Source organism: Amblyraja radiata, chromosome 38 (genome assembly GCF_010909765.2).
Source record: "Amblyraja radiata isolate CabotCenter1 chromosome 38, sAmbRad1.1.pri, whole genome shotgun sequence".
NCBI lineage: Eukaryota > Metazoa > Chordata > Chondrichthyes > Rajiformes > Rajidae > Amblyraja > Amblyraja radiata.
The window spans coordinates 15,023,019-15,094,307 of NC_045993.1; the positions used below are offsets into that span (position 1 = coordinate 15,023,019).

Genomic DNA, 71,289 nt, shown 5'->3' on the forward strand with positions numbered 1-71,289 from the left:
CATCCAAACACCTCCTGGCGTGTCCATCAGTAATACTTCAGCAGCCTCTTCCATTTGTCGATTGCCAGCACCATTTAACATTTGTTGATCTTATCCTTTCTGTGGAGCGGCAGGTGCTGCTGGTAATTCTATATGTTTACTATTAGATTGGGCTTCTGTGGCACCATCTTCTGTCGAGCACCTTCGCACCTTCTCAGCACAAGGCTGGTTTTCAGATTCTCTCTACGAATCACCATTTCCAATGAGCAGCCCTAGAACGACGTTCTATCATGTACAGTTCTGATCACCACACTGCAGAACATGACAGCAACAGAGAGTGTGGAAGAGATTTCCCAGGATGTTCTGTTTCAGTTTAGTTTATTGTCAGGTGAAAAGCTTTCTGTTGCGTGCTATCCAGTCATCTGAAAGACAATACCATCAAACCATTCACAGTGCCAGAGATACACGATAAGGGAATAGAAACATAGAAAATAGGTGCAGGAGTAGGCCATTCGGCCCTTCGAGCCTGCACCGCCATTCAATATGATCATGACTGATCATCCAACTCAATAACGCTTAGTGCTAGGTAAAGCTAGTAAAGACTGAACAAAGATAGTCTGAGGTTCACCAAAGAGGTAGATAGGAGTTCCTTGCTCTCCTGCAGTGGTTGTGTAAATTACAGATCTAAACTTACCCCAGTAGTCTGGTTCAGTCAAACACCGAATATGAGCACTGGAATCCCAACTCTATTTTATTGTATACAATACCGATACTCGTTACCACTTACTCAAGCCCAATACAGCCTCACGCAAATAGAACAGACCCAAGACAATCGGCACACCCCAATGTGCCCCCCACCCCTTTATGCGCCTCCGAACTAAGGGCGCGAAAGTACTTGGGGGAGGCAATCCCTACAAGCCAATTACCACATCAGGCTGCAAAATACATAGAATGACAACTCTTTGACCCAATCATACAATAGTATGGTTTCAACACATAGCACTTAGGGAGAAACACTTCTATTAAATAAAGAAGCATTACCACTAGATAAAGAAACATCTTTAGTGAGGCCACTCTTCTGGATAAATAACAAGTAACGAATCACAAAGGCATAATCGAGACGTAACATTTCCCCAAACAATCGCAAGCATGCCTTAGAATCAGGGCATAGCTCCATCTGCAGAATCCTAGACATATGGCAACTTGCAGGCCACCTGGACAGAAACCTCTCTGCAACCCAGGCCCGTACGAAGCTTTTCAAAAAGGGGGGTGGCATGACAGAATTTGCGGAACCAGGGTTGGTTTATAGGGTAAGGCCAACGAATGAACCTTGCATTAGTAGAAGTAGTGGTAGATTCTAGCGAGTGCAAGCCGAGTCTATCCAGTCTTTCTTCATCCGAAAGACCTGACATTCCAGGAATCAGTCTGGTATGATGATCCCATTAAAATGTATATTTTATAAATTTCCAATATTTTATTCTAAGTTTATTAAAATTGGTTAACATAGAAACATAGAAAATACGTGCAGGAGTGGGTCATTCGGCCCTTCGAGCCTGCACCGCCATTCAATATGATCATGGCTGATTATCCAACTCAGTATCCTGTACCTGCCTTCTCTCCATACTGCCTGATACATTTAGCCACAAGGGCCACATCTAACTCCCTCTTAAATATAGCCAATGAACTGGCCTCAACTACATTCTGTGGCAGAGAATTCCAGAGATTCACCACTCTCTGTGTAAAAAATATTTTTCTCATCTCGGTCCTAAAAGATTTCCCCCTTATCCTTAAACTGTGACCCCTTGTTCTGGACTTCCCCAACATCGGGAACAATCTTCCTGCATCTAGCCTGTCCAACCCGTTAAGAATTTTGTAAGTTTCTATAAGATCCCCCCTCAATCTTCTAAATTCTAGCGAGTACAAGCCGAGTCTATCCAGTCTTTCTTCATATGAAAGTCCTGACATCCCAGGAATCAGTCTGGTGAACCTTCTCTGTACTCCCTTTATGGCAAGAATGTCCTTCCTCAGATTAGGAGACCAAAACTGTACACAATACTCCAGGTGTGGTCTCACCAAGACCCTGTACAACTGCAGTAGTACCTCCCTGCTCCTATACTCAAATCCTTCTGCTATGAATCATGGTAGTTTGCCTCCCTGATGCCAGGGTCAGGGATGTGTCTGAACGTGTCCAAGAAATCCTGAAATGGGAGGGAGAGGAGCCTGAGGTTGTGGTACATATAGGTGCCAACGACATAGGTAAAAAAGAGAAGAGGTCCTGAAAGAAGAATTTAGGGAGTTAGGTAGAGAGTTAAGGAGAAGGACTGCAAAGGTAACAATCTCAGGATTACTGCCTGTGCCACGCGACAGTGAGAGTAGGAATGGAGCGAGGTGGAGGATAAATGAGTGCATGAGGGACTGGTGCAGTGGGTATGGATTCAAGTTTCTGGATCATTGGGACCTCTTTTGGGGAAGGTGCGACCTGTACAGAAAGGACGGGTTGCACTTGAACTCGAGGGGGACCAATATCCTGGCGGGGAGATTTGCAAAGGCTACTGGGGAGACTTTAAACTAGTATGGTTGGGGGGCGGAACTCAAATTGGGAAAGCTAGCAGTCAGTGTGTGAGGCAGGAGGCAGAGAATGGTAGCACTCTGACCCAAAATGTAGGGGAGGGAAGAGAAAAAGACAATAAACAGAGAATAAGAGAGGGTGGGTATCTTAAATGTGTATATTTTAATGCTAGGAGCATTGTAAGAAAGGTGGATGAACTTAGAGCCTGGATTGACACCTGGAAGTATGATGTTGTGGCGATCAGTGAAACATGGTTGCAGGAGGGCTGTGATTGGAAACTAAATATTCCAGGATTTCGTTGCTTCAGGTGTAATAGAATTGGAGGGGCAAGAGGTGGAGGTGTTGCATTGCTTATCAGGGAAGATATTACAGCAGTGCTTTGGCAGGATAGATTAGAGGGCTCGTCTAGGGAGGCTATTTGGGTGGAACTGAGAAATGGGAAAGGGGTAGCAACACTTATAGGGGTGTATTATAGACCGCCAAATGGGGAGCGAGAATTGGAAGAGCAAATATGTAAGGAGATTGCAGATATTAGTAGTAAGCACAAGGTAGTGATTGTGGGAGATTTCAATTTTCCACACATAGACTGGGAAACACATTCTGTAAATGGGCTGGATGGGTTGGAGTTTGTAAAATGTGTGCAGGATAGTTTTTTGCAGCAATACATAGAAGTACCTACTAGAGAAGGGGCGGTGCTGGACCTCATGTTAGGAAATGAGACGGGACAGGTGGCGGAGGTATGCGTTGGGGAATAGTTCGGGTCCAGTGATCACAATACCATTAGTTTCAATATAATTATGGAGAGGGTCAGAACTGGACCTAGGGTTGAGATTTTTGATTGGAGAAAGGCTAACTTTGAGGAGATGCGAAAGGATTTAAAAGGAGTAAATTGGGACAGTCTGTTTTATGGGAAAGATGTGGAAGAGAAATGGAGGACATTTAAAGGTGAAATTTTAAGAGTACAGAATCTTTATGTTCCTGTTCGGTTGAAAGGAAATAGTAAAAATTGGAAAGAGCCATGGTTTTCAAGGGAAATTGTACACTTGGTTCGGAAAAAGAGAGAGATCTACAATAATTATAGGCAGCACGGATTAAATGAGGTGCTTGAGGAGTATAAAGAATGTGAAAAGAATCTTAAGAAAGAAATTAGAAAAGCTATAAGAAGATATGAGGTTGCTTTGGCAAGTAAGGTGAAAGTAAATCCAAAGGGTTTCTACAGCTATATTAATAGCAAAAGGATAACTAGGGATAAAATTGGTCCATTAGAGAGTCAGAGTGGACAGCTATCTGCAGAGCCAAAAGAGATGGGGGAGATATTGAACAATTTCTTTTCTTCGGTATTCACCAAGGAGAAGGATATTGAATTATGTGAGGTAAGGGAAACAAGTAGAGTAGCTATGGAAACTATGAGATTCAAAGAAGAGGAAGTACTGACACTTTTGAGAAATATAAAAGTGGATAAGTCTCCAGGTCCAGACAGGATATTCCCTAGGACATTGAGGGAAGTTAGTGTAGAAATAGCAGGGGCTATGACAGAAATATTTCAAATGTCATTAGAAACGGGAATAGTGCCGGAGGATTGGCGTACTGCGCATGTTGTTCCATTGTTTAAAAAGTGGTCTAAGAGTAAACCTAGCAATTATAGACCTGTTAGTTTGACGTCAGTGGTGGGCAAATTAATGGAAAGGATACTTAGAGATAATATATATAAGCATCTGGATAAACAGGGTCTGATTAGGAACAGTCAACATGGATTTGTGCCAGGAAGGTCATGTTTGACTAATCTTCTTGAATTTTTTGAAGACGTTACTCGGGAAATTGATGAGGGTAAAGCAGTGGATGTTGTATATATGGACTTCAGTAAGGCCTTTGACAAGGTTCCCCACGGAAGGTTGGTTAAGAAGGTTCAATGGTTGGGTATTAATGGTGGAGTAGCAAGATGGATTCAACAGTGGCTGAATGGGAGATGCCAGAGAGTAATGGTCGATGGTTGTTTGTCAGGTTGGAGGCCAGTGACTAGTGGGGTGCCACAGGGATCTGTGTTGGGTCCACTGTTGTTTGTCATGTACATCAATGATATATATAACAATTACAGCACGGAAACAGGCCATCTCGGCCCTACAAGTCCGTGCCGAACAACTTTTTTCCCTTAGTCCCACCTGCCTGCACTCATACCATAACCCTCCATTCCCTTCTCATCCATATGCCTATCCAATTTATTTTTAAATGATACCAACGAACCTGCCTCCACCACTTCCACTGGAAGCTCATTCCACACCGCTACCACTCTCTGAGTAAAGAAGTTCCCCCTCATGTTACCCCTAAACTTCTGTCCCTTAATTCTGAAGTCATGTCCTCTTGTTTGAATCTTCCCTATTCTCAAAGGGAAAAGCTGATCCACATCAACTCTGTCTATCCCTCTCATCATTTTAAAGACCTCTATCAAGTCCCCCCTTAACCTTCTGCGCTCCAGAGAATAAAGACCTAACTTATTCAACCTTTCTCTGTAACTTAGTTGTTGAAACCCAGGCAACATTCTAGTAAATTTCCTCTGTACTCTCTCTATTTTGTTGACATCCTTCCTATAATTGGGCGACCAAAATTGTACACCATACTCCAGATTTGGTCTCACCAATGCCTTGTACAATTTTAACATTACATCCCAGCTTCTATACTCAATGCTCTGATTTATAAAGGCTAGCATACCAAAAGCTTTCATTACCACCCTATCTATATGAGATGCCACCTTCAAGGAACTATGCACGGTTATTCCCAGATCCCTCTGTTCAACTGTATTTTTCAATTCCCTACCATTTACCATGTACGTCCTATTTTGATTTGTCCTGCCAAGGTGTAGCACCTCACATTTATCAGCATTAAACTCCATCTGCCATCTTTCAGCCCATTCTTCCAAATGGCCTAAATCACTCTGTAGACTTTGGAAATCCTCTTCATTATCCACAACACCCCCTATCTTGGTATCATCTGCATACTTACTAATCCAATTTACCACACCTTCATCCAGATCATTGATGTACATGACAAACAACAGTGGACCCAACACAGATCCCTGTGGCACCCCACTAGTCACTGGCCTCCAACCTGACAAACAACCATCCACCATTACCCTCTGGCTTCTCCCATTCAGCCACTGTTGAATCCATCTTGCTACTCCTGCATTTATACCCAACAGTTGAACCTTCTTAACCAACCTTCCATGAGGAACCTTGTCAAAGGTCTTACTAAAGTCCATAGAGACAACATCCACTGCTTTACCGTCAATTTCCCTAGTAACCTCTTCAAAAAATTCAAGAAGATTAGTCAAACAATGATCTGGATGATGGTGTGGTAAATTGGATTAGTAAGTATGCAGATGATACTAAGAAAGGTGGGGTTGTGGATAATGAAGTAGATTTTCAAAGTCTACAGAGAGATTTATGCCAGTTGGAAGAGTGGGCTGAAAGATGGCAGATGGAGTTTAATGCTGATAAGTGTGAGGTGCTACATCTTGGCAGGACAAATCAAAATAGGACGTACATGGTAAATGGTAGAGAATTGAAGAATGCAGGTGAACAGAGGGATCTGGGAATAACTGCACAGTTCCCTGAAAGTGGAATCTTATGTAGATAGGGTGGTAAAGAAAGCTTTTGGTGTGCTGGCCTTTATAAATCAGAGCATTGAGTATAGAAGTTGGGATGTAATGTTAAAATTGTACAAGGCATTGGTGAGGCCAATTCTGGAGTATGGTGTACAATTTTGGTCGCCTAATTATAGGAAGGATGGTTTACCACACCATCATCCAGATCATTGATGTATATATGACAAACAACAGTGGACCCAACACAGATCCCTGAGGCACCCCACTAGTCATCGACCTCCAACCTGAAAAACAGCCATCCACCATTACACTCTGGCATCTCCCATTCAGCCACTGTTGAATCCATCTTGCTACACCACCATTAATACCCAACAATTGAACCTTCTTAACCAACCTTCCATGAGGAACCTTGTCAAAGGCCTTACTAAAGTCCATATAGACAACATCCACTGCTTTACCTTCATCAATTTCTCTAGTAACCTCTTCAAAAAATTCAAGTAGATTAGTCAAACATGACCTTCCAGGCACAAATCCATGTTGACTGTTCTTAATCAGACCCTGTTTATCCAGATGATTATATATATTATCTCTAAGTATCCTTTCCATTAATTTGCCCACCACTGACGTCAAAGTAACAGGTCTATAATTGCTAGGTTTACTCTTAGAACCCTTTTTAAACAATGGAACATGCGCAGTACGCCAATCCTCCGGCACCATTCCCGTTTCTAATGACATTTGAAATATTTCTGTCATAGCCCCGGCTATTTCTACACTAATTTCCCTCAATGTCCTAGGGAATATCCTGTCAGGACCTGGAGACATATCCACTTTTATATTTTTCAAATCGGCCATCAGGCTATTAAACCTGGCTCGGACAAAACTCTGATTATTACCAACCACTTTCTGTTATTTGCACTATCAGTTTATTTATTCATGTGTGTATATATTTATATCATGGTATATGGACACATTTATCTGTTTTGTAGTAAATGCCTACTATTTTCTGTGTGCTTAAGCAAAGCAAGAATTTCATTGTCCTATACAGGGACACATGACAATAAACTAACTTGAACTTGAACTTGAACTTCCTCTTCTTGTTATGTAAAATTGTTGGGCAATTATTTAATATAGTTTTGTAGTATGAAGAACAGTGTTATGTGTGGTACTTTATCCACATTAAATTGATTAAAGGTTCAAGTTATTAGTTTTGACCCCATCGTTGAAGGGGGAGATGTGATGTAAATAAAGTGAAGGGGGAGATGTGATGTATATGTAATATAAATGCCAGTGCCCCTTGAGGCCAAAAGCTGAAGCTGGCAAATGTGCCTGTGCCTCGTAACTGAGGTCAGGTGACCTTCTAGAAGTTTCCGGGTTGTGCAGATTAAATCCTTCTTACAAGATGTCGGACATGTATTCATTGTGCTAGTCACAACAGTCTTACAGAAGACATCGCACAGAGGACTTAGGTTTAAGGTGAACGGGAAAAGATTTAATCGGAATCTGAGGGGTAACTTTTTCCCACAATGGGTGGTGGGGGTATTGAACAAGCTACCAGAGGAGGTAGTTGAGGAAGAGACTATCCCAATATTTAAGGAACAGTTGGACACGTATATGGATAGGACAGGTATGGAGGGATATGAACTAAGTATTGCAGGTTTGACTAGTGTAGGTGGGACATGTTGGCGGTGTGAAAAAGTTGGGCCGAAGGGCCATTTTCCACTGTAGCACTCTGGCTTTCTCTCATGGGCCCATAATTTCACATGACCAAGAAGGAAAATACCCCAGCCCAATTGTACACATTCCAGGGAAACTATTCCAGCAGGATGGGTGTGGATCCAACAGTGCCCTATTCACTTTGCCCACTGGGATTGGATGGTGCAGAGGGCTGAAGGAAAAGCAAGGAGGTAGTCAGTGAGCCCCAGTGGCAGGGCATGGCAAATAGGAAGCAAAGTTGGACCCTACTGCCTATGGGGAGAAGGCAGGAGAATGGGGTTAAGAGGGAATCATAGATCATCCAAGATTGAATGGCAGAGTTGACTTGATGGGCCGAATGGTCTAATTCTACTCCTATCACTTATAAAGCCTGGGTGAACTTCCACATTTATTCTGGCGTGGTGCTCATGGTCACCAGCATATCAGAGGCAGCTGGGCAGCAAGAAATGTGAAGGTAGCACGGTGGTGCAGCTGTGGAGTTGCTGCCTTACACAGCGCCAGAAACCCGTGTTCAATCCTGACTACGGGTGCTGTCTGTAGTTTCTCCCCACCATTGCGTGGGATTGCTTCGGTTTCCTCCTACATTCCGAAGTAGTGCATGTTTGTAGGTTGATTGGCTTCTGTAAATTGTCGCTAGTGTGTAGGATATAACCGGTGTATGGGCAATCATTGGTCGGCACAGACTTGAAGGGCAGGAGGGCCCTTTTCTTGTAACTCTAAACTATGAATCAAATGAATACGGACAACGTCGACATGCTAATTGATGCAGCAAGGTTTAATACCTGACTGTGGTAATTCCAGGTGGGTCAGCAACTCAATCCAATTGCAGGGTGGCAGATATGCTTCACAAGGAACCATAAAGATGAGAATCAGTGGTCTGCTGGTTAAGAACTTACAACTTTTATTTTAATAATAAAAAGAAAAAACATAAAGCACTTCACAGAAAATCAAACTCCTCTGATGTAGCCACTGTTATGACTTCCACATAAAACATCATTTCAAAAATACGTTTGAATTCGCATCACGGTTGTTCTACATCAAACATTTCTATTACAAAAATGCAACATTACAAAACTTCAGTTAGGCCACATTTGGAGTATTGCATGCAATTCTGGTCCCCCCACTAGGATGGATGAGATGGTTTAGGAAAGGGGGCAGAGGTAGTTTACCAGAATGATACCTGAATTAGGGGGCATTAGCAGGAGAGGTTGATCGCTGGTCTAGGTCGGTGGAGACGCTGCAAGCCGGCAGCCCTGTCAGCAGCGTGCCTGTTTTTTTCTACTTTTTTTTGTTTTTTAGTATGTTTTAGTGTATGGTTTTAATGTTTCTTTGTGTGGGGGTAAGGGTGAAACCGTTTTGGTCGCCTCCTCTACGGAGAGGCGCCCTGGGCTTCAGCAGCGGGCACAGCGTGGACTTTCGGCTTGGAGCAGGCGAGCCTTCGCTGGGGTTCGCCAGAGGGGAGCGCTCCGTTTCACTGGCCCGCGGCAGCCTGAAGCCTGAAGCAGCGGTCCGCAGAGCTCCAGCTGGCGCGGCGTTTGCAGCCCGGGATCTCACGTTGGGAACCCGGGGAGAAAAGGCCACCACCGCCGGCCCGCGGATAACTTCTACCGCGGGCACGGCGGCGACTTACCATCAGGACTGGCGTCCCTCGCCGGGGATCCCTGGAGGGGAGCTTCGACTGCCGGCCCTGCAGTCTGCGGTGCTTCTGGCTGCGGCGTGAACTTTAAATCTCTGGCCTACACCAACTTGAAGCCGCGGTCTCCGGTGGAGAGGAGCCGATTCTGGACTTTTTACCTTGTCTGCACATCTGGATGCCCACAGCGACGGCTGCGGAGGGTTGAGGTCCCGACCACGGGGGAAAATGGAGGACTGGCCAAACTTTTGTGCCTTCCACCACAGTGATGAATGCTGTGGTGGATATTTGTGTTAAGTTTTTGATGTGTTTTTGTGTGTTCTTTTTCATTGTACCGTGCTGGCAAATTCATTTCACTTGCACTTTATGTGCAATGTGACGAATAAAACTGATTGTTGTTGGTCAAACTTCCAGTGTTTGCCCTGGAACAGCAGAGGTTGCAGAGACCTGATAGAAGTATATAAAATTATAAGAGGAGTGGATAAACAATTGGAACATATAATCCCAGGATGGATACATCAAATACTAGAGGGCACAGCTTTAAGGTGAGAGGAGCAAAGTTTAAAGGAGATATGTGGGGCACATTTTTTTTACTGAGCCTCAGCCTGGTGGTACTTGGAATGCGCTGCTGGGGTGGAGGATGAGGTATGTACAATAGTGGCATTTGAGAGACTATTGGATAGGCACATGGACATGCAGGGAATGGAGGGATAGTGTGCAGATAAGTTCTATATTCTAACGAATCAGCTGACACCAGGCAGGCCTTAATGATTCACGATTCACTTTCTTTTATTTGGTCAAATGTTTCAATTACAAAAAAATAAAATTTGCGTTTCAAATTAAAACGGTTTGGTCATCTTATAAGCAACATCTGTCCTTTAATTCCTCTTCTCAATGGATTCGAACACACAGGATATGGGCTGAAAAATAAATAGAACTGATGAGGACTGGGAGAGCGATATCCGTCCCACTTTCTTCAGATGAGGGTTTACATGGCTACGCAGCAGCAGTTCACTTGCCAATCACCCTTCCTTGACTGTTGAAAATGTCTGATGGGGTAAAATGGGGGTGACCATGGCGACAAGCAGTAAACAAGTTGCCCGCTGTGCTTAATGAGGTGCAGCCATTCCCAACTCAGCACCTGCTCCAGATCCAGACCCAGTGCCGCAAAAAGTCTAACCCGTCCCTCGTGCCCCATCTCTCAGGCCACAAATTCACCACCCGTGTCTGTATTTGTTAGCATGTGCCTCTGGGCTAATCCTGACATCAATACCATTGATTTATAACCTCTTCCCTTGATAACTACACTCTGCCAGTAGAACCTCACCCTTCCACAGTTCATATTGTTGGTGCTTTGTGGACCACTATCGTGTATTCTTTAATCTCCCCTCTCAAACATTCTTAACCCAGACACTGGGAGTAATGTACCACCCTGGAGTCACATCTACTGCATCGCAGATCACCCATGATAGAATAATTATTTTCCTCTCTCTCACCCACCCCATTGTCGTTCCCGGCTGAGCCATGCTTCGGCTCGGACACACCTCACTGATGAACCATCAGCCCAACACAATCCAGCACGTAAAATCTCAGGAAGAGACCCCTGGAGCTCCCACCCATTCCTCTGTTGCCCAGAAGACACTACATCCTCCGTGGCTCACGTACAACTGGCAGGCTAACAGTGTCAGTTGAAGGTGCCAGGCATGAAGTTCTCAGCCTGATTGACACGCCACAGTGGTTCCATCTGCCACTGAACCAGGGAGCAACAGCTGGAGCCAGTTCTAGCACATGGTCCTCCAGAATACAGCGAGCTTTCAGCCACACAGCAGGGAAACAGGCCCTTCGGCACCTCATCCTTGCCAAACCTATGTTTGTCCCATTTGCCCACTTTTGGCCTACATTCCTCTGACCATTTCCTATCCATGTACTTGTGGAATGTCTTTAAATGCTGGGACCTGCCTCAACCACCTCCTCTGGAAGCCCACTCCATATACCCAAGTGTGAAACAATTGCCCCCCAGATTCATTTTAAATCTTTCTCCTCGCACCTTAAACCTATGTCCTCTGGTTCTTGATTCCCCTACTCTGGGTAAAATACTCTCTACATTTACCCTATCTATTCCCCTCATGATTTGACACCCCTAGCCTCCTGCGCTCCAAGGAATTCCGTCCTAGCCTGCCCAACTCCTCGAGTGGTGGTGGGGGCAGATATGACGTTGGTGTTTAAGAGGTTTTTAGATAGGCACATAGATTTGCAGAGAATGGAGGGATATGGATCATGCACAGGCAGAAGAGTTTAGTTTAACTTATCATCATGTTTGGCACGAGCATTGTGGGTTGAAGTGCCTGTTCCTGTGTTGTAATTTTCCATGTAGAAACAAAAAACTGCAGATGCTTGTTTACACAAAAGGACACAAAGGTTGGAGAACATGGATAGGTGACGTTTCAGGTCGGAACCCTCCTTCGGACACTGACATTTTCCTTGCTCTATACTGCAGCGGACAAGTTGCATGTGTCACGGGATCCTGTGCACTCCTGGCTCCACACAACCAGCAACACCCTGTACCGCGAAGTGACCCCCTCTCCCGTGCACTCCCTCTCCTGTATACCGTGTAGAGCTCGGTCACTACTGTATACCGTGCAGTGCATTCCCTCTCCTGTATACCGCGCAGTGCTCTGTCTCTCCTGTATACCGTGCAGTGCATTCCCTCTCCTGTATACCGTGTAGTGCTCGGTCACTACTGTATACAGTGCAGTGCATTCCCTCTACTGTATACAGTGCAGTGCTCGCCCTCTCCCCCTCCTCACAACTTTCTCCTAGGGTGGAATTGGCAAAGCGTAGAGGCCATAGGTTTAAGATGCGAGAAGGAACACTTTGAGATGTACAGGGCAAGTTTTGTTACACAGTGGGCAGTGTTTACGTGGAACCTGCTGCCAGGGGTGTTGTAGACGCAGATAAGATAGTGGTGTTTTTGGATAGGCACATGGATAAGCAGGGAATGGTGGCATATGGATTACGAGCAGGCAGGTAAGACCTGGTCTCGGCATCATGTTTGGCACAGATATTGCAGGCCAAAGAGCCTTTTTTGGGATCTGTTTTGGCGTAAGGGGGAACTGTACAAAAGGGATGGATTGCATCTTAACAGGTGGGGGACCAGCATTCTGGCAGGCAGGTTTGCCACTGCTACACGGGTGGTTTTAAACTGAATGGTTTAAAATGGGTGGTGTCAAATGGGATAGTCGAGGATGGAGTTAAAGAGAAAAGGTTTCTTAAATGTGTGAGCGGAGAGACAGAGGGGTGTAAAATGAGGGTAGAAGCAATAGATAGCAAGGTGAAATGTGGCAGGCAGACAAATCCAGGGCAAAAATCAAAAAGGGCCACTTTTCAACATAATTGTATAAGGGGTAAGAGTGTTGTAAAAACAAGCCTGAAGGCTTTGTGTCTCAATGCAAGGAGCATTTGTGGTAAGGTGGATGAGTTGAATGTGCAGATAGCTATTAATGACTATGATATAGTTGGGATCACGGAGACATGGCTCCAGTGTGACCAAGGCTGGGAGCTGAACATCCAGGGATATTCAATATTCAGGAGGGATAGACAGAAAGGAAAAGAAGGTGGGGTAGCGTTGCTGGTTAGAGAGGAGATTAACGCAATAGAAAGAAAGGACATTAGCTTGGAGGATGTGGAATCGATATGGGTAGAGCTGCGAAACACTAAGGGGCAGAAAACGCTAGTGGGAGTTGTGTACAGGCCACCTAACAGTAGTAGTGAGTTGGGGATGGAATCAAACAGGAAATTAGAAATGCGTGCAACAAAGGTAAAACAGTTATAATGGGTGACTTCAATCTACATATAGATTGGGTGAATCAAATTGGCAGGGGTGCTGAGGAAGAGGATTCCTTGGAATGTATGCGGGATAGTTTTCTAAACCAACATGTAGAGGAACCAACGAGAGAGCAGGCTATTCTAGATTGGGTATTGAGTAATGAGGAAGGGTTAGTTAGCAGTCTTGTGCGTGGCCCCTTGGGCAAGAGTGACCATAATATGGTTAAGTTCTTCATTAGGATGGAGAGTGACATAATTAATTCAGAAACAAGGGTTCTGAACTTAAAGAAAGGTAACTTTGAGGGGATGAGACGTGAATTGGCCAAGATAGACTGGCAATTGATTCTTAAAGGGTTTGCGGCGGATATGCAATGGAAGGCATTTAAAGACTGCATGGCTGAACTACAACAATTGTTCATCCCAGTTTGACAAAAGAATAAATCAGGGAAGGTAGTGCATCCGTGGAATACAAGGGAAATCAGGGATAGTATCAAACCGAAGGATGATGCGTACAAATTAGCCAGAAAAAGCAGCCTATCAGAGGACTGGGAGAAATTCAGAGTCCAGCAGAGGAGGACAAAGGGATTAATTAGGAAAGGGAAAATAGATTATGAAAGAAAATTGGCAGGGAACATAAAAACTGACTGCAAAAGTTTTTATATATATGTGAAGAGATAAAGATTAGTTAAAACAAATGTAGGTCCCTTGCAGTTAGAAACAGGTGAATTGATCATGGGGAACAAGGATATGGCAGACCAATTGAATAACTACTTTGGTTCTGTCTTCACTAAGGAAGACATAAATAATCTGCCGGAAATAGCAGTGGACCGGGGGTCAAATGAGATGGAGGAACTGAGTGAAATCCAGGTTAGCCAGGAAGTGGTGTTAGGTAAATTGAATGGATTAAAGGCCGATAAATCCCCAGGGCCAGATAGGCTGCAGCCCAGAGTACTTAAGGAAGTAGCCCCAGAAATAGTGGATGCATTAGTGATAATTTTTCAAAACTCTTTAGATTCTGGAGTAGTTCCTGAGGATTGGAGGTAGCTAATGTAGCCCCACTTTTTTTAAAAGGGAGGGAGAGCAAACAAACAGCATCATGAAGCCCAAGGAACACACCAGACAGGTCAGGGAGAAAGTTGTGGAGAAGTTTAAAGCAGGGTTAGGTTATAAAAAAATATCCCAAGCTTTGAACATCTCACGGAGCACTATTCAATCCATCATCCGAAAATGGAAAGAGTATGGCACAACTGCAAACCTACCAAGACATGGCCGTCCACCTAAACTGACAGGCCGGGCAAGGAGAGCATTGATCAGAGAAGCAGCCAAGGTAACTCTGGAGGAGCTGCAGAGATCCACAGCTCAGGTGGGAGAATCTGTCCACAGGACAACTATTAGTCGTGCACTCCACAAATCGGGCCTTTATGGCAAGAAGAAAGCCATTGTTGAAAAAAAGCCATAAGAAGTCCCGTTTGCAGTTTGCCACAAGCCATGTGGGGGACACAGCAAACATGTGGAGAGGAAACGGGGAATTACAGACCAGTTAGTCTAACATCGGTAGTGGGGAAACTGCTAGAGTCAGTTATTAAAGATGGGATAGCAGCACATTTGGAAAGTGGTGAAATCATTGGACAAAGTCAGCATGGATTTATGAAAGGTAAATCATGTCTGACGAATCTTATAGAATTTTTCGAGGATGTAACTAGTAGAGTGGATGAAGGAGAACCAGTGTTACAGTGGCTTGCAAACGTTTTCATACCCCTTGAACTTTTCCACATTTTGTCACGTTACACCACAAACGTTTGGTCTCTGGTCAGATGAGACCAAAATTGAAGTTTTTGGCCTAAATGCAAAACGCTATGTGTGGTGGAAAACTAACACTGCACATCACCCTGAACACACCATCCCCACTGTGAAACATGGTGGTGGCAGCATCATGCTGTGGGAATGCTTTTCTTCAGCAGGGACAGGGAAGCTGGTCAGAGTTGATGGGAAGATGGATGGAGCCAAATACAGGGCAATCTTGGAAGAAAACCTGTTAAGAGTCTGCAAAAGACTTGAGACTGGGGAGGAGGTTCACCTTCCAGCAGGACAACGACCCTAAACATACAGCCAGAGCTACATTGGAATGGTTTGGATCAAAGCATATTCATGTGTTAGAATGGCCCAGTCAAAGTCCAGACCTAAATCCAATTGAGAATCTCTGGCAAGACTTGAAAATTGCTGTTCACAGACGCTCTCCATCCAATCTGACTGAGCTTGAGCTATTTTGCAAAGAAGAATGGGCAAAAATTTCAGTCTCTAGATTTGCAAAGCTGGTAGAGACATACCCCAAAAGACTTGCAGCTGTAATTGCAGCGAAAGGTGGTTCTACAAAGTATTGACTCAGGGAGGCGGAATACTTTTGCATGTCACACTTTTCAGTTTTTTATTTGTAAAAAAATTTGAAAACCATGTATCATTTTCCTTCCACTTCACAATTATGCACCACTTTGTGTTGGTCTATCACATAAAATCCCAATAAAATACATTTACTTTTGTGGTTGTAACGTGACAAAATGTGGAAAAGTTCAAGGGGTATGAAAACTTTTGCAAGCCACTGTATATCTGGACTTTCAGAAGGCTTTCGACAAGGTCCCACATAAGAGATTAGTATACAAACTTAAAGCACATAGTATTGGAGGTTCAGTATTGATGTGGATAGAGAACTGGCTGGCAGACAGGAAGCAAAGAGTAGAAGTAAACGGATCCTTTTCAGAATGGCAGGCAGTGACTAGTGGGGTACCGCAAGGCTCAGTGTTGGGACCCCAGCTATTTACAATATATATTAATGATTTGGACGAGGGAATTGAATGCAACATCTCCAAGTTTGCGGATGACACGAAGCTGGGGGGCAGTGTTAGCTGTGAGGAGCTAGTACACGGTAGAATTTAGAAGATTGGGAGGGGGGGATCTTATAGAAACGTACAAAATTCTTAAGGGGTTGGACAGGCTAGATGCAGGAAGATTATTCCCGATGTTGGGGAAGTCCAGAACTAGGGATCACAGTATAAGGATAAGAGGGAAGTCTTTTAGGGCCGAGATGAGAAAATCATTTTTTACACAGAGAGTGGTGAATCTGTGGAATTCTCTGCCACAGAAGGTAGTTGAGGCCAGTTCATTGGCTATATTTAAGAGGGAGTTAGATGTGGCCCTTGTGGCTAAAGGGATCAGGGGGTATGGAGAGATGGCAGGGATGGGATACTGAGTTGGATGATCAGCCATGATCATATCGAATGGCGGTGCAGGCTCGAAGGGCCGAATGGCCTACTCCTACACCTATTTTCTATGTTTCTAGGAGGATGCTAGGAGGCTGCAAGGTGACTTGGATAGGCGGGGTGAGTGGGCAAATGCATGGCAGATGCAGTATAATGTGGATAAATGTGAGGTTATCCACTTTGGTGGCAAATACAGGAAAGTAGACTATTATCTGAATGGTGGCCGATTAGGAAAAGGGGAGAGGCAACTAGACCTGGGTGTCATGGTACACCAGTCATTGAAAGTAGGCATGCAGGTGCAGCAGGCAGCGAAGAAAGCGAATGGTATGTTAGCATTCATAGCAAAAGGATTTGAGTATAGGAGCAGGGAGGTTCTACTGCAGATGTACAGAGTCTTGGTGAGACCACACCTGGAGTATTGCGTACAGTTTTGGTCTCCTAATCTGAGGAAAGACATTATTGCCATAGAGGGAGTACAGAGAAGGTTCACCAGACTGATTCCTGGGATGTCAGGACTTTCATATGAAGAAAGACTTGATAGACTCGGCTTGTACTCGCTAGAATTTAGAAGATTGAGGGGGGATCTTATAGAAACTTACAAAATTCTTAAGGGGTTGGACAGGCTAGATGCAGGAAGATTGTTCCCGATGTTGGGGAAGTCCAGAACAAGGGGCACAGTTTAAGGATAAGGGGGAAATCCTTTAGGACCGAGATGAGAAAAACATTTTTCACATAGAGAGTGGTGAATCTCTGGAATTCTCTGCCACAAAAGGTAGTTGAGGCCAGTTCATTGGCTATATTTAAGAGGGAGTTAGATGTGGCCCTTGTGACTAAAGGGATCAGTGGGTATGGAGAGAAGGCAGGTACGGGATACTGAGTTGGATGATCAGCCATGAAGGTGGTGGAGGCAGGTTCGTTTTTATCATTTATAGATAAATTGGATAGTTATATGGACGGGAAAGGAATGGAGGGTTATGGTCTGAGCGCAGGTATATGGGACTAGGGGAGAATACGTGTTCGGCACGGACTAGAAGGGTCGAGATGGCCTGTTTCCGTGCTGTAATTGTTATATGGTTATATGTTATATGGTTATATTGAATGGCGGTGCAGGCTCGAAGGGCTGAATGGCCTACTCCTGCACCTAATTTCTATGTTTCCTGTGCTGTTCTATTTTTCTGTGTGGCTGCCAACAACAAAAAAACATGCGCTGGAGTAATTCAGCGTCTGTGATGGGAATGGATGAGCGATGTCTCCGGTTGGGACCCATCTTCAGACTGCGGCGAATAGTTGGTCTGAATTTACATAGAAACATAGAAAATAGGTGCAGGAGTAGGTCATTCGGCCCTTCGAGCCTGCACCGCCATTCAATATGATCATGGCTGATCATCCAACTCAGTATCTGGTACCTACTTTCTCTCCATACCCCCTGATCCCTTTAGCCACAAGGGCCACATCTAACTCCCTCTTAAATATAGCCAATGAACTGGCCTTAACTACATTCTGTGGCAGAGAATTCCAGAGATTCACCACTGTGTAAAATTTAGTTTGCATTTACCACCTTTTACTCCAAGATGGATAACACTCAAATACTATTTTATGCTTCTTTTTAACTAATTTTGTAAATTCTTTGGCGGGGTACCTAAGATTAACTGTAACAATGTTTTACGACCAAAAACAATTGCATTTGAACTTATAGCAAATTCCTGAAATAAAGAATGGATCTTTACCCTTACTTAGTTTCGAGTCATTATTACAAAGGCAAACTTTTTGGTAGTTTATGCTCCCACACTTATTTTATAATTTAACCACAGCCTTCCTTGTAGATTCAGCTATCAAAAACCAATAAGCCATTTGAATGAGTAGAAAGTTAGTGAACCAATCCTTTTCACCTCAGATTGCAAAAATGTGTCAATGGTTTCACTCACATGTTGCAGTGGGAGACCAGGCTACTCCTTCACTTTTGAGCCGGCACCTAAAAGGGAAGTAGAGAGGTTAACAATATGATCTCAGGTCAGAATTACATGCATAATCCTGCACCAGCACTATCAAATCCATTTACTCCTCTGATTTATGAATCCTCTCCCCATTTTGAAAATAGTCTAGGCTATCCCTTCTACCAAAGAGCATCACCGTACACTTTGCTACACTGTATTCCATTTGCCACTTCTTTGCCCACTCTCCCAACCTATCCAAGTCCTTCGGGAGACTGTGTGCTTCCTCAACACTACCTGCCCCTCCACATTTTTTCGTATCAGCAAACTTGGCCACGAACTCCACTATCCAGATCATTAACATATAACATTCAAAGTATTGGACCCGATACCGACCCCTACAGAACACCACTAGTCACCGACCGCCAACAAGAAAAGGCCCTGTTTATTTCCACTACTTGCTAGTCAGTCAATCTTCTATCCATGCTAGTACATTGCCTCTAATACATGGTCTCCCACCTTGTTGCACTTGAAAAATCCAAGTAAATAACATCCACTGACACATGCTTAATGATGGGACTCTAAAATCTTACCAACCATTGAAGTCAGGATAACCGACCTATAGATTTTCCTCTTTTCCCTCGCTCCCTTCTTAAAGAGTGGAGTTACATTTGATTTTCCAGTATCTTGGAACCATTCCTGACTAATGATTCTTGAAAGATCACTACTAATGCCTCCACAATCTCTATGGCTACCTCTTTTAAGAACCCTGAGGTGAAGTCCATCCGATCCAAGTGACTTATCCACCTTCAGACTGCTCAGCTTCCCAAACACCTTCTCTTCATTAATAACGACTGCACTCACTTCTGCCCCTGACTCTTGAATTTCTGACATGTTGCTGGTGCCTTCTGCTGTGAAGACTTTTGCAAAATATGTATTCAATTAATTCGCCATTTCTTTGTTCCCCATTACTACTTCTCCAGTATAATGTTTCCAGTAGTCCAGGGTTCACTCGCTTCTCTTTTACTCTTTATAAATCTGAAAAATATTTGGTATCCTTTTTTAATTATTGGCTAGCTATGTCATCTTTCTCCCCTTATTGCTTTTCTGGTTGTTATTGGATTTTAATAGCTTCCCAATCCTCTAGTTTCCCACTAATCTGTGCCATATTTCTTCTGCAGTTGTATAGGGCTCTGGTGAGACCACATCTGGAGTATTGTGTACAGTTTTGGTCTCCTAATTTGAGGAAGGACATCCTTGTGATTGAGGCAGTGCAGCGTAGGTTCACGAGATTGATCCCTGGGATGGCGGGACTGTCATATGAGGAAAGATTGAAAACACTAGGCTTGTATTCACTGGAGTTTAGAAGGATGAGGGGGTGTCTTATAGAAACATATAAAATTATAAAAGGACTGGACATGCTAGATGCAGGAAACATGTTCCCAATTTGGGGCGAGTCCAGAACCAGGGGCAACAGTCTTAGAATAAAGGGGAGGTCATTTAAGACTGAGGTAAGTAAAAACTTTTTCACCCAGAGAGTTGTGAATTTATGGAATTCCCTGCCACAGAGGGCAGTGGAGGCCAAGTCACTGGATGGATTTAAGAGAGAGTTAGATAGAGCTCTAGGGGCTAGTGGAGTCAAGGGATATGGGGAGAAGGCAGGCACGGGTTATTGATAGGGGACGATCAGCCATGATCACAATGAAAGGTGGAGCTGGCTCGAAGGGCCGAATGGCCTCCTCCTGCCTCTATTTTCTATGTTTCTATGACTATGTCTGAGCTGTGAATACAATACAATATTTATTGTCATTTGAACCTCAGTGAACCCCAGGTCGTTCCGGCTGGAGGCCGCTTCACAATGCTAGGCCCCAACGACAACGGAGACCCGACAGGGAAAAGGTCGGGTCTTCCGTGCAGGGAAGAGATTTTTAAAAGTTTCCCCCTCCCCCCACATAAACACAGTTAAAAACAGTATTAAAAAAACACAACAACTACATTTAACTAGACAAAAACAAAACAAAAGACAAGACAGGCAACAGTGTCGCGCCGCCAACCGGAAACCGGAATCAACTGAACACACTGAATGTCTACTGAACTGTGAGTGTGGTGTTTATGTGGTGTTTGTGGTTTTATGGTGGTTTCACAATGCTTGAAATGGCATGAAACTGCATTTGAATGTGGAGGCCTTGCACCCTGCATGAAATGATATGAAACTGCATTTGAATTTGGTGGCCCTGCACCCTGCTGGAAGTGATCGGAAACTGCACTTGAATTTGGTGGACTTGCACCCTGCTTGAAGTGGTATGAAACTGCAACTGAATTTGGTGGTCTTGCACCCTGCTAGAAGTGGTAAGAAACTGCACTTGAATTTGATGGCCTTGCACCCTGCTTGAAATGGTAGTAAACTGCATCCCCTCATCCTTCTAAACTCCAGGGAATACAAGCCTAGTCTTTTCAATCTTTCCTCATATGACAGTCACGCCATCCCAGGGATCAATCTCGTGAACCTACACTGAACTGCCTCAATCACAAGGATGTCCTTCCTCAAATTAGGAGACCAAAATTGTACACAATACTCCAGATGTGGTCACACCAGAGCCTAATACAACTGCAGAAGAACCTCTTTACTCCTATACTGAAATCCGTTTGTTATGAAGACCAACATTCCATTAGCTTTCTTCACTGCCTGCTGTACCTGTAAGCCAACTTTCAGTGACCGGTGTACAAGGACACCCAGGACTCGCTGCACCTCCGCCTTACCTAACCTAACCCTATTGAGATAATAATCTGCCCCCTTGTTTTTGCCGCCAAAGTGGATAACCTCACATTTATCTATATTATACTGCATCTGCCACGCATCCGCCCACTCACTCAACCTGTCCAGGTCACCCGGTAACCTCCTAACATCCTCTTCACAGTTCACACTGCCACCCAGCTTTGTGTCATCCGCAAACCTGGAGATGTTGCATTCAATTCCCTCATCCAGATCATTAATATATATTGTAAATAGCTGGCGTCCCAGCACTGAGTCTTGCGGCACCCCACTAGTTTCTGCCGGCCATTCTGAAAAGGACCCGTTTACTCCTACTCTTTGCTTCCTGTCTGCCAGCCAGTTCTCTATCCACATCAATACTGAACCTCCAATACAGTGTGCTTTAAGTTTGCATACTAATCTCTTATGTGTGACCTTGTCGAAAGCCTTCTGAAAGTCCAGATATAACACATCCACTGGTTCTCATCCTTCAGTCCCATTAGCCTACCCAATACTATTTCTCGCCTAATGAAAATTTCTTTCAGTTCCTCTATCCCCTTAGATCCTCTGTCCACCAGTACATCTGGGAGATTGTTTGTGTCTTCCTTAGTGAAGACAGATCCGAAGTACCTATTCAACTGTTCTGCCATTTCCTTGTTGCCCATAATAATTTCACCCGTGTCTGCCTTCAAGTGACCCACATTTGACTTTGCTACTCTTTTACCCTTAACATATCTAAAGAAGCTTTTACTGTCCTTCTTTATATTCCTGGCCAGCTTCCCTTCGTACTTCATCTTTTCAGCCCGTATTGCCTGTTTTGTTTCCTTCTGTTGTCCTATGAAAGTTTCCCAATCCTCTGGCTTCCGGCTACTCTTTGTTGTGTTATACATCTTTTCTTTTAGTTTTATTCTAACCCTAACTTCTCTTGTCAGCCACAGTTGCCTCCTACTCCCCTTAGAATCTTTCTTCCTTTATGGAATGAAATGCTCCCACGTCTTCCGGATTATGCCCAGAAATTCCTGCCATTGCTGTTCCACCGTCATTCCTGCTAGGATCCTTTTCCAGTCTTCGCCAGCTCCCCTCTCATGCCTTCATAGTCCCCTTTGTTCAACTGCATCACTGACACGTTTGATTTAACATTCTCCTTCTCAAATTGCAGATTAAAACTAATCATATTATGATCACTACCTCCTTTACCTTGAGTTCTCTTATCACATCTGGTTCATTGGACAACACTAAATCCAGAATTGCCTTTTCTCTGGTCGGCTTCATTACAAGCTGCTCTATGAATCCATCTCGGAGGCATTCTACAAACTCTCTTTCTTGGGGTCCTGAACCAACCTGATTTTCCCAGTCTACCTGCATATTGAAATTTTATCTCCTGCTGCAACTTACACCCTACATCCGGGCTACTATTTGGGGGTCTGTAGTGTTAGTGCACCAATTAGTGTCTTCTTGCCTTTACAATTCCTCAACTCAATCCACATTGATTCTACCTCGTCAGACCCTTTGTCTTCCCTCGCAAGGGACTGAATTCCATCCCTCACCAGCAGAGCTACACCTCCTCCTCTGCCCACCTGCCTGTCCTTTCTATAGGATGTATAACCCTGAATATTAAGTTCCCAGGCCCGATCCTCCTGCAGCCACGTCTCAGTAATCCACACAATGTCATATCTACCAACCTCTAACTGAGCTTCAAGCTCATCTACTTTACTTCTTTTTACTTCACGCATGCATATACAATACTTTTAATTCCTTACGCATCCCACCTTTCACATTGACCCCTATTACACTTGGCCATACTCTCCTATCCCTTTGTGAGCTTCCTTTCCCGTTAATTCTAGGGTCATTAACCATCCCTTTACTCCCTTTCCCTTTAACTCTGTCCTCGACTATCCCATTTGACACCCCACCCCCCTTATTTAGATTAAAACCACCTGTGTCACAGTGGCAAACCTGCCTGCCAGAATGCCGGTCCCCCACCTGTATACAGTTCCCCCTTACTCCAAAAGAGATCCCAGTGGTGACAGGTCCTTGTACACCAGTCACTGAAAGTTGGCGTGCAGATACAGCAGGCAGTGAAGAAGGCTAATGGAATGTTGGTCTTCATAACAAGGGGATTTCAATATCGGAGTAGAGAGGTTCTTCTGCCGTTGTATAGGGCTCTGGTGAGACCACATCTGAGTATTGCGTACAGTTTTGGTCTCCTAATTTGAGGAAGGACATCCTTGCGATTGAGGCAGTGCAGTGTAGGTTCACGAGATTGATCCCTGGGATGGCGGGACTGTCATATGATTGAAAAGACTAGGCTTCTATTCACTGGAGTTTAGAAGGATGAGGGGGTTCTTATAGAAACATATAAAATTATAAAAGGACTGGACAAGCTAGATGCAGGAAAAATGTTCCCAATGTTGGGCGAGTCCAGAACCAGGAGCCACCGTCTTAGAATAAAGGGGAGGCCATTTAAGACTGAGGTGAGAAAAAACGTTTTCACCCAGAGTTGTAAATTTGTGGAATTCCCTGCCACAGAGGGCAGTGGAGGCCAAATCATTGGATGGATTTAAGAGAGTTAGATAGTGTTTAGTCACAAAAAAAGTGGAAAGCACAAAGCTTTAAATGTAGAGTTAGAGGAATATTTTAAAAGGACATACTTGGATCCAGATAAGAAAAGGGGAATGGGTTTCCCTCCAGATATACCACTCTTAGGAGGGATAGAGCATAACTGAGATGTTTTGCCACCAAAGTGGAAGGAAGTGGAACCAATAATAAGGCGTGCAAAGGCTTCTTCAGCCCCAGTGCCGAATGGAGTCCCTTGCCGGGTATACAAATGATGTGCTTAGATTTTTGTGGAGGCTCTTACAAATAGTTTGGGAGAAGCAGGTCATACAAGGGTTTGGCGTAGAGCAGGGAAATTTTCATTCCCAAAGGAGAAAGAGTCTTCAGAGGTAAGTCAGTTTACCATTGTATGTCTCCTAAATGTAGAAGGCAAGATTGTCTTTAGCATAGTGGCAAGTTATTTAGAAAGGAACAGGTTAATTAAGTGCAGAAAGCAGGAATCCCAGGTTTCGCAGGTTGTGTAGAACAGTGTAATATGGCACCAGATTCAGACAGCCAAGCTCGAGAGAAGAGATTTGCATGTAGTGTTTCTGGACCTGGCAAATGCGTTTGGATCTGTGCCACATAGTCTTATTTGGAGTACTTTTGATTTCTTTTGAGTTCCAGGATTGATAGTAAATTTAGTGAAAGCATGTTTCCAAGATGTCCGAATGTACAGCAGACTTTTCAACAGTACGGCAGAGATTAGAGATGGGTATTATGACACGGTGTACTATTTCCCCTTTAGCGTTTACAATGATGATGGAGCGAGTGATTAGAAAATCACGCTGGGTCGTCGGCAGGGAGGCTGCGTCTCCCTCCAATCAGGGCCTATATGGATGATATGTCCTTGGTGACCACAACAGTAGCTTGTACAAGAAGGTTATTAGAGAGGATTGGACAAGATTGAAGATTAAGCCAAGTAAGTCACGGAGTATTTCTTTGGCAAGAGGAAAAGTAGTAGAGAAAAGGTTTTATGTAGATGAAGAAGAAATCCCGTCTATAATGGTTAAAAGGTTGGATAGGTGGCGGAAATGGCGGAGGATTATGTGTTGTATTTGCCGGCTGGTGGGGTGAAAGGTGAGGACCAGAGGGACCCCACCACTCGCCACATCTTCCCATCTCCCCCCATGTCTGCCTTCCGCAAAGACCGCTCCCTCCGCAACTCCCTCGTCAATTCTTCCCTTCCCTCCCGCACCACCCCCTCCCCGGGCACTTTCCGTTGCAACCGCAAGAAATGCAACACCTGTCCCTTCACCTCCCCCCTCGACTCCATTCAAGGTCCCAAGCAGTCGTTCCAGGTGCGACAAAGGTTCACCTGTATCTCCTCCAACCTCATCTACTGCATCCGCTGCTCTAGATGTCAGCTGATTTACATCGGTGAGACCAAGCGTAGGTTGGGCGATCGTTTCGCCGAACACCTCCGCTCAGTCCGCAATAACCTACCTGACCTCCCGGTGGCTCAGCACATCAACTCCCCCTCCCATTCCCAATCCGACCTCTCTGTCCTGGGTCTCCTCCATTGCCAGAGTGAGCAACAGCGGAAATTGAAGGAACAGCACCTCATATTCCGTCTGGGGACCTTGCGTCCTTATGGCATTAACATTGAATTCTCCCAATTTGGCTAGCCCTTGCTGTCTCCTCCCCTTCCTTAACCCTCTAGCGGTCTCCTCCCACCCTCCCGCCCTCGGGCTCCTCCTCTTCCTCCCCTTTTTCTTCTTTCTTTCTTTCCCCCCCCCCACCCCCTATCAGTCTGAAGAAGGGTTTCGGCCCGAAACGTCGCCTATTTCCTTCGCTCCATAGATGCTGCTGCACCCGCTGAGTTTCCCCAGCAATTTTGTGTACCTTCGATATTCCAGCATCTGCAGTTCCCTTTTGAACATTCTATACTCAATGCTCTGATTTATAAAGGCCAGCACACCAAAAGCTTTCTTTACCACCCTATCTGGCATAAATCTCTCTGTAGACTTTGAAAATCAACTTCATTATCCACAACCCCACCTATCTTAGTATCATCTGCATACTTACTAATCCAATTTACCACACCATCATCCAGATCATTGATGTACATGACAAACAACAGTGGACCCAACACAGATCCCTGTGGCACCCCACTAGTCACTGGCCTCCAACCTGACAAACAACCATCCACCATTACTCTCTGGCATCTCCCATTCAGCCACTGTTGAATCCATCTTGCTACTCCACCATTAATACCCAACCATTGAACCTTCTTAACCAACCTTCCATGAGGAACCTTGTCAAAGGCCTTACTGAAGTCCATATATACAACATCCACTGCTTTACCCTCATCAATTTTCCGAGTAACCTCTTCAAAAAATTCAAGAAGATTAGTCAAACATGACCTTCCAGGCACAAATCCATGTTGACTGTTCCTAATCATGCCCGTTTATCCAGATGCTTATATATATTATCTCTAAGTATCCTTTCCATTAATTTGCCCACCACTGACATCAAACTAACAGGTCTATAATTGCTAGGTTTACTCTTAGACCCCTTTTTAAACAATGCAACAACATGCGCAGTACGACAATCCTCCAGCACTATTCCCATTTCTAATGACATTTGAAATATTTCTGTCATAGCCCCTGCTATTTCTACACTAACTTCCCTCAATGTCCTAGGGAATATCCTGTCCGGAACTGGAGACTTATCCACTTTTATATTTCTCAAAAGTGTCAGTACTTCCTCTTCTTTGAATCTCATAGTTTCCATAGCTACTCTACTTGTTTCCCTTACCTCACATAATTCAATATTCTTCTCCTTGGTGAATACCGAAGAAAATAAATTGTTCAATATCTCCCCCATCTCTTTTGGCTCTGCAGATAGCTGTCCACTCTGATTCTCTAATGGACCAATTTTATCCCTCGTTATCCTTTTGCTATTAATATAGCTGTAGAAACCCTTTGGGTTTACTTTCACCTTACTTGCCAAAGCAACCTCATATCTTCTTTTAGCTTTTCTAATTTCTTTCTTAAGATTCTTTTTACATTCTTTATACTCCTCAAGCACCTCATTTACTCCATGCTGCCTATAATTATTGTAGATCTCCCTCTTTTTCCGAACCAAGTGTCCAATTTCCCTTGAAAACCATGGCTCTTTCCGATTTTTACTATTTCCTTTCAACCGAACAGGGACATAAAGATTCTGTACTCTTAAAATGTCACCTTTAAATGTACTCCATTTCTCTTCCACATCTTTCCCATAAAACAAAATGTCCCAATTTACTCCTTTTAAATCCTTTCGCATCTCCTCAAAGTTAGCCTTTCTCCAATCAAAAATCTCAACCCTAGGTCCAGTCTGACCCTCTCCATAATTATATTGAAACTAATGGTATTGTGATCACTGGTCCCGAACTGTTCCCCAACGCATACCTCTGCCACCTGACCCGTCTCATTTCCTAACAGGAGGTCCAGCACCGCCCCTTCTCTAGTAGGTACTTCTATGTATTACTGCAAAAAACTATCCTGCACACATTTTACAAACTCCAACCCATCCAGCCCATTTACAGAATGTGTTTCCCAGTCTATGTGTGGAAAATTGAAATCTCCCACAATCACTACCTTGTGCTTACTACTAATATCTGCAATCTCCTTACATATTTGCTCTTCCAATTCTCGCTCCCCATTTGGCGGTCTATAATACACCCCTATAAGTTTTGCTACCCCTTTCCCATTTCTCAGTTCCACCCAAATAGCCTCCCTACACGAGCCCTCTAATTTATCCTGCCAAAGCACTCCTGTAATATCTTCCCTGATAAGCAATGCAACACCTCCACCACTTGCCCCTCCAATTCTATCACACCTGAAGCAACGAAATCCTGGAATATTTAGTTTCCAATCACAGCCCTCCTGCAACCATGTTTCACTGATCGCCACAACATCATACTTCCAGGTGTCAATCCAGGCTCTAAGTTCATCCACCTTTCTTACAATGCTCCTAGCATTAAAATATACACATTTAAGAAATCCACCCTCTCTTATTCTCTGTTTATTGTCTTTTTCTTCTCCCTCCCCTACATTTTGGGTCAGAGTGCTACCATTCTCTGCCTCCTGCCTCACACACTGACTGCTAGCTTTCCCAATTTGAGTTCCGCCCCCCAACCATACTAGTTTAAAGTCTCCCCAGTAGTCTTTGCAAACCTCCCCGCCAGGCTATTGGTCCCCCTCGAGTTCAAGTGCAACCCGTCCTTTCTGTACAGGTCACACCTTCCCCAAAAGAGGTCCCAATGATCCAGAAACTTGAATCCATACCCACTGCACCAGTCCCTCATCCACTCATTTATCCTCCACCTCGCTCCATTCCTACTCTCACTGTCGCGTGGCACAGGCAGTAATCCTGAGATTGTTACCTTTGCAGTCCTTCTCCTTAACTCTCTACCTAACTCCCTAAATTATTTTCAGGACCTCTTCTCTTTTTTGACATATGTCGTTGGTACCTATATGTACCACAACTTCAGGCTCCTCTCCCTCCCATTTCAGGATTTCTTGGACCCGTTCAGACACATCCCTGACCCTGGCACCAGGGAGGCAAACTACCATCCGGGTCTCTTGTCTGCGTCCACCGAATCGCCTATCCGACCCCCTGACTATAGAGTCCCCTATTACAATTGCCCTCCTCTTCTTTTCCTTACCCTTCTGAGCAACAGGACCGGTCTTTATGCCAGAGGCCCGGCTGCTGTCGCTGCCCCCAGGTAGGCTGTCTCCCCCACCCTTACTCAAACATGAGTACTAATTTTCAAGGTGTACAGCCACCGGGGTACTCACCAGTCCCTGGTATATGAGGTGCCAATCTCTAAGGTGGAAAGGTTAGAGAGATTGGTTAGTTCATATATTAGGAAATAGTTAGGAGATCCACGGTGTCTCAGTAATGCGGCTTTATATGTGAAAGGTATTATCCATTTACCATTGTCTAGTCTAACAGAGGAGTTTAAGTGTGCTAAGGTGAGGTTAGAGTTGCAATTATCAGCGAGCAAGGATACCTTAGTTAGTAATCTGGTGCCAAATGTAACTAGAGGGAGGGAGTGGAACTCAAAGCAGGCAATACAAGAAGCACAAGCAGCTCTGAGGCATACAGACATTGTTGGTAGGGCGCAGCAAGGGAAGGGAGGCTTAAGGGCCTGTCCCACTTAGGCGACTCTTTAGGCAACTGCCGGGGACTAGTTTCAATGGAATTCACATCCAACACCTGGCGACAACCTACGACAATGCCGACGTCAACCTATGACAGCAAAAATTGTCGCTACAGTCGCCCATAGTCACCCAAGAAATCGCTTAAGTGGGACAGGCCCATAAAGACTCAGCACAGGGAAACCAGTGTGGAATAAGGCAGGTCCAACAGAGAGTGGGAAATTGGTTGTAGAGCAGGTCAAGAGGAAGCAATGAGATGCATAAGGGCAGTAGCTCAGGTTAAGTAGGGATAGTGAATGAACTGGGAAAGTGTAGAAGAGGTTTAGCTGGAGGCACCAGTGGTTCATGGAGGCGGGTCATGTAAGGGCTGCCATCACCGCAGAACCTCAAACAATGGGTAGGTGGGGACCCGGCGTGTCCCTTCTGTTCAGAGGTGGCAACGTTGAAGCATATTTTGTCAGGATGGAGGACTAGTCTTTCTCAGGGTCAATCTTTCCTCATATGACAGTCCCGCCATCCCAGGGATCAATCTCGTGTACCTACGCTGCACTGCCTCAATCACAAGGATGTCCTTCCTCAAATTAGGAGATCAAAACTGTACACAATACTCCAGATGTGGTCTCACCAGAGCCTTATAGAACTGCAGAAGAAGCTCTTTTCTCCTATACTGAAATCCTCTTGTTATGAAGACCAACATTCCATTAGCTTTCTTCACTGCCTGCTGTACCTGCACGCCAACTTTCAGTGATCGGTGTACAAGGACATCCAGGTCCCGCTGTACCTCCCCCTTACCTAACCTAACCCCGTTGAGATAATAATCTGCCCCCTTGTTTTTGCCGCCAAAGTGGATAACCTCACATTTATCTATATTATACTGCATCTGCCACGCATCTGCCCACTCACTCAACCTGTCCAGCTCACCCTGCAACCTCCTAACATCATCTTCACAGTTCACACTGCCACCCAGCTTTGTGTCATCCGCAAACTTGCTAGTGTTGCTCCTAATTCCCTCTTCCAAATCATTAATATATATGGTAAACAGTTGCGGCCCCAACACCGAGCCTTGTGGCACTCCACTCGCCACTGCCTGCCATTCTGAAAAGGACCCGTTCACTCCTGCACTTTGCTTCCGGTCTGCTAACCAATTTTCTATCCATGTCAACACCCTAACCCCAATACCATGTGCTCTAATTTTAGTCACCAGTCTCCCGTGCGGGATCTTATCAAAGGCTTTCTGAAAGTCTAGACTCACTACATCAACTGGCACCCCTTTATCCATTTTACTTGTCACATCCTCAAAAAATTCCAGAAAATTAGTCAAGCATGATTTCCCTTTCATAAATCCATGTTGACTTGGACTAATCCTTTTACTGTTATCTAAATGCCCCATTATTACCTCTTTAATAATTGACTCCAGCATCTTTCCCACCACCGAAGTCAGGCTAACTGGTCTGTAATTCCCCATTTTCTCTCTCGCTCCTTTCTTGAAAAGTGGGATAACATTAGCTATCCCCCAAATAGTAGCCGGGATGTAGGGTGTAAGTTGCAGCAGGAGTTAAAACTGGCATGTAACAAAGGTAATGCCACTGTGGTGATGGGGGATTTTAATATGCAGGTAGATTGGGAAAATCAGGTTGGTTCAGGACCCTAAGAAAGAGAGTTTGTAGAATGCCTCCGAGATGGATTCTTAGAGCAGCTTGTAATGGAGCCGACCAGAGAAAAGGCAATTCTGGATTTAGATTTGTCCAATGAACCAGATGTGATAAGAGAACTCGAGGTAAAGGAACCACTAGGAGGTAGTGATCATAATATGATTAGTTTTAATCTGCAATTTGAGAAGGAGAACGTTAAATCAGAAGTGGCAGTGATGCAGTTGAACAAAGGGGACTATGAAGGCATGAGAGGGGGGAGCTGGCCAAGGTAGACTGGAAAGGGATCCTAGCAGGATTGATGGTGGAACAGCAATGGCAGAAATTTCTGGGCATAATCCGGAAGACGCAGGATCATTTCATTCCAAAAAGGAAGAAAGATTCTAAGGGGAGTAGGGGGCAACCGTGGCTGTCAAGAGAAGTTAGGGATAGAATAAAACTAAAAGTAATGATGTATAACACAGCAAAGAGTAGTAGGAAGGCAGAGGATTGGGAAACTTTCATAGGACAACAGAAGGAAATTAAACGGGTAATACGGGCTCAAAAGATAAAGTACGAAAGGAAGCTGGCCAGGAATATAAAGAAGGACAGTAAAAGCTTCTTTAGATATGTTAAGGGTAAAAGAGTAGCAAAGTCAAATGTGGGTCCCTTGAAGGCAGACACGGGTGAAATTATTATGGGCAACAAGGAAATGGCGGAAGAGTTGAATAGGTACTTCTGAACTGTCTTCACTAAGGAAGACACAAACAATCTCCCAGATGTACTGGAGGACAGAGGATCTAAGGGGGTAGAGGAACTGAAATAAATTTTCATTAGGCGAGAAATAGTATTGGGTAGGCTAATGGGACTGAAGGATGATAAATCCCCTGGGCCTGATGGTCTGAATCCCAGGGTCCTCAGGGAGATGGCTCTAGAAATAGTGGACGCATCCTCCTCTGCCCACGTGCCTGTCCTTTCTATAGGGTGTATAACCCTGAATATTAAGTTCCCGGGCCCGATCCTCCTGCAGCCACATCTCAGTAATCCCCACAATGTCATATCTACCAACCTGTAAACTGAGCCTCAACTCATCTACTTTACTTCTTATACTTTGCGCATTCATATACTTAATTTTAGTATTTTAATTCCTTACGCATCTCACCTTTCACATCGATCCCTATTACACTTGGCCATACTCTCCTATCCCTTTGTGAGCTTTTTTTCCCGTTAATTCTGGGGTCATTAACCATCCCTTTACTCTCTTTCCCTTTAACTCCATCCTCGACTACCCCATTTGACACCCCACCCCCTTATTCAGTTTAAAACCACCCGTGTAGCAGTGGCAAACCTACCTGCCAGAATGCTGGTCCCCCACCTGTTAAGATGCAATCCGTCCCTTTTGTACAGTTCCCCCTTACTCCAAAACAGATCCCAGTGATCTAAGAATCTAAATCCCTGCCCCCTGCACCAGTTCAGGTCCCGTATCTCCCTGTTCCTGCTCTCCCCAGCGCGAGGAACTGGAAGCAAACCGGAGATAACAACCCTGGAGGTCCTGCTTTTCAGCATTTTTCCGAGCTCTCTAAAGTCACGCTGCAGAATATTCATCTTAGATGTGGGGCAAAATCTTGGGACAAAGACCCCTCCTTTATTTATTTGCCTCTGTACTCCACAATTTGAGATTTGTAATAGAAAAAAAAAATCACATGTGGTTAAAGTGCACATTGTCAGATTTTATTAAGATCTATTTTTATATATATTGGTTTCACCATGTAGAAATTACAGCTGTATTTATACATAGTCCCCCTATTTCAGGGCACCATAATGTTTGGGACACATGACTTCACAGGTGTTTGTAATTGCTCATGTGTGTTTAATTACCTCCTTAATGCAGGTATAAGAGAGCTCTCAGCACATAGTTTTCCCTCTAGTCTTTCCATCACCTTTGGAAACTTTTATTGCTGTTTATCAACATGAGGGCCAAAGTTGTGCCAATGAAAGTCAAAGAAGCCATTATGAGACTGAGAAACGAGAATAAAACTGTTAGAGACATCAGTCAAACCTTAGGCTTACCAAAATCAACTGTTTGGAACATCATTAAGAAGAAAGAGAGCACTAGTGAGCTTACTAATCGCAAAGCAACTGACAGGCCACAGCTGATGACAGAAGAATTCGCTCTATAATTAAAAATATATAATTTTTTAAAAACCCAAACACCTCTCCGACAGATCAGAAACACTCTTCGGGAGTCCGCAGAAGACCTCGTGAACAGAAATAGAGGGTGCACTGTAAGATGCAAACCACTAATTTGCCGTAAAATACGATGGTCAGGTTACAGTTTGCTAAGAAGTACTTAAAAGAGCAACCAAATTTCTGGAAAAAAATCTTGTGAACAGATGAGACGAAGACTAACTTATATCAGAGTGATGGCAAGAGCAAAGTATGAAGGAACTGCCCAAGATCCAAAGCATGCCACCTCATCTGTGAACACAGTGATGGGGGTGTTATGGCCTGTGCATGGATGGCTGCTGAAGGTATTGGCTCACTTATCGTCATTGATGATACAACTGCTGATGGTAGTAGCAGAATGAATTCAGAAGGATATAGACACTTATCTGCTGAATTTCAAACAAATGCCTCAAAGCTCATTGCCTGCGGTTCATTCTACAGCAAGACAATGATCCCAAACATACCGCTAAAGCAACAAAGGCGTTTTTCAAGGCTAAAAAATTGTAATTTCTTGTGGCCAACTCAATCACCCGATTTGAATGCAATTGAGCAAGCCTTGGATATGCTGATGAGAAGGGGACTAGCCCTCAAAACAAGCATAAGCTAAAGATGGCTGCAATACAGGCCTGGCAGAGCATCACCAGAGAAGACACCCAGCAACTGGCGATGTCCTTGAATCGCAGACTTCGAGCAGTCATTGCATGCAAAGGAAATGAACAAAATACTTAACATGATTACTTTCTGTCATCAGCTATGGAGGTCTTCAACTGTGGTTGCTCTTTTAAGTACTTCTTGGCAAACTGTAACCTGGCCATCCTATTTTTGCGGCTAACCAATGGTTTGCATCTTGCTGCTAAAGCAACAAAGGAGTTTTTCAAAACTAAAAAATTGTCACTTTTTGCGTGGCCAAGTCAATCGCCCGATCTGAGCTCAATTGAGCATGCCTTTTATATGCTGAAGAGAAAACTGAAGAGGAGTAGCCCCCAAAACAAGCATAAGCTAAAGATGGCTGCAATTCAGGCCTGGCAGAGCATCACCAGAGAAGACACACAGCAACTGGTGATGTCCATGAATCACAGACATCAAGCAGTCATTGTATGCAAAGGATATGCAACAAAATACTAAACATGACTACTTCCATTTACACGACATTGCTGTATCCCAAACATCCTGGTATCTAAAGTGGGGGAGACTATGTATAAACACTGCTGTAATTTCTACATGGTGAAACCAAAATGTATAAAAATGGCCTTTATTAAAATCTGACAATGTGCATTTTAACCACATGTGATTTTTTCTATTACAAATCTCATATTGTGGAGTACCAGAGGCAAATAAATAAATGATTGGTCTTTGTCCCAAACATTATGGAGGGCAATGTAGTGTTATGGTCAGTTGGTCAGCGTATAGTGTATTTTATAGAACTCATGGTGTCTTGGGAGAACTTTGTGGATGAGGCTTATGAAAGGAAAAGGCTTAGATATGTCAACGTCAGCAGACGTTGAGCAGCGAATATGGAGAGCAAGAGTGCAAGAGTACGTCCAGTAGAGTTGGGTTGTAGAGGTTTCATAGCGAGAACGACCACGTCGCTATTTGGAGAGCGAGGAATTTGTAGACAGAGTTTGCTTCAGGCGATAAAGCAGATGTCAGAGGCAGCAGAGCAAGGCAGTAGATGGATTTGGTGAAGAAATGTCAGTTGGGGGCAGAAAGTAAACATATGGCGTGCAGTATGTGTATTTCTTTGTAATTGTAGTTTGTCTAAGTGTATTCCAGTCTTATGCAAAGGTGATATTTGTGATGTTATATCCTTAATGATGGGCTAGGATAAGTTGGAGATAGGATGCAGGTGTTCTGCTCAATGGCTGCAGCTTCATAGAAACATAGAAAATAGGTGCAGTAGGAGGCCATTTGGCCCTTCGAGCCTATTGTTCGAGTTCATTGTGATCATGGCTTCTCCCCATATCCCTTGATTCTGCTGTCTAAGAGCTCTATCTAACTCTCTATTAAATTCATCCAGTTAATTGGCCTCTACTGCCTTCTGTGGCAGAGAATTCCACAAATTCACAACTCAGTTTTAAATGGCCTTCCCTTTATTCTTAGACTGTGGCCCCTAGTTCTGGACTCCCCCCAACATTGGGAACATGTTTCCTGCATCTAGCTTGTCCAGTCCTTTTATAATTTTACGTTTCTATACGATCCCCCCTCATCGTTCTAAACTCCAATGAATACAAGCTCACTCTTTCCAATCTTTCCTCACACGACAGTCCCGCCATCCTGGGGATTAACCCCGTGAACCTACGCTGCACTCCCTCAATAGCAATGATGTCCTTCCTCAAATTAGGAAACCAAAACTGCACACAATACTCACTGGTGGTCTCACCAGGGCCCTGTACAACTGCAGAAGGACCTCTTTACTCCTATACTTCCTTTATTTAGTAGATACTGGTAGCATAGATGGTGAGAGCAAGTATTGAGGGGGGGTTTCTGGAATGCCAGAACCAACTGTTGAGCTTTCCCGAGGTGTCGTGGGCCTAACTCGACGAAACACCAGTGAATGGAGGTGCCCACTTGATAACCCCAATGATATACTTGCATCTACAGGATTAATTTTTATTTTAAGAGCTAGTTAATATGTAGGTAGCTTTTTTTTGTGTACGGAGTTATTTATTGTAAGTTGGTATATTTAGTTAGATAGTTAGGTAATACTTTGGATTCAGGCTTGGTTTTCGTGGTTAAGCGCTTATCCTGTGTTTTAATTGTAATTTACTTGTCTCTTCTCTCCCCCCTCTTCAATGGAATGGTTAGGTTGCTCATTCTTCCTACGACCCCAACTCTCATCCACACTGGGAAAAATAATCTCAGACCTGTTAGACAAGCTCAAAGCCTGAGGCTCCTCCAACACTGCTTCTTGGATCCAGTTCATCAATTTTTAGCCTGAGATTCTTGAGCAACCAACACTCTCCCAATTAGCCCAGAAGCAAGCCTCTGATTTGGCGTCCAAGGGTAATCCAATTCACATTAATCCCTTTCATAGAATTTAAAGCTTCTTCAAAAAATGTTATTTTTTTTAGAGCAAAAAGAAACATGTCAGGCCGCATCTGAAGGCAGAAAGGCACAGACAACATTTTGAGTCCGGACCTTCCTTCAGTCTATTGTGTCTCTATTGTTTTAGAAATCTGCCTAATCTTTTTAAATGAAAGAGAGTTTTCAATGTGCAAAGGAATGAGTGGCAAAGCATAGCTATGAGACACCACCTCGGAACCAGGTGGTCTTTGCCGGGACCTCTGCTATTTGAAAAAATTACAAATGACTTGCACATAAAAGTAGATGGGTTGGTAAGTTTGCAGATGACCAAAGTTGCTGAAGTTGCAGATTCTGAGGAAAGCTGTCAAAGCATACAACAGGAATTTGTTGAGCTACAGAAACGGTCAGATAAATAGTACATGGAGTTTAATCCGAGCAAGAGCAAAGTGCTGCACTTTGGGAGGTTGAACGCAAGGGGTAAATATATAGATAATGCATATATATAGTCTGAAGAAGGGTCTCGTCCCGAAATATCGCCTATTTCCTTCGCTCCATAGATGCTGCCTCACCCGCTGAGTTTCTCCAGCATTTTTGTCTACCTTCGATTTTCCAGCATCTGCAGTTCCTTCTTAATGCATATAGTTAATTAATACATATTTTTCCCTTACATGAGACTTGCCAAAGTGCAACATCGCACACTTAACAGCGGATGTACACAGGGATGTTGGGGTACAAGCCCATCACTCCCTGATAGTAAATAGACTAGTAAAGAAAGCACATGGTATGCTTGGTGCATTGGGTATAATAGTTAGGAAGTCATGATGCAGCTTCAGAGGCCTTTGGTAAGGCCTCATTTGGAGTGCGCAGTTCTGGTCGCCCCAAAAGAAGACTTCAGACCACAATGTTTACCAAAATTATTCTATGGATTGGAGGGTATTAGCTACAGAGAGCGGTTGGACAAACTTAAATTTTTTCTTCAGAGCATCACAGGCTGAGGAAGAGAGTATATAAAATTATGAGAGGCACAGATAAGGTAGACAGTCAGAACATTTTCCCAGGACGGAAATGTCAAAGACTAGACGCCATAGCTTCAAGGTGAGAGGGACCAAAGTTTAAAGGAAATATGACACTTTCACTTACACACACATGCACACTGTCTAAAATGCTCTGCCTGGGGTGGTGGTGGAGGCAGATACGACAGTCACGTTTAAGAGATTTTTGGATAGACACATGGATATGCTGAGAATGGAGGGATATGGATCATGTCTAGGTAGAGAAATTAGTTTTAACTTGGCAGCATATTTGACACAGACACTGTGGGCCAAAGAGCCTGTTCCTGTGCCGTGCTATACTCTGTTAAAGACAGTACTTAGAATGAGATTCACAGTACGGAAAGTCACTCTGAAGGGAGGCAGTGTTGATGGAGAGATATGCAGTAGGCTGGTCAGAAATTACACCTCACCTTAAACTAGGCTTTGTACTACCCCCTTCCATTGTGTATGGGACTTTGCTGTGCACCAACTGCCAAGTGTCTTCTTCATATTTCAACAACTGCTTCAGCATGAATGACTAAACTCTGCCATCACACCCAAGAGTGTTAAGCCCAGCGTGACTGCACCCTGCTCAGCCCGTCCACTCAATGTAAATGCCACCAACACCGCATTTCCTGAATGGCTGACACAAACTGATCAACACACAAGCCGTGGAAAGGAAGAAACCATGTAACATTAGATCTGCTGACTAGCGACATCATTTTTACCCCCAAATCATTCACCCGCTTACCGATTCTCCAAGGACGAACAAATGGTATTGATCCCAGGTGAGTATTTGAGAGTGACAGCTGCTCTGGAAATGATCTGGGAGCTCGAACCCCAGCCGTGATGTTGTTGCTGCTTTCATAAGCTGAAACGCTACTACAGAGAAGGGAACAATGAAACAAGCACAGTTCAGCAACAATCACCACTGACTAAATATCCATTGACAGAGTGGAACTGCAGCCACTCAGATTGGGGAGCTTGAGCAGATTCTCATGTGAGGTCAGCATCAAACGCAGAGGGAAGCTCCCTCCACACGGCCCTGTCCCCTCTGGCTGGGCGGCCTTTGGGTCAGGTGTCCCGGGCAAGGAGGAGGGTGCAGCCTGTAGAGGGTGGGCCATCAAACGCCAATGTCCAGGAGGTACCCGCCAAAGGAACAATCTACGTCACACCTCAACATCTTTCCCCTGGCAACAGGAGATGTGGGAGTTGCTCCTCTCTGCCTCAGGACCTGGTTCTAGCTGAAACTCTGGGGCAAAGAATGTGAACGTGGAATGTTACAATTTCAGGTAACCAACCCTTCGTGTGGCCCCACACATGCATCCCTCTACCTAGAGTCCTTCTCCTTTTGTTCATCTTCCCACCCTGTCCCCCCACCCGACTTCCGTTATCCCCTCTCCAGCTGGTTCCACCTGTCGTACACCAGTCTCTGTCCCTCCCCTTTAGTACCGCAATATACAGGTCCTCCTAGGTTACTTCACGGAAACCGTCCTACATGCACCAATCTGAACTGTTCTACTTCTGCTACTCTTCTGGTATCCTCCCACCTGCCAACCATCCATGCTAACTTTTAACTTGGGGGAAATATGCCAGCAATAACAAAATCAAAGCTATCATCTTTTTTCATTCTGTGATACCTACTTGGCTTTGGTGCGGTTGTGGTTTAGGTTGGTGTAGCCATAGATGAATGCGCCAGAAGATTCATCCTCATCTGCAGGACATCAGTTCCAAGAGTAAAATAAAGTGGAAAGGTTAACAGAAAAGTTCAAAGCTTCTACATCAGGAGCACCATGAACAGAGACACCATGATCAGCACAGGGGGAAAAGTACAAATCAGGAGCAGCACAAGGCTACTTTCCCTCCAAAGAGTGCTCTACCTTTCTACAAAATCAACCATATTCCCCCTACCCTGACTAACCTTTCACCAGCTCTTATCAAGAATGGCTATATCTTTGCACTCCTGAGCTATGCACGGCAGAAGGTCCTGGCCCGCCTGCCGTGGAACCCGTAGAAGCCGCCGAGCCCAGTCCCCGCTCCGCAGAACGGAATCCAGAGGAGGTGAGAGCCAGCGACATAGAGGGAGTGCAGAGAAGGTTCACCAGACTGATTCCTGGGATGTCAGGACTTTCATATGAAGAAAGATTGGATAGACTCGGCTTGTACTCGCTAGAATTTAGAAGATTGAGGAGGGATCTTATAGAAACTTACAAGATTCTTATGGGGTTGGACAGGCTAGATGCAGGAAGATTGTTCCCGATGTTGGGGAAGTCCAGAACAAGGGGTCACAGTTTAAGGATAAGGGGAAAATCTTTTAGGACCGAGATGAGAAAAACATTTGTCACACAGAGAGTGGTGAATCTCTGGAATTCTCTACCACAGAAGGTAGTTGAGGCCAGTTCATTGGCTATATTTAAGATGGAGTTAGATGTGGCCCTTGTGGCTAAAGGGATCAGGGGGTATGGAGACAAGGCAGGTACAGAATACTGAGTTGGATGATCAGCCATGATTATATTGAATGGCGGTGCAGGCTCGAAGGGCCGAATGGCCTACTCCTGCACCTAATTTCTATGTTTCTATGACAGTGGAGGACATTCTACAAGGGAGGTCTTACCCTCCATGACTTCAAAACGGCTGCGAGAGGCGTCCCCGGGGCGGAAAGGGTGAGTATCACCCAGCAAGGAGAAGGACAATGGTTCATGGGACGACCGGAAGGAGGCAACAGCTGCAACAGGTCTTTATGGTCAGTTGCAGGTGGGACTGTGAAATGGCACCAAAACCTGGAATCTGTTGCATATAGACACAGCGGGCTCCATAATGTTCGGGACAGACCCATCATTTATTCGTACGCCTCTGTACTCCACAATTTGAAATTTGTAATAGAAAAAAATCACATGCGGTTAAAGTACACATTGTCAGATGTTATAAAAGGCCATTTTTATACATTTTGGTTTCACCATGTAGAAATTACAGCAGTGTTTACTGTACACCCCCCATTTCAGGGCACCATAATGTTTGGGACACATGGCTTCACAGATGTTTGTAATTGCTCAGGTGTGTTTAATTGCCTCATTAATGCAGGTATAAGAGAGCGTTCAGCACCTAGTCTTTACCCCAGTCTTTCCATCACCTTTGGAAACTTTTATTGCTGTTTATCAACATGAGGACCAAAGTTGTGCCAATGAAAGTCAAAGAAGCCATTATGAGAGTGAGAAACGAGAATAAAACTGTTGGAGACATCAGCCAAACCTTAGGCTTACCAATATATACTGTTTGGAACATAATTAAGAAGAAAGAGAGCACTGGTGAGCTTACTAATTGCAAAACGACTGGCAGGCCTCCACAGGAAGACCTCCACAGCTGATGACAGAGGAATTTTCTCTATAATAAAGAAAAATCCCCAAACACCTGTCCGACAGATCAGAAACACTCTTCAGGAGTAAGGTGTGAATTTGTCACTGACCACTGTTCGCAGAAGACCTCATGAACAGAAATACAGAGGCTACACTGCAAGATGCAAACTACTGGTTAGCTGCAAAAATAGGATGACCCGGTTACAGTTTGCCAAGAAGTACTTAAAAGAGCAACCACAGTTCTGGAAAAAAGGTCTTGTGGGCAGATGAGATAAGATTAACTAAAGTGATGGCAAGAGCAAAATATGGAGGAGAGAAGGAACTGCCCAGGATCCAAAGCATACCACCTCACCTGTGAAACACAGTGGTGGGGGTGTTATGGCCTGGGCATGGATGGCTGCTGAAGGTACTGGCTCACTTATCGTCATTGATGATACAACTGCTGATGGTAGTAGCATAATGAATTCTGAAGTGTATAGTCACATCCTATCTGCTCAAGTTCAAACAAATGCCTCAAAGCTCATTGGCCAGCGATTGGGGGTGCAGCCAAGATACAAGATATTATTTGTCACATGTACCAATTGGTACAGTGAAATGTGTGGTTGCCATACAAATAATAAAGAACACATAACACAATAGTCGTAACACAGACATTCCCACATAGCGGGATCAAAGTTTCCCACTCAGAGGGAAGGCTCCAAAATTCAGTCAACCTCCTCTGTTGTCCTCCTGTGGTCGGGGGGCTCCCGAACCCCGCAGTCGCCGCTACGGGCGGCCCGGTGTTCAGGCCCACTCTCTGGGGTGATGGAAGTCTGACAACGGAACTGACGGACATCCTCAGCGGCTTGGACATCCGAATCGGCCACCTCCTACCGGAGTCCGCAGCTCCCGAAGTCCACAGGCCGTGATGGGCGGAGATTCAACACTGGCGGTCCCCGGCAAAGGGCCCCAGGACTCAGCGATGTTGAAGTCAGCGCCGGCCGCGATGGAAGTTCTGCAAGCCACAGGTCCGATGTTGAAGCAGCAGGCCCAACGGGTCCCCGGCAGGAAAGGCCGCTCCAATCCAGGTGGTAGACCGCGAGGAGGGGGGGGGGGGGCGAGGACGCAACTCGGAGAATAGTCACGTCCTCGCCAGGAAGTGACTGGGAAACAGTTTCCCCCTTACCCTCCCCACCTCCCCCACATAGAAAAGCTAAAAAAAACTCCAACAAACTGTAAAACTGACTAAAAATAAAAAAGAGAAAAACAAACAGACTGTAGGCAGAGGCTGCCATCAATGCAGCGCTCCCCTAGTGGCCAAACCTTCACGTGATCCACCCTGTTTCGATGAATGCAATCAACCCGGCGTGCACAATTAAATAAGATCAAATAGAACAAGTTGTCCTACAACTTTAGGCTGTGCACGCCACACGCAAGAGGAAGAAGGCCAGCGGTTCATTCAACAGCAAGACAATGATCCCAAACATACCGCTAAACAAAGGAGTTTTTCCAAGGCTAAAAAATGGCCGATCCTTGTGGCCAAGTCAATTACCCGATCTGAACACAATTGAGCATGCCTTTTATATGCTGAAGAGAAAACTGAAGGGGACTAGCCCCCAAAACAAGCATAAGCTAAAGATGGTTGCAACACAGGCCTGGCAGAGCATCACCAGAGAAGACACCTAGCAACTGGTGATGTCCTTGAATCACATGCAAAGGATATGCGACAAAATACTAAACATGACTACCTTCTGTCTTCAACTGCGGTTGCTCTTTTAAATGCTTCTTGGCAAACTGTAACCAGGCCATCATATTTTTGCAGCTAACCAGTGGTTTGCATCTTGCAGTGTAGCCTCTGTATTTCTGTTCATGAAGTCTTCTGTGGACAGTGGTTATTGACAAATCCATACCTGACTCCTGAAGTGTGTTTCTGATCTGTTGGACAGGTGTTTGGGGATTTTTCTTTATTATAGAGAGAATTATTCTGTCATCAGCAGTGGAGGTCTTCCTTTGCCTGCCAGTCCCTTTGCGATTGGTAAGCTCACCAGTGCTCTCTTTCTTTTAATGATGTTCCAAACAGTTGATTTTGGTAAACCTAAGGTTTGGCTGATGTCTCTAACAGTTTTATTCTTGTTTCTCAGTCTCATAATGGCTTATTTGGCTTTCATTGGCACAACTTTGGTCCTCATGTTGATAAACAGCAATAAAAGTTTCCAAAGGTGATGGAAAGACTGGAGTGGAGGAAAGACTAGGTGCCGAGAGCTCTCTCATACCTAATTAAGGAGGCAATTAAACACACTTCGGATTGTCAAAACTGCCACAGCCAGACATAAAAATAGTTTTTATCCACGAGTTGTTGCTATATTCAACAGCCAAAAATCTGTAGCTTTGATCTGGTATTTTGTTGGTTCACATGCTTGATCAATGGTGTTTTATCATTAATGTTTTATTATTATTAATGTTTAGTGTTTTCTGAGTCATTCGTAACTGTCACTGCATGTCGTGTTGTTACTTGTGGGCGGAGCACAAAGGCAAATTCCTTGGATGTGAATACTTGGCCAATAAACGTACTTACTTACTTACACCTGAGCAATTACAAACACCCTTGAAGCCATGTGTCCCAAACATTATGGTGCCCTGAAATGGGGGGGGGGGGGGGCTATGTATAAACACTGCTGCAATTTCTACATTGTGAAACCAAAATGTATAAAAATGGCCTTTATTAAAATCTGACAATGTGCACTTTAACCACATTCGATTTTTTCTATTGAACATTCTGTCCTTTGAGGGAATGTTTCTGTCTCACAATGCTCCATGAGAGAAACACCCCTCATCATAAAACACACTATCGCTGTCCTGAGCTGATTCCCTATGAGGTGAGAGGGGGAAAGTTTAATACAGATGTGGTGGCAAGTATTTTTTTTGTGGAAGCGTGGAACAAATTGCCAGGTGTGGTGGTGGCGGCAGCAGATACTATAGTGGCATTCAAGAAACTTTGAGATAGGCACATGGATATGCAAGGAATAGTATGGATCATGTTGAGGCAGATGAGATCAGTTTAATCTGGCATCATGTTCAGCACAAACATTGTGGGCCTAAAGGCCTGCTCCTGTCCTGTCCTGACCACCTGACTGAAACGCCTATTTATGAAGCTCCCATTCTCCCAGATGATCGTCAGGTCATCCAGCCACAGCTTCAGTTCTGTAAGAAGTTGCAGCTGGACACAATTCCCACAGGTGCAGTCAAGATATTGAGTATAGAAGTTTAGATGTTATGTTACAGTTGTACATCATGTTGGCGAGGCCACATTTTAGGTATTGTTCAGATTTGGACATGCTGTTTAGTTTAGTTTAGTGATACAGTGTGGAACTAGCCCCTTTGGCCCACCGAGTCCACGCCGCCCACTGATATTACTAGTGATCACCCCATACTCTAGTAATATCTGACGAACTAGGGAATTTTTACCAAAGCCAATGAGCCGCCAAACCTGTACATCTTTCGAATGTGGGCGGAAACCGGAGCAGCTGTAGGATAAGGTTGTGCAGTTTAGGACTTTATTCCTTATCAGCACAGGATGCTGAGAAATGATGTTATGAAGGTGTATAAAATCAGGAAGGGAATAGATAAGGTGAATGCAGTCTTTTACCCAGGGCAGGAGAATCAAAAACCAGAGGACTTCAGTTTAAAGTGAGATATAATAAGCAGCCGAGGGGTAATGGGTATATGGAACGAGCTGCCAGAGGAGGTAGTTGAGGCAGGTACTACAACATAATTCAGACACTTGGACAGATAAATGAATAAGAACGGTATAGAGGGATATAGGCCCAATGTTGGCAAACAGGACTATATCAGATGGGGCATAGAAACTTAGGGGAGCATGGACGTTGGCTCACAGGGTAGGTTTTCTTGCTGTATGTCTGAGTTATTTAGAACATAACAGTACAGCCACCTTCTGGTAAACCACCTTCACACCCTCTCCAAAGCCTCTAATGGATGAGCAGAACCGCAAATACTCCAAATGCGGCCTCACCAAAGTCCTGTAGAGCTGCATCATGACTTCCTGAATCTTACACTCAATGCCCCTAGCAATGAAGGTAAGTGTACCATTTGCCTTCTTTACCACCCTATCTAGTGCTGCCACCAAAAGCGAGTTATACTTAGCACATCCATGATGTTAAGGGACTTGCCATTTACTGTATACTCTCCCTTTACATTCAACCTCCCAAGTGCAACACCTCACACTTGCAGCATGGTGGTGCAACGGTAGAGGTGCTGCCTTACAGCGTTAGAGACCCGGGTTCGATCCTGACTACGGGTGCTGTCTGTACGGAGTTTGTACGTTCTCCCTGTAACCGGGTGGGTTTTCCCCGAGTACTCCGGTTTCCTCCCACACTACAAAGACGTACATGTTTGGTTAATAGGCTTGGTAAAATTGTAAATTGTCCTTGGAATGTGTGTAGGATAGTGTTCATGAGCGGGGATCGCTGGTCGGGCACGGACTCGGTGGGCCGAAGGGCCTGTTTCCACGCTGTATTTCTAAACTAAACTTGGGTTAAACCCCATCTGCCATTTCTCTGCTCATTTCTGCAGCTGAGCTATATCCCACTGTACCTTCTGACAACCTTCCTCGCTGTCTGCAGCTCCTCCAAATTGGTGTTGTCAGAAATCACTCACCAACTCATCTACATTCATGTCTAGGTCATCAATATATATCACAAAGAGCAGAGATCCCAGCATTGATCCCTGCAGAACGCCACTGGTCACAGACCTGCACCTCCCACCACAACACTCCATGTGGCTTATTCTTCCATGAATAAGCCAGATCTGAATGCATGCGGCCAAGTCATCGTGAATCCTGTACATTTTAATCTTCTGGATCAGCCTACCATGAGGGAATTTATTTATTTATTTTTTAAATGTTGTTATTAGAAGCAATGTACAATAATATAAAACATGAATAGCATATTACATTTTGTGTACAACATTTTAAATTTAATAGTTAGAAAAATGTAAGAAAAGAAACAGAGAGAAAGAGAGTATTATATAAAGTAGTGATATTGTCAGTTCGTGAAAAAATAGAGAAAAAGAGCCCATAAGCTGTAAAGCCCAAGATGATACAAGAAAAAAAAGGGTAGAGAAGAGAAAAAGAAAAAAGAAAAAAAAAGAAGAAAAAATTGAAAGGGATATACCTGCTTCGTATCTTTACCCACCCCTCACCCGGTTCTGAAACAGTTAATTTCTAAGGTTGTGTTGCACCATATGCTTGTAATAAGTCGATAAAGGGAGACCAAATCTTTAAGAATTGATCGGATTTGCCTGATAGGACGAATCTAATATCTTCAAGATGTAACATTTCGGAGATATTTGAAATCCACATTTTGAGCGTTGGTGTGGGTGCATTTTTCCAGGAGTTAAGTATGTTTTTTTGCCGTTATTAGGTCATAATTAAGAAGACACTTTTGAAATGAAATCAGCTTACATTGATCCGAAAATAATCAGTTCTGTATTGGGGTTCAATTTTATTTTAAATAATTTCCCAAAAATGTCATTCCAAAATTTATGAAGTTTTATGCATGAGACAAAAGAGTGTACTATAGTAGCATTTTGAGATAAGCATTTATCACAGATGGGGGAAACATTGGAAAAATTTTATTCCGTTTAGTTTTCGAGTAATGTAAAATTTTTAATTGAATTGTCTTATTGTCTTACATTAATTGAGCATTTATGTGCATATAGCAAGTATTTTTCCCCATCTGTCTTTCAGAATTTTAACAGATAATTCTTGTTCCCAGTCCATTCTAATTGCCTCTGTCGATGGTATTTCTATATTTAAAATGTTATATAAATATATTAAATTAATTGATTCCGCCTTTCTGTTCATTCCTTCATCTAATAGATCTGGGGTTAGGGTTTGATATTTTGTGTGTTTTTTCAAGTAATCTCGGATTTGAAGGTATTTAAAATATTGATTACTTTTCAGGTTGTATTTTAATTGTAATTGTTGAAATGATAAAAGATTTCCCATTTCATACGTCTCCAAGCATGTTAATTCCTATTCTTTCCCAATGGGTAAACGTTTTATCAATAAAAGATGGTTAAATGACGGATTATTAACTATTGGAGAGAGAAGCGATAGGTTTCTTAATTTGAGAGTTAATTTTATTTGTTTCCAAATTCGTATTGTACTATGAATAATTGGATTCTTCTTGTATATTGTATTATTCAGTTTTATCGTGGAGGAAAGGATCGCTCCTATATTAAAAGGAGAACAATCCTCTTTCTCCATTATTATCCACTTGTCAAGAAAGGAGCGAGAGAGAAAACGGGGAATTACAGACCAGTTAGCCTGACTTCGGTGGTGGGAAAGATGCTGGAGTCAATTATTAAAGAGGTAATAATGGGGCATTTGGATAGCAGTAAAAGGATTAGTCCAAGTCAACATGGATTTATGAAAGGGAAATCATGCTTGACTAATCTTCTGGAATTTTATTGAGGATGTGACAAATAAAATGGATGAAGGGGTGCCAGTGGATGTAGTGTATCTAGACTTTCAGAAAGCCTTTGATAAGGTCCCGCACGGGAGATTGGTGACTAAAATTAGAGCACATGGTATTGGGGGTAGGGTGTTGACATGGATAGAAAATTGGTTTCTACACAATTTTGGTCTCCTAATTTGAGGAAGGACATCCTTGTGATTGACGCAGTGTAGCGTAGGTTCACGAGATTGATCCCTGGGATGGCGGGACTGTCATACGAGGAAAGATTGAAAAGACTAGGCATGTATTCACTGGAGTTTTAGAAGGATGAGGGGGGGATCTTAGAGAAAACATATAAAATTATAAAAGGACTGGACAAGCTAGATGCAGGAAAAATGTTCCCAATTTTGGGCGAGGTCCAGAACCAGGGGCCACACTTAGAATAAAGGGGAGGTCATTTAAGACTGAGGTGAGAAAAAAACGTTTCACCCAGAGAGCTGTGAATTTATGGAATTCCCTGCCACAGAGGGCAGTGGAGGCCAAATCACTGGATGGATTTAAGAGAGAGTTCGATAGAGCTCTAGGGGCTAGTGGAGTCAAGGGATATGGGGAGAAGGCAGGCACAGGTTATTGATAGGGGACGATCAGCCATGATCACAATGAATGGCTATGCTGGCTCGAAGGGCCGAATGGCCTCCTCCTGCACCTATTTCTATGTTTCTATGTTAATATATTTAACTCAGCATCCTAAATCTAGATTCATTAAGAGTTTTTGAAACCGTTAAAAAGAAAGAAAAAACAACACCCCCCCCCCCCCCTCAGGGGTTAGTCATTTATTTATACTAATTCATATTAGATTGCTATTGCTAAGTTTGTTCAATTAGTTAAGTATTAGTATAAGATTTAAAAAATCTTTTAAATCATAACTTTTTATTATCAAGTCCATTTATATTGGTTTTTCCCTGTAGCACGGCTCCAGGTTGTTTATAAGTCTTTAATTCGGAGAAAAACAGTTCGTCCTTGAGTTAACATTCCGAAGAAGATAAGGTGTCTAGACATCGCCTCGTGTGCCATTCCACAAGGGCATTTGTAATTTATTTTATTAAAAAGTCATCTTTGCCGATATTTATGAAAAGGAATTTATTAAAAGCCCCATTAACATCCACTGCCCTACCTTCATCAATCTCCTTCGTCACCGTCCTCAGAAAATCCAAATCAAATTAGTGAGACATGACCTGCCATGTATAAAGTTGTGCTGCCTATCCCTAATTAGACCATTCTCTTCCAAATGGGAGTCTATCTTTCTTGAAGAATTCTCTCCAGCAGTTTCAATTGCTGACGTGGGGTCACCGGCCTATAGTACCTCTCTACTTCCTTTCTTAAACAAATGAACAACATCAGTCATCTCCAGTTCTCCGGGACAATGCATGAGACTATAGAAGATACAAGAAAAAACAAAAACATGCCCCATCTACCCACCTCCCCGCGTTAGGATATGCTATATAGCCTCCTTTGGTGTGCAGGAGGCTGTGGGGTAATTTTATAGAGGTATATAAAATCATGAGAGAAACAGAATGGAGTCTTTTACACAGTGAGGGAACCAAGAACCAGATATCATGGCTTTAACGCGAGTGGGGAAAGACTTAATAGGGACCCGAGGGTCACCTTTATCATTCAAAGATTGGCAGGTATATGGAACGGGCGGTCCTAAGAGGGAGTTGAGGTACGTATTATAAACATTTTTTAAAAACATTTGGACAGATACTGTACGTGGATAGGAAAGCTTTAGAGCTAAATGGGCCAAAGGTGGGTTGGTGGGACCAGCATGGATGGGGCATCTTCGTTAGCATGGACAGTTATGGCTGAAGGGTCTGTTTCTGTAATGTATGACTATGTTGAGATAAGGAAAATAGAAGTGTACTCAGCACTGACCTTTCTCCCAATCTTCCTCAGGGGCTGGACACTGCCATGTGCTTTGTGGGATATCACAAAGGCTTTCTTTGGGTGTTGTAAACTATGGAATGAGAAAAAAACAATTACCATAATGTACACACATGAATTTGCCAATTTCAAGAACAAAACAGCCCAGTATTGAAACACCCCAGTCTTTGCAACGGTACGATACTCCTGATCCATAGCTGGCACCCTGATTTACACAAAGAGGATTCAAATCAACAGCCCAGAGGTTTTCAGGGAAAGATTGCAGACTATGGCAGCGGCCTATGCACCCCAAAAAGCATTCGGTCTCTAAGCAGACCCAATGTAACACATCCACAAAGGTGAATATCCTGGAGAGCATTCAGATCTCTGTGCCTCTGCGAGTGCACTCACCCGCCAAACAACCGCACCACCGACCGGAAAGCGCCCCCAGTAGGCCCGACTTGCCCCACAGGCTTCCCAGGGGAAGCCAGGCGGCTTGTCTGGGCTTGAAGGAGCCTTAGCGGCGGCGGCGATAGGAGCCTCGGCAGTACTGCTGCCCTCAGTGGCAACGGGAGCCTTGGCGGCAGTGGAACCGGGCGATTGACCCGCGATCATAGAAACATAGAAAAATAGATGCAGGTGTAGGCCATTCGGCCCTTCGAGCCTGCACCACCATTCAATATGATCATGGCTGATCATCCAACTCAGTATCCTGTACCTGCCTTCTCTCCATACCCCCTGATCCCTTTAGCCACAAGGGCCACATCTAACTCCCTCTTAAATATAGCCAATGAACTGGCCTCAACTACCTTCTGTGGCAGAGAATACCAGAGATTCACCACTCTCTGTGTGAATTTTTTTTTCTCATCTCGGTCCTAAAAGATTTCCCCCTTATCCTTAAACTGTGATCCCTTGTTCTGGACTTCCCGAACATCGGAACAATCTTCCTGCATCTAGCCGTTCCAACCCCTTAAGAATTTTGTAAGTTTCTATAAGATCCCCCCCTCAATCTTCTAAATTCTAGCCAGTACAAGCCAAGTCTATCCAGTCTTTCTTCTTATGAAAGTCCTGACATCCCAGGAATCAGTCTGGTGAACCTTCTCTGTGCTCCCTCTATGGCAAGAATGTCTTTCCTCAGATTAGGAGACCAAAACTGTACGCAATACTCCAGGTGTGGACTCACGAAGACCCTGTACAACTGCAGTAGAACCTCCCTGCTCCTATACTCAAATTCTTTTGCTATGAATGCTAACATACCATTCGCTTTCTTCACTGCCTTCTGCACCTGCATGCCTACTTTCAATGACTGGTGTACCATGACACCCAGGTCTCGTTGCATCTCCCCTTTTCCTAATCGGCCACCATTGAGATAATAGTCTACTTTCCAGTTTTTGCCACCAAAGTGGATAACCTCACATTTATCCACATTATACTGCATCTGCGGTTGATAAGCGTGGGGGGAGGGGAAGACAATGAGGACCCAGCGTGGGGGGGACCACCGTGAAGAATGGAGGACCCTGCGTGGGGGGACCGCCGTGAAGAAGAATGGAGGACACGGCCGTGAGGGACAGTGAGAGAATAAAGGGAGAGCCGGGGTGTTTGTGGGGGAGCCTGGTTTTACAATCCTCTGCCCAGGGTATATGCCTGCGTTGTTTATTTGTTCATTCGTTCGTTCCGGTTAACCGCGCTGTGCACACGGACGTTTTCGTGTACTTGTGTGTGTGCGCGCGCCTTCGCAACAGCATATTTGGACATATGGCAATAAAACACTCGACTCTTGAACCCAACTATATTTTCATTACAAGTATATGGATAGGATGGAAAGGCGTTTCAGCTTGTGGACTCCGCATTGAGTCCTGATGCAGGTCATCTGCCCCCACAGCCTGATCTGTCGAGTTCTCCAGCAGTTTTTTTTTAACATCTAATTGTCATTTTTCCATGGGACTAACTTATACGCGGCATCTTGGTCAGCATAGGCGAGTTGGACCAAAGGGTCTGTTTCCATGCTCTCTCACATGGCTTGCATGATCTTTATTTAAACTCCCCATCAGTATGCATAGAACTATACAATGCAAGAACAGGCCCTTCACCACAAATGTCTGCACTGAACATGATGTCAACACCAACTCTAATCTGCCTGCACATAATCAATACCCTCCATATCCATGTGCCTATGCGTCAGCCTATTAAACGCCACTATCGTATCGGCCTTCACCAACCGGCAGTGTATTTCAGACACCCACCACCCGATATATAAAAACTATTCCACACATCTTTAAACTTTGACCATCACCACAGTAGCTTGTAGCTAATCCAATCATCATGCTGGTAAACCGCACTCTCTCCAAAGCATCTGCAACTTTGCTGGAATGGGGAAATCAGAATTTAGTACAATACTCCAAAAGCTATGTAGAATATTAACACTTTACTTACCAAACTCATCCTCGATGACCTTCTTGTCCACACAGTTTGTGATATGGTGCTTCATTTCCGCTTTTGGGATCCAGTGTCTTGCATTGAAAGGACAGGACTCCAAATTCCGAGCTTTGCCAGGGAAATTCTTGTAAAGTCATAGTAAAAAGTATAAATTTCAATTGAACACTATTTATTTGGAGGCAAAATACAGCACCTACGTACACTTCCTCTCTGTACACCATTCAGTTCACTATTCACATGGCTTCACAGGCGTTTGTAATTGCTCAGATGTGTTTAATTGCCTCCTTAATGCAGGTGTAAGAGAGCTCTCAGCACCTAGTCTTTCCATCACCTTAGAAACATAGAAATAGGTGCAGGAGACCATTCGGCCCTTCGAGCCAGCACCGCCATTCATTGTGATTCATGTAACCCGTGCCTGCCTTCTCCCATATCCCTTGACTCCACTAGCCCATAGACCTTGGAAACTTTTATTGCTGTTTATTAACATGTGGACCAGTTGTGCCAATGAGAGTCAAAAAACCCATTATGAGGACTGAGAAACAAGAATATAAACTGTTAGAGGTATCAGCCAAACCTTAGGCTTACCAAAAACAACTGTTTGGAGCATCATTAAGAAGAAAGAGAGCACTGGTGAGCTTACTAATCGCAAAGGGACTAGCAGGCCAAGGAAGACCCACAACTGATGACAGAAGAATTATCTCTATAATAAAGAAAAATACTCAAACACCTGTCCAACATATCAGAAACACTCGTCAGAAGTCAGGTGTACATTTGTCAATGACCACTGTCCACAGAAGACATACAGAAATACAGTGGCTACACTGCAGATGCAAACCATTGGGTAGCCGCAAAAAATAGGATGGCTAGGTTACGGTTTGCCAAGAAGTACTTAAAAGAGCAACCACAGTACAGGAAAAACATCTTGTGGACAGATGAGATGAAGATTTACTTATATCAGAATGATGGCAAGAGCAAAGTACGAAGGAACTGCCCAACGATCCAAAGCATATCACCTCATCTGTGAAACACGGTGGTGGAGGTGTTATGGCCTGGGCATGTATGGCTGCTGAAGGTACTGCTCACTTATCTTCATTGATGATACAACTGCTAATGGTAGTAGTATAATGTGAAGTGTATAGGACACATCCTATCTGCTCAAATTCAAACAAATGTCTCAAAACTAATTGACCGGCAGTTCATTCTACAGCAAGACAATTATCCCAAACATACTTCTAAAGCAACAAAGGTGTTTTTCAAAGCTAAAAAATGGCCAAGACAATCACCCGATCTGAACCCAATTGAGCATGCCTTTATATACTGAAGAGACAACTGAAGGGGACTACCCCCCAAAACAAGTATAAGCTAAAGATGGCTGCAATACAAGAGAAGACATCCAGCAACTGGTGATGTCCATGAATCGCAGACTTCAAGCAGTCATTGCATGCAAAGGATATGCATCAAATTACTAAACATGACTACTTTCATTTACATGACATTGCTGTGTCCCAAATATTATGGTGCCCTTAAATGGGGGGATTATGTATAAATACTGCTGTAATTTCTACATGGTAAAACCAAAATGTATAAAATTGGCCTTTATTAAAATCTGACAATGTGCACTTTAACCGCATGTGATTTTTCTATTACAAATCTCAAATTGGTGAGTACAGAGGCAAATTAATAAATTATGGGTCTTTGTCTCAAACATATGGAGGGCACTGTATGTTATCATTCAAATCATTGATAGAGATGACAAACAGTAACGTGCCCTGCACCGAGCCCCGAGGCATCCCACTAGTCACAGGGCTCCAGTCCGAGAAGCAACCTTTCACCATCATCCTTTGCTTCCTTCCATGAAGCCAATTTTCTATCCGTTTAGCCATCTCTCCTTGGATCCCATGCGATCTAACGTTCCAGAGCTGCATACCATGCAGAACCTTGTTGGATACCTTATGTCGATATACACAATATCTACAGCTCTGCCCTCAGACCTTTTGGGTCACCTCTTCAAAAAACTTGTGAGACACGACCGTCCACGTACAAAACCATGGTGACTATCAATAATCTGCCCTTGTCCATTAAATGCCTGTATATCCTCTCTCTCAAAATACTCCCGAGTAACTTTCCAGCTACCGATGTTAAGCTCACTGGCCTATAGTTCCCAGCATTTTCCATGCAGCCATTCTTGACTAGAGGCACAACATTTGTCACCCTTCAGTCTTCCAGCACCTAAACCTAATGGAACTGTGGTCACTGTCCCCAAATGGGTGCTCCATGAACACTTCATTTACTTGCCCTTCCCAATTTCCCAAGACTAGATCAAGAGCTGTCCCCTCAAGTGTGGGGCCACTACACATTGCTGGAAAAAAAACTCTCTCCTGAACACCTTTTAGAGAAATTGGCACCCCATCTAAACCCTTCACACTATGATATTCACAGTCAATATTGGGAAAGTTTAAATCCCCTACTACAGCAACCTTATTTGAGCTTACAGTTGTCTGCAATCTCCTGCATATTTGTTCTTCTAATTTCTGTTGACTATTTGGGGGTCTGTAGTACACCCCTAAAAAATGTGATCAGTCCCTTTCTTGTTCTTCAAAGTGGAGGAGGAGCATTCAGGATGGGATTGAGAACCTCGAGTTTATTAATCAAGAGCACACCAACGATAGACACAAAATGCTGGAGTAACAGCAGGTGAGGCAGAACGTCTGGAGAAAAGGGATAGGTGTATGTTTCAGGTCTGGACCCTTGTTCTGACAGAATCCAGGTGTACGGTGGAAGGAGCGCATCAACTCATAACTACTAGCTAATTACATTAGACACCTCCTGCCTTGTCACAAAGTGCACACTATCCACCTCAGAAACCCACAGAACTGGAGTGAAAAGATTCTAGATTTCAAGCACTATCTACAAATGGTTAACATATAATAAATATAGCAGTATTTTTGTAATGCTCCATACAATCTACCTTTGTTCTACAGAATGAAATCATTACTGGAACACATTCTATTTAGTTTAGTTTTGTACAGAGAAAGGCGTGGAAACAGCTCTTCGGCCCGCTTGATCTGAGCCGACAAGCGATCCCACACACTAACAACTACCCTACACACCATAGGGACAATTTACAATTATAGCAGGTTAATTAACCTAAAAACTTGTATGTCTTTGGAGTGTGGGAGGAAACCAAAGATCCTGGAGAAAACCAACACAGGTCACGGAGAGAACATACAAACTCCGTACAGACAGCAACGTAGTCAGGATCAAACATGGGTCTCTGGCGCTGTGAGGCAGCAGCTCTACCGCTGCTTCACCGTGCCGCCCACGAGTACTGGCTCTTTGAAAGCCAAGCACTCTGGAACCCTCCAAAATCTCTGCACCCTTACACATCAACGTTTTCTGGGCTCTTAATTCTGGAATACCCTTCCCAAACCTCTGCCATCTAAAAGACACTCTGGCGCCCTTTGGTCACATATTACAGCAACCCTTTCTCAACTTGGTTGCCAGCCTTTGGTACCGTGAAGTAGTTGGAGATGGTTGAAAGACTTGTCAGTGCCAACACCATATACCATGTCATATACCAATTTTCAGAAAACCTTGATAAGGGGCCACACAACGTGAGGCTGCTAAGGAAGATCAGAGCCATGGTACAAAGGGCAAATACTAGCATGGATAGCAGGTTGGCTGGATGGCAGAAAGCAAAGAGTGGCAATAATGGGGGCTTTTTCTGGTTTGCTGCAAGTGACAAGTGGAGTTCCATGCTCGATGCTGTTCTTCGCGTTGTATATTAATGATTTGGATGAGAGGATTAAAGGCTTTGTGGCAAAGTTTGTAGATGATACAAAAATAGGTGGCGGGGCAGATAGCGTAGAGAAAGTAGGGACTGCAGAAGGACTTGGATAGGTTGGGAGTGGGCAGAGAAGTGGCAGATGGAATATAGTCTGGCAAAGTGTGGAGCCTTGCATTTTGGTGGTAGGAATAATGACGTCGATTATTTTCTAAATCGGGAGGGAATCCAGAAATCGGAGGTGCAAAGGGACTAGGGAGTGCTGGTGCAGGATTCCCAAAAAGTTAATCTGCAAGTAAAGAAAGCAAACGCAATGCTGGTATTTATTTCCAGAGGGCTTCTATACAAAAGCAAGGATGTAACGCTGAGGCGCTGGTCAGGCTATATTTGGAATATTGTGAGCAATTTTGGGCACCATATTAGGAAACTCTGGAGAGGGTCCAGAGGAGGTTTACAAGAATGATTCCAGCAATGAGTAGGTTAACATATGATGTGTGTTTGACGGCACTGGGCCTATATTCGCTGAAGTTTAGAAGAATGAGGGGGGACCGGATAGTAAAAGGCTTGGATAGAGTGGATGTGGAGAGGATGTTTCTACTAGTGGGAGTCCAGGACTAGAGATAATAGCCTAAGAATCAAGGGACGTTCTTTTAGGAAAGAGATGAGGAGAAAATTATTTAGCCAGAGGGTGGTGAATCTGCAGAATTCTTTGCCACAGAAAGCTGTGGAGGTAAAGTCAGTGGATATATTTAAGGCAGAGATAGACAAATTCTTGATTAGTACGGGTGTCAGAGGTTATGGGGAGAAGGCAGGAGAATGGGGTTAGGAGGTAGAGATAGATCAGCCATGATTTAATGGCAGCGTAGTCGATAGGCCGAATGCCTAATTCAACTATCACTTAGATCTTAATGACAGGCTATTGCTCAATGCTCTTCACCATTGAAAGGAACTCTGTTGAACCTTACCTTTCTGCTTTGACCAAGTGGTACGGAACCTGCAGGCACGATGTGATGGTCTTATCATAGGGGACACTGAAGGAGGTCGTTGGGGGTCCACAGAAACTCAGTCTGAAACTTACAAAGTTAAATTATCATGTAAGTGTCACTATGCAAAAATCAGGCATTAATGGAAAGATGAACTGGGGGAAGCAGATTAACTTGGAGGGAGAGGATGAGCTCACAGAGGGTGGGAGGGGCCGATGAGGTCACTGGGCAACTTTGAGGGGTGAGGGGTGAACTCGCAGGAGGGTGGGGTGGGGGTGGGGTGGGGTGGGGTGGGAGTTGAATGGGAGGGGGGAAGATGGATCGGGGTGGGACTGTGAGCCGGGGGGGGGGGGGGGGGAGGAGATGATGAGGGGGGGGGGGGTGCGAGCCGGTGGGGGGGGGAGAGATGGATCGGGGGGGGGATTGTGAGCCGGGGGGGGGTGGGGATGAATGAGGGGGGGGGGGTGGGGATGAATGAGGGGGGGGGGGGGGGGATAATGAGGGGGGGGGGGTGTGAGCCGGGGGGGTGGGGATGAATGAGGGGGGGGGGGGTGTGAGGGGGGGGGGGGGGGGATGAATGAGGGGTGGGATTGTGAGCCGGGGGGGGTGGGGATGATGAGGGGGGGGGGGGGGGGGGTGTGAGCCGGGGGGGGGGGGGGGGAGCAGATGAATCGGAGACGGGGGGAGATGTGATTATTTCGGGCGGGATGAGAGTGGGGGCGGGATGGGTGTGAGCATCGTCGACTCTCCGCACGTTGCCATGCGGGGCCGGGTCGAGCCGGATGCGTTTGAAAGCAGCCGGTGGTCAGGAAAGATACTAGAGCTTGGTCAGTGAGAGAGCCTCTGTCCGACCCCCTCGCCCCTCCACCGACCCGACCCCCAGAACCATCCCCCCCTCCCCCCGGGACTCCCCGCTCTCACCAGCCGGCAACGGTCGCGCTCCAGACAGAATAACGGCCGAGGACGCACGCGCGGCACCACACGCATCGCCTCGCCTCGCCATGACACGACAGCCAGGCCCAGGCCCAGGGCGGGGACCTTTGTGGTGACTGGTCACCATCATGTCACTCAGGTCAAATCAATGTCCTCTACCTGCACCGGAAATCGCTTTTAAAACATGGGAGGGGAGTGAACAATGGGAACCAAAGATCCTATAGGATCTTTGATGGGAACTGCAGCTAGTCCCGGGCAAATAGGATCTTTGGTCCCGGGCTGCTAGATTCTAGGAGCTGTTCAAAAGGAACTGGAGATGCTGGAATAGTCGAAGCGTACACAAAATTGCTGGGGAAACTCAGCGGGTGCAGCCAGCATCTATGGAGCGAAGGAATAGGCGACGTTTCGGGCCGAAACCCTTCTAGGAGCTGGCGCCCTGCAACTGGAATCCACCTTGAGGGCTCCGGTCGCAGAGCCTGTGGATTTACGATCAAGGAGCTGGCTGACTTCGGAGGCTGTGGTGGCGTTGCGGCTGGCCTGGGGACTCGACTTGGTTTTGCTGCAACATGTTTTCACAAATGTTGGTTGGTTGGTTGGGGGTGGGGGGACAGGTCCCTTCAAATCCTCCCCATCCTTCCTGTAATGGGCAATGCAAATACTCTAAATGCATAAGTTGTATAAGGCAGCACAGGAATTCCTGACTCGTGTACTCAATCCCCAAACCAATGAAGGCAAACATACCATATGCCTTGTGTTGCAAACTTTCAGGAAGCTATGGACTTGGATTAATTAATATCCTCTCTATATTAATTCTCTAGGGTCTTACCATTAACTACCTTCCCCTTACATTTGACCCAAACAAAATGCAATACCTCCATCTGCCATTTCTCCCACCATTTTCTGTAGTTGATCTTGGTGACACAATAATTGCAGATGTGGGAATTTTGCATAGAACACAAATTGCTGGAGTAACTTAGCCGGCCAGGCAGCATCTCAGGAGGACATGGGTAGACGACGTTCAGGTCAGGACCCTTCTTCAGACAATGATCTATATCATTGGATAATGAAGTAGATTTTCAAAGTCTACAGAGAGATTTAGGGCCATTTGGAAGAGTGGGCTGAAAGATGGCAGGTGGAGTTTAATGCTGATAAGTGTGAGGTGCTACATCTTGGCAGGACAAATCAAAATAGGACGTACATGGTAAATGGTAGCGAATTGAGGAATGCAAGTTGAACAGAGGGATCTAGGAATAACTGCATAGTTCCCTGAAGGTGGAATCTCATGTAGATAGGGTGGTAAAGAAAGCTTTTGGTGTGCTGGCCTTTATAAATCAGAACATTGAGGAATTGTAAAGGCAAGAAGACACTAATTGGTGTTATTTACAGACCCCCAAATAGTAGCCGGGATGTAGGGTGTAAATTGCAGCAGGAGTTAAAACTGTCATGTGACAAAGGTAATGCCACTGTGGTGATGGGGGATTTCAATATGCAGGTATACTGCAGGGAAAATCAGGTTGGTTCAGGACCCCAAGAAAGAGAGTTTGTAGAATGCCTCCGAGATGGATTCTTAGAGCAGCTTGTATGGAGCCAACCAGAGAAAAGGCAATTCTGGATTTAGTGTTGTCCAATAGAACCAATATGATAAAAGAACTCGAGGTAAAGGAACCGCTTGGAGGTAGTGATCATAATATGATTAGTTTTAATCTGTAATTTGAGAAGGAGAAATTTGAGGAACGTTAAATCGGAAGTGGCAGTAATGCAGTTGAACAAAGGGGACTATGAAGGCATGAGAGGGGAGCTGGCCAAAGTAGACTGGAAAGGAATCCTAGCAGGAATGACGGTGGAACAGCAATGGCAGGAATTTCTAGGCATAATCCGGAAGACGCAGGATCATTTCATTCTAAAAAAGGAAGAAAGATTCTAAGGGGAGTAGGAGGCAACTGTGGCTGACAAGAGAAGTTAGGGATAGAATAAAACTAAAAGAAAAGATGTACAGTGGCGTGCAAAAGTATTCAGCCCCCCGAGTCATACTTTGTAGAACCACCTTTCGCTGCAATTACAGCTGCAAGTCTTTTGGGGTATGTCTCTACCAGCTTTGCAATCTAGAGACTGAAATTTTGCCCATTCTTCTTTGCAAAATAGCTCAAGCTCAGTCAGATTGGATGGAGAGCGTCTGTGAACAGCAATTTTCAAGTCTTGCCAGAGATTCTCAATTGGATTTAGGTCTGGACTTTGACTGGGCCGTTCTAACACATGAATATGCTTTGATCTAAACCATTCCATTGTAGCTCTGGCTGTATGTTTAGGGTCGTTGTCCTGCTGGAAGGTGAACCTCCGCCCCAGTCCTCAAGTCTTTTGCAGACTCTAACAGGTTTTCTTCCAAGATTGCCCTGTATTTGGCTCCATCCATCTTCCCATCAACTCTGACCAGCTTCCCTGTCCCTGCTGAAGAAAAGCATCCCACAGCATGATGCTGCCACCACCATGTTTCACAGTGGGGATGGTGTGTTCAGGGTGATGTGCAGTTTAGTTTTCCACCACACATAGCGTTTTGCATTTAGGCCAAAAACTTCAATTTGGTCTCATCTGACCAGAGCACCTTCCTCCACATGTTTGCTGTGTCCCCCACATGGCTTGTGGCAAACTGCAAACGGGACTTCTTATGGCTTTTTTTCAACAATGGCTTTCTTCTTGCCACTCTTCCATAAAGGCCCGATTTGTGGAGTGCACGACTAATAGTTGTCCTGTGGACAGATTCTCCCACCTGAGCTGTGGATCTCTGCAGCTCCTCCAGAGTTACCTTGGCTGCTTCTCTGATCAATGCTCTCCTTGCCTGGCCTGTCAGTTTAGGTGGACGGCCATGTCTTGGTAGGTTTGCAGTTGTGCCATACTCTTTCCATTTTCGGATGATGGATTGAACAGTGCTCCGTGAGATGTTCAAAGCTTGGGATATTTTTTTATAACCTAACCCTGCTTTAAACTTCTCCACAACTTTATCCCTGACCTGTCTGGTGTGTTCCTTGGGCTTCATGATGCTGTTTGATCACTAATGTTCTCTAACAAACCTCTGAGGCCTTCACAGAACAGCTGTATTTATACTGAGATTAGATTACACACAAGTGGACTCTATTTACTAATTAGGTGACTTCTGAAGGCAATTGGTTGCACTGGATTTTATTTAGGGGTATCAGAGTAAAGGGGGCTGAATACTTTTGCACGCCACACTTTGCAGTTTTTTATTTGTAAAGAAATTTGAAAACCATGTATCATTTTCCTTCCACTTCACAATTATGCGCCACTTTGTGTTGGTCTATCACATAAAATCCCAATTAAATACATTTACGTTTGTGGTTGTAACGTGACAAAATGTGGAAAAGTTCAAGGGGTATGAATACTTTTGCAAGCCACTGTAGAACACAGCAAAGAGTAGCCGGAAGCCAGAGGATTGGGAAACTTTCATAGGACAACAGAAGGAAACAAAATGGACAATACGGGCTGAAAAGATAGAAACATAGAAACATAGAAAATAGGTGCAGGAGTAGGCCATTCGGCCCTTCGAGCCTGATCAATATGATCATGGCTGATCATCCAACTCAGTATCCTGTACCTGCCTTCTCTCCATACCCTCTGATCCCTTTAGCCACAAGGGCCACATCTAACTCCCTCTTAAATATAGCCAATGAACTGACCTGAACTACCTTCTGCGGGAGAGAATTCAAGAGATTCACCACTCTCTGTGTGAAAAAAGTTTTCCTCATCTCAGTCCTAAAAGATTTCCCCCTTATCCTTAAACTGTGACCCCTTGTGCTGGATCCTTAAACTGTGACCCCTTGTTCTGGATCCTTAAACTGTGACCCCTTGTTCTGGACAGATGAAGTATGAAGGGAAGCTGGTCATAAAGAAGGACAACTATTAGAAGCTGGAATATAAAGAAGGGCAGTAAAAGCTTATTTAGATATGTTAAGGGAAAAAGAGTAGCAAAGTCAAATGTGGGTCCCTGAAGGTAGACACGGGTGAAATTATTATGGGCAACAAGGAAATGGCAGAAGAGTTGAATAGGTACTCAGATCTGTCTTCACTAAGGAAGACACAAAACAATCTTCAAGTTCAAGTGAGTTATTGTCATGTGTCCCTGTATAGGACAATGAAATTCGTTGCTTTGCTTCAGCACACAAAACATAGTAGGCATTTACTACAAAAGCAGATCAGTGGGTCCTCCAGTACATCTCCCAGATGTACTGGAGGACAGAGATCTAAAGGGGTAGAGGAACTCAAATAAATTTTCATTAGGTGAGAAATAGTATTGGGTAGCATAATGGGACTGAAGGATGATAAATCCCCTGGGCCCGATGGTCTGCATCCCAGGGTTCTCAGGGAGGTGGCTTTAGAAATAGTTGACGCATTGGTGATCATTTTCCAATGTTCTATAGATTCAGGATCAGTTCCTGTGGATTGGAGGATAGCTAATGTTATCCCACCTTTCAAGAAAGGAGCGAGAGAGAAAACATAGAAACATAGAAAACAGGTGCAGGAGTAGGCCATTCGGCCCTTCGAGCCTGCACCGCCATTCAATATGATCATGGCTGATCATCCAACTCAGTATCCTGTACCTGCCCTCTCCCCATACCCCCTGATCCCTTTAGCCACAAGGGCCACATCTAACTCCCTCTTAAATATAGCCAATGAACTGGCTTCAACTACCTTCTATGGCAGGGAGTTCCAGAAATTCACCACTCTGTGTGAAAAATGTTTTTCTCATCTCGGTCCTAAAGGATTTCCCCTTTATCCTTAAACTGTGACCACTTGTCCTGGACTTTCCCAACATCGGGAACAATCTTCCTGCATCTAGCCTGTCCAACCCCTTAAGAATTTTGTAAGTTTCTATAAGATCCCCCTCAATCTTCTAAATTCTAGCCAGTACAAGCCGAGTCATCCAGTCTTCTTCATATGAAAGTCCTGACATCCCAGGAATCAGTCTGGGTGACCTTCTCTGTACTCCCTCTATGGCAAGAATGTCTTTCCTCAGATTAGGAGACCAAAACTGACGCAATACTCCAGGTGTGGTCTCACCAAGACCCTGTACAACTGCAGTAGAATCTCCCTGCTCCTCTACTCAAATCTTTTGTATGAATGCCACATACCATTTGCTTTCTTCACTGCCTGCTGCACCTGCATGCCTACTTTCAATGACTGGTGTACCATGACACCCAGGACTCGTTGCATCTCCCCTTTTCCTAATCGGCCACCATTTAGGGAATAGTCTACTTTCCTGTTTTTGCCACCAAAGTGGATAATCTCACATTTATCCACATTATACTGCATCTGCCATGCATTTGCCCACTCACCCAGCCTATCCAAGTCACCTTGCAGCCTCCTAGTATCCTCCTCACAGCTAACACTGCCCCCCAGCTTCGTGCCATCCGCAAACTTGGAGATGTTTCATTCAATTCCCTCGTCCAGATCATTAATATATATTGTAAATAGCTGGGGTCCCAGCACTGAGCCTTGCGGTACCCCAATAGTCACCGCCTGCCAATCTGAAAAGGACCCGTTTACTCCTACTCTTTGCTTCCTGTTTGCCAGCCAGTTCTCTATCTACATCAATACTGAACCCCCAATACCGTGTGCTTTAAGTTTGTATACTAATCTCTTATGTGGGACCTTGTCGAAAGCCTTCTGAAAGTCCAGATATAACACATCCACTGGTTCTCCCTTATCCACCAACTAGTTACATCCTCGAAAAATTCTATAAGATTCGTCAGACATGATTTACCTTTTGTAAATCCATGCTGACTTTGTCCAATGATTTCACCACTTTCCAAATGTGCCGCTATCTCATCTTTAATAACTGACTCTAACAGTTTCCCCACTACCGATGTTAGACTAACTGGTCTGTAATTCCCTGTTTTCTCTCCCCCTCCCTTTTTAAAAAGTGGGGTTACATTAACTACCCTCCAATCCTCAGGAACTACTCCAGAATCTAAAGAGTTTTGAAAACGGGGAATTACAGACCAGTTAGCCTGACTTCGGTGGTGGGAAAGATGCTGGAGTCAATTATTAAAGAGGTAATAATGGGGCATTTGGATAGCAGTAAAAGGATTAGTCCAAGTCAACATGGATTTATGAAATGATACCAAGATAGGGGGTGTTGTGGATAATGAAGAGGATTTCCAAAGTCTACAGAGTGATTTAGGCCATTTGGAAAAATGGGCTGAAAGATGGCAGATGGAGTTTAATGCTGATAAATGTGAGGTGTTACACCTTGGCAGGACAAATCAAAATAGGACGTACATGATAAATGGTAGGGAATTGAAGAATACAGTTGAACAGAGGGATCTGGGAATAACCGTGCATAGTTCCTTGAAGGTGGAATCTCACATAGATAAGGTGGTAAAGAAAGCTTTTGGTATGCTAGCCTTTATAAATCAGAGCATTGAGTATAGAAGCTGGGATGTAATGTTAAAATTGAGACCAAATCTGGAGTATGGTGTACAATTTTGGTCGCCCAATTATAGGAAGGATGTCAACAAAATAGAGAGAGTACAGAGGAGATTTACTAGAATGTTGCCTGGGTTTCAACAACTAAGTTACAGAGATAGGTTGAATAAGTTAGGTCTTTATTCTCTGGAGCGCAGAAGATTAAGGGGGGACTTGATAGAGGTCTTTAAAATGATGAGAGGGATAGACAGAGTTGATGTGATCAAGCTTTTCCCTTTGAGAATAGGGAAGATTCAAACAAGAGGACATGACTTCAGAATTAAGGGACAGAAGTTTAGGGGTAACATGAGGGGGAACTTCTTTACTCAGAGAGTGGTAGCGGTGTGGAATGAGCTTCCAGTGGAAGTGGTGGCGGCAGGTTCGTTGGTATCATTTAAAAATAAATTGGATAGGCATATGGATGAGAAGGGAATGGAGGGTTATGGTATGAGTGCAGGCAGGTGGGACTAAGGGAAAAAAGTTGTTCGGCACGGACTTGTAGGGCCGAGATGGCCTGTTTTCCGTGCTGTAATTGTTATATGGTTATAAGGTGTGGCTTTCATGGAGTGATTGACAGGAGAGAGATTCTCAACATTTAAAAAAAAACTAATAACACTTTTATTTTTCATTGATGGGAAGAATTCTCTGCACCTGCTCAGCGGAGGTGGACTGAGTAAGATGGCCAAAAATCACAGCCATAAGTGGTAGCGTTTTATCTAAAATCAATTTACAGTGCAAACAGGAAGTAAGTGCCTTTTAACTTCAAGCCAAAGCACCCAAGCCACCATTTGCAGTAAGTAGTGCATTTCAACTTCATGCCACCATTTGCAGTAAGTGGGGCCTTTCAACTTCAAGCCAATGCACCCAAGCCACCATTTGCAGTAAGTAATGCCTTTCAACTTCAAGCCATTGCACCCAAGCCACCATTTGCAGTAAGTACTGCCTTTCAACTGCAAGCCAAAGCACCCAAGCCACCATTTGCAGTAATAGTGCCTTTCAACTTCAAGCCAAAGCTCCCAAGCCACCATTTGCAGTAAGTAGTGCCTTTCAACTTCAAGCCAAAGCAACCAATCCACCAGTTGCAGTAAGTAGTGCCTTTCAACTCATGCCACCATTTGCAGTAAGTGGTGTCTTTCAACTTCAAGCCACACCCAAGCCACCATTTGCAGTAAGTAGTGCCTTTCAACTTCAAGCCTAGGCAACCAAGCCACCATTTGCAGTAAGCAGTGCCTTTCAACTTCAAGCCAAAGCTCACAAGCCACCATTTGCAGTAAGTAGTGCCTTTCAACACCATGCCACCATTTGCAGTAAGTAGTGCCTTTCAATTTCAAGACACACCCAAGCCAAGCCAACCAGGGGGGTGGGGGCTTTCTGGAGCGCTAGTATGAAACATTTTAGAACCAATAGACATTTTTTTTGCAAGCTTTAGAACCAATAGACATTTTTTTTGCAAGCTTTAGAACCAATAGACATTTTTTTGCAAGCATTTTAGAACCAATAGACATTTTTTTTGCAAGCTTTAGAACCAATAGAGACACTTTTTGCAAGCTTTAGAACCAATAGAGACACTTTTTGCAAGCTTTAGAACCAATAGACATTTTTTGCAAGCTTTAGAAACAATAGACATTTTTTTGCAAGCTTTAGAACCAATAGACATTGTTTTGCAAGCTTTAGAACCAATAGACATTTTTTTGCAAGCTTTAGAACCAATAGACACATTTTTTGCAAGCTTTAGAACCAATAGACACATTCTGCAAGCATTTTAGAACCACTAAGGGCACTTACATTTGGGTAGACATGTGTTCAGTGTTATTCACAGCTCAGAGAAACGTGACCCTCTGCCTTCCTCCATCTTGAAGAAACTGTGGCACACCACTTCCTGGTTTTATAGTCCCTCCCCCCTGCCGCCAGCGGGGGCAGCAGAGAGAATGGGGAATTTTGTAAAAACATTAATATCTCTGTCATTTTTAATCGACGGGAAAAATCCTCGGCACACATGCGGCGGAGGGGGGCTCTGAGCAAGGTGGCCAAAAATGACGGCCATAGGTGGCGGCGTTCTCTCGGAAATTGCAGCACAGATGGCCAAAACCGGTCAAGAACAGACTTTTAGTAATATAGATGTGAGGTTATCCAGTTTGGCGGCAAAAACAAGGGGACAGATTATTATCTCAATGGGGTTAGGTTGCGTAAAGGAGAGGTGCAGCGAGACCTGGGCCTCCTTATACACTGGTCACTGAAAGTTGGCTTACAGGTACAGCAGGCAGTGAAGAAAGCTAATGGAATGTTGGCCTTCATAACAAGATGATTTCAGTATAAGAGTAAAGAGGTTCTTCTGCAGTTCTATAGGGCTCTGGTGAGACCACATCTGGAATATTGTGTACAGTTTTGGTCTCCTAATTTGAGGAAGGACATCCTTGTGATTGAGGCAGTGCAGCTTCACGAGATTGATCCGTGGGATGGCGGGACTGTCATATGAGGAAAGATTGAAAAGACTAGGCTTGTATTCACTGGAGTTTAGAAGGATGAGGGGATATCTTATAGAAACATATAAAATGATAAAAGGACTGGACAAGCTAGATGCAGGAAAAATGTTCCCAATGTCCAGAACCAGGGGCCACAGTCTTAGAATAAAGTGGAGGTCATTTAAGACTGAGGTGAGAAAAAACTTTTTCACCCAGAGAGTTATGAATTTATGTAATCCCCTGCCCCAGAGGGCAGTGGAGGCAAAATCACTGGATGGATTTAAGAGAGGGTTAGATAGAGCTCTCGGGGCTAGTGGAGTCGAGGGATATGGGGAGAAGGCAGGCACGGGTTATTGATGGGGGACGATCAGCCATGACTCGAAGGGCTGAATGGCCTCCTCTTGTTTCTATGTCTCTGTTTCTGTTTCTATGTCTATGTTTTCATTGAGTATAGAATGGGATGTAATTACAGAGTTGACGTGGAAAAGCTTTTCCCACTGAGAGTAGGGAAGATTCAAACAAGGGGACATGACTTGAGAATTAAGGGACTGAAGTTTAGGGGTAACATGAGGGGGAACTTCTTTACTCAGAGAGTGGTAGCTGTGTGGAATGAACTTCCAGTGAAGGTGGTGGAGGCAGGTTCGTTTTTATCATTTAAAAATAAATTGGATAGTTATATGGATGGGAAAGGAATGGAGGGTTATGGTCTGAGCGCAGGTATATGGGACTAGGGGAGATTATGTGTTCGGCACGGACTAGAAGGGTCGAGATGGCCTGTTTCCGTGCTGTAATTATATGGTTATATGGTAATGTTAAAATTGTACAAGGCATTGGTGAGGCCAATTCTGGAGTATGGTGTACAATTTTGTTCGCCAAATTATAGGAAAGATGTCAACAAAATAGAAGAGAGTACAGAGGAGATTTACTAAAATGTTGCCTGGTTTCAGCACCTAAGTTACAGAGAAAGGTTGAACAAGATAGGTCTTAATTCTTTGGAGCGCAGAAGGTTAAGGGGGGACTTGATAGAGGTCTTTAAAATTATGAGAGGGATAGACAGAGTTCATGTGGATAAGCTTTTTCCATTGAGAGTAGGGAAGATTCAAACAAGAGGACATGATTTGAGAATTTAGGGACAAAAGTTTAGGGTTAACATGAGGGGGAACTTCTTTATCATCTAAAAATAAATTGGATTGATATATGGACGGGAAAGGAATGGAGAGTTATGGTCTGAGTGCAGGTAGATGGGACTAGGTGAGAGTAAGTGTTCGGCACGGACTAGAAGGGCCGAGATGGCCTGTTTCCGTGCTGTAATTGTTATATAGTTATATCCTGCTGTCTACTTTGACAGCCTTTTTCACAGTCTTCAATTCCATTAATTTTGAGACAGTGTGCTGCGGGAGAGCTGGGAAGTGGAAGGGAAAGGGATAAAGCAAGGACTACCTGAAATTGGACGTTAATGTTCATACCGCTGAATATGATGACTAGCCTATGAGGGACTTTATTAAATGCCTGACTAAAATTCATGAACACAATTCCATCTCCCTACCCTCATCGATCATCTTCGTCACTTCCTCATGACTTGCTGTGGACGTAGCCAGGATGATTACCCCTAATTATCTCACACTCTTCCAATTAGGAGTAAATCCTATCCCTCCCTAATATACAGCCTTTCTCCCACGCAGTGTGTTTCCCCATTGCTGCCCCAGTGTTCCTCGCTGGTCCCAGCTCAGTGTGCCTCTCCCCTGTTCCAGCTCAGTGTATGACCAGGAAAGTGCTGAGACACATAAAATGGACAGCTGTTAAGAACAGAAGATTGTATTGTGGTCTGTGCTCTGACCTTGAGATAACAGTGCACAGAAGATAAGGCACTGGGAACAGACATTTTGTTAATAGACTATGTGATGAGCAGTAAAATTGGACATACAGTCAACAGGGCGGTACAGTGGCACAGTTGGTACAGCCGCTGCCTCACAATGCTAGATTTAGTTTAGTTTAGAGATACAGCATGGAAACAGGCCCTTCAGCTCACTGCGTCCATGCTGACCAGTGATCCCCACATCGTACATACTAGGGACAATTTACAATTTTTACCGAAGCTAATTGACCTGCAAAGCTGTTCATTTTTGGAGTGTGGGAGGAAACTAGAACATCCGGGGAAAACCCGTGCGGTCACGGGGAGAAGGTACAAACTCCATACAGACAGCACACATAGTCTGGATTGAAACCCGGTCTCTGGTGCTGAAAGGCAACTATACTTCTGCACCACATTGCTGTCCCAAGATCTGGGTTGATTTCTGATCTCGGGTGCCTTCTGTGTGAAGTTTGCATGTTCACACTATGAACACATGGGTTTCCTCCAGGAGCTCCGGATCCCTCCCACATCCCAAAGATGAGCAGTTTTGTAGGTTAATTTACATCCTTAATTTGGATGTGTAGAGGGTTGATGTGAATGTGGGATAACATAAATATAGTGTGAATAGATGATTGTTGGTTGGCATGGACTCGGTGGGCTGAAGGGCCTGTTTGCAAGCTGCATCTTTAAATCATTCAATCAATGAATTATAATTAAGAACGTTCTAGCCTGATAAGACAAGATGTGTTTTGTGTGTTCAACCCTTGAGTGAATGATAATGTGAAATTATTTACTTCAGAGTCATGAGTCTCATGTTATAGAGGACACAAATTCATCGGCGTTGAGCGTAAACTCTACATCAGCCTTGAGGGATGTTCAACAAACCTCCTGTGAACTGAATCAGAGCGATTGGTGAGGATTTAGCAGGGAAGACGATCGCAAAGGATTGAAAAGGTTGTCCATACGTCTTTCTGACGACAGGCCTTTACCCCGGTTGCCTCCCAAACTCCTTGGATGAGATCCAGAAACAGTCCAGTAATGTATCCAAAGTAATTTAGTTTAGAGATACAGCGTGGAAACAGGTCCTTCAGCACACCAGGTCCGCACCGACCAGCGAACCCCACACATTAACGCTATCCTGAAAACACTAAGGACAATTTTTACATTTACCAAGCCAATTAACCTACAAACCTGTACATCTTTGGAGTGTGGGAGGAAACCAAAGATGTTGGGGAAAACCCACCCAGGACACGGGGTGAACGTACAAACTCCGTACACACAGCACCTATACTCACGATCGAACCCGGGACTCCGGCACTGCATTTGCTGGACAAGCAAATCTACCACCGTGCTGCCCTTCTAGTTTTCAGTTTTAGTTTACTTTATTGTCACGTGTACCGAGGTACAGTGAAAAACTTTTGTCGAGTGCTATCCAGTCAGCAGAAAGACAATACATGATTACAAATTCAATCGAGCTGTTTACAGTGTATAGATACATAATAAGGGAATAACGTTTTGTGCAAAGTAAAGCCAGCAATGTCCGATCAAAGATAGTCCGAGTGTTTAAGAAAGAGCTGCAGATGCTGGAAAAATCAAAGGTAGTTAAAAATGCTGGAGAAACTCAGAGGGTGAAGCAGCATCTATGGAGAGAAGGAATAGGTGACGTTTTGGATCGAGACCCTTCTTCGGACTGATGTCGGGGCCGGGGGGGCCGGGGGGGGGGGGGGGGGGCCGGGAAAAAAAAGGAAGAGGTGGAGAACTGTTGGGAGAGGAGGTTGCTAAACTGTCTTCTGAGAGGCGAAAAACTTCTTCAAAGTAGACATACCTTGTACACCAGTCACTGAAAGTTGGCGTGCAGGTACAGCAGGAAAGCGAATGGAATGTTGGCCTTCATAACAAGAGGATTTCAGTATAGGAGTAAAGAGGTTCTTCTGCAGTTGTATAGGGCTCTGGTGAGACCACATCTGGAGTATTGTGTACAGTTTTGGTCACCTAATTTGAGGAATGACATCCTTGTGATTGAGGCAGTGCAGCGTAGTTTCACGAGATTGATCCCTGGGATGGCGGGACTGTCATATGAGGAAAGATTGAAAAGACTAGGCTTGTATTGACTGGAGTTTAGAAGGATGAGGGGGAATCTTACAGAAACATATAACATTATAAAAGGACTGGACAAGCTAGATGCAGGAACAATGTTCCCAATGTTGGGCGAGTCCAGAACTAGAGGCCACAGTCTTAGAATAAAGGGGAAGTCTTTTAAGACTGAGGTGAGAAAAAACTTTTTCACCCAGAGAGTTGCGAATTTGTGGAATTCCCTGCCACAGAGGACAGTGGAGGCCAAGTCACTGGATGTATTTAAGAGAGAGTTAGATAGAGCTCTCGGGGCTAGTGGAATCAAGAGATATGGGGAGAAGGGAGGCACGGGTTATTGATTTGGGACGATCAGCTATTATCACAATGAATGGCGGTGCTGGCTCGAAGGGCCAAATGGCCTCCTCCTGCACCTATATTCTATGTTTCTATGTTTCTAAGATGAGATTTCACAGTGGAGTGGACAAAATGTTTAAGAAGGAACTGCAGCTGCTGGAAAAATCGAAGGCAGACAAAAATGCTGGAGATACTCAGCGGGTGAGGCAGTATCTATGGAGAGAAGGAATACAGGGCTCTAAATTAACGGTTGCCTGGGTGCCATTGACCACCCAATGTGCCGCCGGGCAACCTCAATGCCGACTCATTTTTGCCCGGCTTGGCATTGCAGATATAGGTCTATACCGATAGACACAGAAAACTGAAGTAAATTAGCAGGTCAAGCAGGATCTCTTGAGGAAAGGAACGTGACGTTTCGTGTCGGCGACGGCTGTAGTGCGGGGCAAAGATACTAGGTGCAGGGTGACGAAGGGTCGGAGCGAATGACGGACCCCGCATAGCTGGGGCCCCGCACGCCTTAGCTCCATAGATGCTGCCTCACCCGCTGAATTTCTCCAGCATTTTTGTCTAATCCAATTCATCCCGTACTGATTCATCCCATACTGATCCCCCCCATTCAACACCACTGACATCCCCGTGCTCTCCCCTCACAATTTTACATACTCCAACCAACACGTACTAATTCACCTGCCTCAATCCATCCATTCTGCACAGATTGCCTTCTCAACCCCCCCCCCCCCCCCCCCCCACCCCCCGCCATCTATCCACCCCGCACTGATTCACACACCTCCTGACCCTATTCTGCTGGAAATGTCTTCAGAGTGAACATTGACTATGTTTGATAACGGAATGCAATCAAATGTGTTTTAATTCCCAATGTTATTATTTGTTTTAGTCCATAAAGATGGATTAATTAAATTGTGAACACGGTGTTTGATTGTCACTGCTACTGTTGACACGTTATTACAGAATTCATTTTAACGGCAAATCAATGCTCTTAATATGGAGTATCATTACTGTAGTTATTTAATGAACAAATTTTTTTTAAAAGGGGGCGCTGTCGAGTATGGCTGCCCTGCCAGCAGCTGTTAGTCCAAGTCTGTAATTTATCCCATCAGATAAAGCATAAAAATAAGTTTAATTTGTCACCTAATTCACTTTCATATCTTCAGTATTAAAAAAGTTATGGCCATTTTCATACTCGGAAAAATTAGCATCTTGTTCTCTATTGCTTTTTCATTGACTTAACACAAAAGCTGTGATCGAGGACAGTCAAATGGCCATAACTTTCTTAAAAAT

The 71,289-nt window shown here is 44.3% G+C and overlaps 1 protein-coding gene and 1 long non-coding RNA gene across 3 annotated transcripts; one reads left to right on the forward strand and one right to left on the reverse strand.

The window, feature by feature from the left end:
• Positions 1 to 10,260: 10,260 nt before the first annotated feature.
• Positions 10,261 to 56,866, reverse strand: gtsf1 (gametocyte specific factor 1). 2 transcript variants are annotated; one of them, XM_033013192.1, is made up of 8 exons: positions 56,761 to 56,866; positions 55,822 to 55,929; positions 51,070 to 51,196; positions 48,649 to 48,730; positions 38,553 to 38,622; positions 37,660 to 37,790; positions 18,497 to 18,543; positions 10,261 to 10,412 (listed from the first exon to the last, which is right to left on the reverse strand). In XM_033013192.1, exons 3-7 carry the CDS (start codon positions 51,076 to 51,078, stop codon positions 18,518 to 18,520), a joined length of 318 nt encoding a protein of 105 aa, XP_032869083.1. In that variant the 5' UTR covers positions 51,079 to 51,196; positions 55,822 to 55,929; positions 56,761 to 56,866; the 3' UTR covers positions 10,261 to 10,412; positions 18,497 to 18,517. The 2 variants fall into 2 exon arrangements, with proteins under 2 accessions (XP_032869083.1, XP_032869084.1); XM_033013193.1 differs by having other exon boundaries at positions 37,660 to 37,787; positions 56,761 to 56,848.
• LOC116966854 lies at positions 18,475 to 32,929 on the forward strand. The gene is made up of 3 exons (XR_004410078.1): positions 18,475 to 18,485; positions 31,987 to 31,993; positions 32,874 to 32,929. It is a non-coding gene; the product is annotated as an uncharacterized LOC116966854 (long non-coding RNA).
• Positions 56,867 to 71,289: the final 14,423 nt, after the last annotated feature.

Coding starts and splice junctions, on each gene's coding strand:
- gtsf1 (XM_033013192.1), bottom strand. Junction 38,623..48,648: donor TGAGGAAGATTGGGAGAAAG/GTCAGTGCTGAG, acceptor GATGTCCTGCAG/ATGAGGATGAATCTTCTGGC. Junction 18,544..37,659: donor TGTTCGTCCTTGGAGAATCG/GTAAGCGGGTGA, acceptor CTTCCCTTTTAG/GTGCCGGCTCAAAAGTGAAG.